Raw genomic sequence first — 69,394 nt, 5'->3', positions numbered from 1 at the left:
GTACACAGGAGAGCTTCTCCAGCCCACACGACGATCGGTCCACACCGCTTCGGACACGCGGCTGGGCCTCGCGGGGGGAGGGGGAAGGGGAGGGGTACACAGGAGAGCTTTTCCAGCCCACCGGACGACGATCGGTCCACACCACTTCGGACACTCGGCTGGGCCTCGCGGTGGGAGGGGGTACACAGGGGCTAGGGCAGCGTCAGAGCGAGCCTCCCGGCACTGATCGCAGGCGCAGTGGGGTCCAGCTGCTAGCGCCGTGGAGACGAGCGACGGGCTCTCCAGTCTACGGGCGGCGCCGTGGTGTCCTCGCCGACGAATTCGTTGTGATGATGATAATCATTGGGGCTTAGGGCGGTGCCGGCGGCCAAGGTCATTGTGCGCCCATAACAAAGTCAACTATCCACCGGGGCGTGCACACAGCGACAAATCCTGCAGCAAATAGGAAAGGGAAAAGCTGGCTACTTTTTGGGAGAACAGGGACCGTGGCTGCAACCGCCTCATAACACTGCTCTCAGCGGTTCAGTGCTCTGCATCCATGAGGTCTATGATATCACAAGGATATCCCTAGATTTCTTCTCCACTTTTGGGGCGCAATGTGGCTTTGGTGGTTGCAGAAGTCGGTAAGCTTTTCTTATCAGTGGGTCGTGGAGAAAAAGACAGGACTTAAACCGGATGGGAGTCGGTTGGTCACATAAAAATATTTTCAGCCTTTGTTTGTCCAGGCCGATGAATTAAAAGACGTGCCTCAAATTTGGACAGCTTCGAGAGATCTTCAGTTCTGGAACCACACCGGGAATAACAATGATTCCCGGTCACGTGGTGTTGGTCAGCATAACCAGACACACCACACATAACAAGGCTAAATGCAGCCCCATCCATGGTGGATATGATCCGCCGCTTCTGACACTGCGAGTGACCGGCTTGCCTCGTTCATTCCTCGTGGTGCGTGATGAACAAGCCCTGTCTCCGGGTCATACGCATCGGCTTCGGTTGGTTGCTGCTCGTTAGAAGGTGGAGCGGCCTTAGTAATGGTTTTGCATTCCAGCGCATACCAGCGCAGCGCGGCGTCTGAGCTGATGAAAGAGCTAAGAGCACGCGGATCACACAGTGATTAAAATAGTAATCTTACGTTCATAAGGCCCAAGACTCATCATAATCAGCTGCTAATCAGGCATACGATCGACCAGCTACCCATTTGCCGGTATGCTCTAAATAGATTCGACCGTAGATGAAATAAAGAGCCGTTGCCCATTTCCGCCGTTCAATGTTACATACCGCGGCAGAAGTGCCTCTAGCAGCCCCCTTCCAAGACAGAGCCGTGTGAACATCTGGCCGCGAAGGCAAGGTAGCCACGGATCATCACGGGCACTAGCCACGGTCAGGTTTCTGATCGGCCCCATCGCCAAGCGGGGTCAGCTCGACCACAAATACGCCAGAGTCCATTACATCTGCTACTGCCAGCCAGCTCTGCCCTGTCTTCCGTGCAAGGCTCAACCGGCGATCAGAAGTTAAAGAGGGTGGGAAGTCCGTTGTTTTTCAGCGCGCCTCTTCTCGAGCGCGTCCAGTCTGTCCCTTCGATGAAGTCCCTGCTGACGTACGCCGTTGGGCAACCTCTGGCAAGCGGACTCAGACCTGACTCACTTCAAAGGCCCTCAGCAGGCCCAGGGCGGATGTGAGCGGCGTCTCGAAATAATTACAGGGAAACGACCGGCCGTCAATGGGTACATACTGCGGCGTCCTTGGGCGGGGCGCGGAGAGAGGGGGGGGGGGGGCTATAACCGTCCATCTCTGGACCCACCGCGCAGCGTGATGCATGAGTCGCAGAGTTCCAAGCGCATGACAAGCGACCGGTGCCGCAGCTGACTCATCGACTCAGCGAGCCGCCGACTCCGCGAGCCGCCGTCCTCACCTGCAGCGCCTGAAGGCAGCAGCAGACCGCAGACGATCGCAACCAGCAGTCCTCCTAGTCCTCCAGTGCTCGCCGCGTCCTAGTGCGAGGAACATGCCGCGACCGGCCGCGCGTCACAAGGCCGCTGAGCCGGCTCGCGCACAACCGTCTCCCCCCCCAACGCGGCGCATCATCGCGCCTGCCTGGCCGTCCACGACCCTCCCCTTTCCTCTCGTCACCGGCCTCTCCTCTCTCCGCTCTCTCCCACTGCAACACCTCGCGTTCCGCCCTTTTCTGTCTTCCGCCTCTCCGCTTCTCCCGCTTGTCTTCTTGCCCTGCTCTTCTCTTCTCTCTCTGCTTCACCCCCCTCTCTTCTTTCTTGCTCGCCTATCTGCCCCCTTCTTCTCCCTTCCGCCCGGCACAGGAAGCCCGCCGGCGGTACAACCTTTGTTGGCGGCGAGCACACACCTGGCGGCCGGCAGCGCCGCCGTGGACAGGTCGGAAAACGAAAGTGCGGTCTGTTGTCGATAGGTGCCGCCGTACCGTGCATCGTCACGCGTGTGTGTTGTAGTTTGGTTGCTGGTTCCTTGGTGTCTCAAGAGTCGGCTGGGCATAGATGAGCTTGCACAGGATCACGTTCACCATCATTTCTGCTCCAAGGACGATTTCTCTTGTCTTTCACGGCAAACCAACTTGCTTTTCCTTGGTTCACCGATCGTCAACGGATACCGAGCACGATCGACCTGGAGATGATGGAAAAACCCAGACATCCACTCTCTTATTCACCTTCGCCGCTGCATCGTGTATGCTCGGATGCCCTGCTAAGCCTTCAGTGATGTGACGGCCTGACGGTCCCACAAGCTGGTGACTGGTTAGGCCAGGGACGCACCCAAAGCTTTGGTAAAGTGTGTGTGTGTGGAGGGGGGGGGGGGGGGCACGAGGCCCCCTGACAGCAAAAAGGCCACCCCAAAAAAAATCGCCGGGTGCAGTTTGTTATTGAGGACATTTTTTCTTGCGTATGTATACACCCCCCACATATATTATATATATATATATATATATTATATATATATATATATATATATGCATATCCATAAACAAAATCTGTTGTCTGATCAGGCCAGGGAAAGGACAAGTACATCCTCTCCCTGGCGTCGCTCGTTCATCAACTAGTCCGGTACGGCGATGGCAGGACCCCGGCACGGCGTCCACTATTCTGGGCACCAGCACCAGTCGGAAGGGACCGGGAAGGACAGGCCAACAGAGCTTAACTAGATACCGACATAAATTTAAAGAGACACATGAGGGGGGACCGAGTGAGGAGACTCGTAGGAGGGACAGCATCACCAACGTTTTACAGAAAAAAGGAAAGCCGGGTAAGTCCAATTTGCCCGGAACAAGAATGTTTTTATAACGCCGTTCGGTTTTGCAGTTTTTTCTCTTAGGTATATGCATATATATATATATATATATATATATATATATATATGCATATATACATATATGAAACATTTTTACCTTCTTTAATTGGAATTAAGGCCAGGCCATACTACGGGATTAATTCTGCCTTAAGTTTATGGTAGATAAACTGGCAATATCTTGCGCTAAATAACTGCATGAACTAAACCGCAGGCACTCTTCATCTTACAATATTCTAGTGGAAGACTATGTTTGTCTGGATACCTTCAACATTCAGTCAGAATGAATAACTGGTACAAATTATGTAACATAGTTTTAAGCATGCGCGCTGGCATATCTTTGAAATAAAAAACTCGACGCTAAGCGTTGCAGTCTCCTTAGGCTGCGCAGTGTTGGCCCCATGGCTCCACATTAGACTGTGGCCAACGATGAACGAAAAAAGTGACGCATCAGAAAAAGCACCGTTGAATGTACAAAAACACCAAATCGTACATTTAGAGGCATTCGGGCGTAGATATCACCTGTACGTTTTTTAGATCGATGACAATAACGTATTGGTCCGCAGCACCGCAAAGTGGTGCTGGAAAATTTATATTTGTCATGTTGCTGTGACTGTTCATTTGTCCAAATGATACCCTCAAAGTTGTGAAAAAATATTCGCTTAGTGTAATCCTTAAACTGCACGAATTAATTTCGAAAGACATTTAGAAACACTATTTTACTACGGTCATTGTTGCGCGCTTGGCGACCAACCCCCGGCGTTACTTACAGTGGCCAAAACCGTTCGGTTTACGAAAACTGCGACCCCAGTCATCGCTATCCTTGCTCCCCGAGATAACGACCTTGTCACTGGGGCTTCATGACGCACTCAGCTGCTAAGTACGGCTAAATGCCGTCGCCTGCCTCTCACCCTGGCGGGAAGGGCGGGCACCACGGGGAATCGAACCCTATACCTGCTGTTTCCCGGACGCGCAGTGGTTCACGCAGGCGCGTGAACCACTACACTGTCAGCACCCAACACGCAGGATCCAACATCTTGATGGCATTGGTTTCATTAGTCGATTCCGCAAAATTATAAACGTTCGCAGAGAAACATGGGTTGACCCTGCGCATTTTGAACTTATTTCGACCCACTTCATTCAGCGCTAATGAGACCCCTTATTTCTTTGTGGTACAAGGGCCCTCTTGAGTACAACACCGCGGGACACATTATTGTTTTCGGTCAAGAGCTGAAGGGTCATTCTGTTCCACCGCGGTGTGTTCTCCGGTCTTCATTCTGGCGACACGGAGCGGTATTTCCTAGCCGATCCGGAGGCCCTTAGAGGGATACATCATGTTACATTAGTCCGCTTGACCCTGACGCGGGAGGCCTTCTGACCCGCTCAGTTGACCCCGGATCGACACATGAACCGTCATGAACGCAACAACATCCCTGCTCACCGCAGGTGGTCAAATAATTGGCGCGTGAACTCCAGTTGAGCGTAACGGGTCCAGGCTGGAAAAGGGCTGGGGGGGGGGGGGGGGGCCCACCGTTCGGTACTGGGGGCCTTGACTGACACAGGGACTCTCCTATTACCCTCAATGTGAGCACTCATCATCATAAATTTCATGTCTCCTTCAATTGCCAGAGGGCCCGACCGACGCAAGAGACCCTCTGCCATTTCGAGCTTCCGTCCCTAACCCTAACCGTGGCCCCTAACCGATACAGAAGCCCCTCATTGTGTCAGGGAACCCCGAACATTGCAAATCGCGGACGCCGGCCTCGTATTTGCTTCTGAAATGAGTCTTAAGGGTTCGGACGGACATGGAGCCGACTGATCGGTGTCCGTGGTTTCTAACCAACGTAGACGCGCGCATTGTCTCAGGTGTTCCTAAAACGGTTGCAGAGGACCTCTGACTGGTATCTCAGGCCGCGACCCTACGGGCCGCGATTCTTTATGTGACTTACAGCGAGTCATTCGAGCCCGTATGAGCCGGATCTTTGATTTTCAGGTCCGGTGGGCAGCCCGGGCCCCTCTTCGGGCCTCATCAAAAACTTCCTTTGGTCGGCTCGGGTCCCCTTTGACATCACAGGGCACTGTTAGAAACTGTAGGGCCCTGTTAGAAACTGTAGGGCCCCGAGTAATGTAAATCGCTGGCTCCGGCTTTGTCCCTGCTTGGGAAATGGCCCCTTAGGCCTATGCCGCCACGGAGCCGACTGTGCATTACTGGTGGCGGCTGACTAAAATATGGGCCCTTATCGACTCAGTGAGCCCCTGATCAGCGCGCAGGGCCCTCTGTTTAGCATTTGAGTGCCCGGCCTTGCGGGTCAGGGCCGCTGAATGAGATCTCTGACTGGCTTTTCTGGTGCTTAATCGCCGGTTCCGAGGGCCCGAAAGGCCCCTCGGAACCTAAGGGGGGGGGAGGCGGTTGCGTGCCACCTGTGCCCTCCCTGGCTGCGCTACTGGGTTAGGCTCATACCGGCACCGGCGCAGCTACTGGTAGAACTCCTGCAGCCGGCCAACTAAGATCGGCACTCTATATGCTTCGACCGGGGGGGGGGGGGGGGGGGGGGAGGGAGACTGCATGCTAACGTTGAGCCGCTCCTTCCCTAACCCCCCCCCCCCCCCCGCCCTGCCCATTGCTCCTCTGAGATCCCTCAGCGTATATGTACAAAAAGAAAACACCGGGTAAAAAAGTCAAGGAAAATCGCCTGACTATTGGCATGCTAGGTACCTAAGCAAATCACTAGTCGCACCACGTTGATGTTGCGCCAAATAGTAATTTGTAGGTGCCTCATGGTTTTGTCATTCAAACTCAAATTAAGATATTAGACCATCTGCATATTTTTTACGAGTTTTCACATGTCACCTGGATTGGCATAAAGCATTAGCGACTGCAATATTGGGCAACTTTTTAAAGTATATACAGGATGTTCCTGATAATAGCTCACCTAAGTTTTGATTAATGGTGACATTTGTATTAAACTCGCAATTGCGATTGGTGACATTTGACTGCCAATTAAATGGCAAAACACGAGCAGCGACAGCGGTGGTCATTAGTGATTCCGCACCCGTCAAATCGTGACATCAAAAGGTGATCCAGATCCATGGGCGTTCAGGATCGCAACAGCTGAGCCTGTTACAAGTAATCCAATGTGCTGTCGGTTGTCCGCGGCGGCTGCCTTTCTGAAGATGGCCTTGAACTCTTATGGGCTCGCTGGTTTGTACACGTGGATGTGGTGCTTGAGCCAATCTAGTGAAGCCCGTGCTGTGTGTGTTGTCGCCCCGTCCCGCTGGAGCCAATCCTCGTCCCGGTCGATCCCGTAAAGTCGCCCCAGGGCCGCCCAGAAAGGCATCAGAGCAGTGACGACGCAGCGCTCTAAGGTGGGCTTTACAGGGCCTCGTTCTTGTCTTCAGAGAGACATTTCCTGAGTCATGTCTGATAGCTGCCTTTTTATTATGTGTTGTCATTGAATGCCATTCTAGTTTCATCGCAGTCTTGATTGTGCAGGAAATGCGCTTGCTATAGAGTGAAACGGGGATTAACTTTTGTCTACGCTACCTTGTATGAAATGCATTCTTATATAGACAGTCGGTTTATTTCACTTTTCCGCGACTTCATTACGAGCCTGGTATATGTTAAACTTGCAAACCTGATAGCTTTAAACAAAATTTGAGAGCTTACGGCGCAATCGGGAGACCTTACTCACCTCACTCAGTACTCCATCCCTGTTCTCACGAAAAAAGGATACTTTAGCACATCTACGTTCAGACTGCTGGGGATCAGAAGATAAACACACGACTCTCGCCATTTGTAATATAACAGCTGCTTTCTCAGCCATGGCGCGGTTAGCGCTGTCCGTTTGCATGGCCGCTGCCATCAGCCAGAGCATATTCCAGTAGAGAACAAACGGCGAACACCTAAAGCACTGGAATCCCCTGCGTTGCAGGTCTGGGAATCAGAAGGCGGGCGTTCTAAGCAGCGAAGCAATCGGGACGAGCTCAAGTACATTACGGGACGGAACGAATTCATGTATAGTTCGTCGGTGTATCTTCCATCTGGTTGTACCACAAAAAGGGGGCTTAGGAATGGAGTCAACACATTCTTTGCGGTTTTTTCCAGAGTGAAGAAAATATTATGGTAGTGTTGATCGACATTTACTAAGAAATACCATTGCGAGCACGGTTTCCAAATGTCGAATTTCCTCAATAGTCAATGGTTTTTTGATCAATTCGTCTATCCATTACTCCTGGTATCCAGCAGGAAGATTATTTTCAACATGCGAACTCTTAGCTCATCACCGCGGAGCTCCAGGATCCGAGGCCTTTCTTGCGAATATCGAGCTTCAGCGCATGCCGAAGTGTTGGTCATGTTCTTGTTAGGACGGCCACTCCGGAGAGCTATTCATCACCAGCCTTTACCTATTTTGTCCTTCCAGTTATAGAGATGTCTGTTGGGAAGATTGTGCGAGCGAAGCTTTACTTTTAAATATAGGTACATTATAGCAGTGTACTTGGACAATTTTTGATAGGTCCTCACCCGTAGGTGTGAGGCCACTCCATTCTACACAAAACCGTTGTTTGCACCTCTGGTCATCTCTCATGAACGATAATTTTTTCGTTGATCATGAAGGCTCAAATTAATGAGATGTGTTTTTTTAAGTACACTCCATTCCAAGCATTTTTCAAAAATGCAGCTTCACTCGCCTTGAAAAGAAAAGTCATTCCTCCGCAGCAAAGCAATTTCAAATGAACAAAATATCTTTCAAGCTTGTTTTAAGTTCAACATCGATGGCGCGAAATAAGGTTAACGAAATTCGTGGAGAAGTCAGGTCTCAGGGCAGGTTAGATCAACCCTATCAGCTCAATCGCCCTCCCCAGCCCTCCCAACAATTTTTAGAAAGTGACGTCACTGCGGCTAACACTTGGCGTCTGCGGTAGACCAGAACGGCTGCAGCATCACATTGAAACATGATATATATATATAGATATATATATATATATATATATATATATATATATATATATATATATATATATATATATATCAATACAGTGGTGAAATGCATTTTTCTATTTTGACACCTCTTAACTCCATTCACCTAAGATGAATTAAGTACATAAACGCCGAGGGAACTCTACCCTAACCAAACAATAATAGTCTGGAGACTGTAGGGACTATGGGAACCGATTGACCCCGATATAAGCCACAAAGCTACTGCATATGTGAGAGAATCAAGAGTCAATAGAACCATTCGATTGATTCCGACACCATCGGCAGTTTATTTCTGTGGGATGGCGGTAGGTAGGGCGTGGCGGGGGCGGTGATTTGTGGCTCAAGATGATACTGGTACCTTCCATGGAGAACAAAGCAATTATTGTGTGAGGTAAGTCGTTGAAAATGGTGTCATCGCTTTTACCAGGGTAGCCACGTGTGATGCTATGCCCCCCGGAATGACGGTGCATCTGGTTGCACCGGCAATAATCATAACCATTGCTAAACGTTTGTTTGTTTGTAATGATTCCTGCTGGGCCCTAACACAGTCTAATCCAACAACACATCTGGACTGGCAAGCATCAACCACCCCTGAAGACCGAGAACGACCTGAAATCATGAATGCTCTCAGCGATCTATTCGTAAGGTTACATGTTGCAAACTTATCAGACAAACGTGCTTTGCATCTTTGTCATCTTGCGAAGCCATGTCCGTTTGTCCCATTTTTCTTTGCCTTTCAGGTGAGCCTGAGTTTTTTTTGGCAACATTTTTTCAATCAATGTACTTAGTTTCAGGCGTGTGGTGCATCGCGCTATGCTCTCCTTATGCTAGCTATAATGTGGGACATCAATTCGCTCCCTGAAATCTAGTTTTCAACGCCTAGTAACCCTGTTTTCCGGACGCTTTCGCACGCAGTTGCAATGCCAGGACCAGGCGTGGGAGACCTCGCTTTCCCAGAACGCACCAAGTCAGAGCCTGATATTCGAGTCCGCTTTCTCCCAGGATTTGTCTGATTTGCGCATCCGCACGCAACTATCTCACAAACTGACCAGTACAAGAGCCTGTTACATAATGTTTATCACCGAAAGCAAGGCCACCGCCCTGCTCATTCTACTTCCATGACCACACGATCTCGTCACGGCTGAAGCACCATGTGTTGGCCAACGCGTTGACGAGCCACCTTGCTCCTTTATCCTTATTGTTTGCGCCCAGTTCTGATTCCACACAACCGCACCAACCGAGTCACACGTTCATAGCAGCGATATGGGTTAACAGGCGGCGTCGCGGTCTTGGTGGCTTCATGCATTTGAGTGCTGCTTCACGCCCATTCCTAAGCAGCATTCAGCGTCGAGTTCACACCGTTCGAGTACATCTTGTGCCACTCGTTTGCTAGGTAGAAGAACGCGTCGTCGATGTTCTGGTTTTCCTTCTGCGAAAAGACATGCCAACATGGTACACAAACTGGGTGACATCAATTGTCCGTAAAACTGTGCGCACAGCCCTCTTGGTCTACAATACGTCCATCTAGGCAAACATACACACAGGAGTGGGGGGTACATTGCATCACAGGGGACATTGGCAACTTGCCTTCGTCAATAAGCATAAACTTCAACCGCTGCGTTTATCATAAAGAAAAGCCAGCGAGGAACCAACTTAGACTTGGTTCATTACCCCCCCCCCCCCCGCCCGTTTCCTCACGTGAGAACTGAGAACTTTGGCGACATTTGCGTCCGTGTAAAAACTATGGAGTCTGCGGTGATGTCCGGAAAGCTCATAAGAGATCAGGTCGTTTTTTATCGTTCGTGCACCAGCATGGTCAATGCCATTAACACGAGTAACATATTTGCATTAGCGTGTGTTGTCATGGCTCATACCGTAGTGTGACACGCTTTGACATGAACCATGCGTCAACATAAGCCGAGCCGAAGCCTGAATCAGGCATCGCTATAGTCGTAATTTAACATGGCTTATATATCAACCTCACAGACATAGCCACATGGCCCAGTCATTGGCATGACCCACATGACCCATGTGTTACCATTACTCATGCATCAGCAAGAATCATGCGTTAGCACGACAGCTGCGTCCTCACAACTTATGCGCTATTGCTTAGGATTGACTTGATTCACGATTCAATGCATGTGACTCATGACTCACCGCGGAGCATTCCATGTAAACGAAGCCCAGCTTGTTGGCGAGGTCATTGCCCTCCTTGGGACTGATGATGCGTCGTTCAGTCAGGTCGATTTTGCACGCCATCAGCACCCCTGGCGGCAAACGCGCAAAACATTTCAAACAAGCAGAGGAGGCAACCCACCGTGGCTTTCGGCACCAATTTTTGAAATGATAAGTGTGATGACTTAACAATAATAACGACGCATGCAGCTTCTGGCGTTCTTGGCAGAGGCGCAGAAACAGAGGCCGGTTTTGCGATGACTCCCACATTTTTTGCGTACATAACGCTTACATGTGAAAACTGCACCGCGAAAATGCATCGACATCATCGAATATTGAGCTTTGAGTTACCTTGCGTAATCACTTTTTCAAGCCTTCCTGTGTCCCCGGCGCTTACAATCGCCATCGCCACACCTCTCCGAGTTCAGGACACCCGGATCACAAACCAGAGACGAATGTCCTCAGCGCTCTATGGTTTGGAAAGCTTTGCAGCGTGCACATCTCCACAGACGCATGGGTCACAGAGAACATTACAGAACAAGTGCGACGACGAGGTCCCTCATGTACTTTTAGTGCATTCCTACGCGCTCGACAAACGAAGGGGGAATACCCATCGCAACTTTAATAACATCCAAGGCTGCTTCCAATGCAGGTACATATGCGGACATAACATAGTTTAATAAGGCAGTTTGGGTCAGCTTTTGATACAAAGTGGGTGAGGTGTGACTTATCCGGCCTTCAACTCTCTCACACCCATGGCCATAAAGAACAACAACATTGTACGTTACGTTGTTTGCAGTTCATGGTGGAGGGCGTAGCAGATGTAACGATGAACGGTATTCAGATATCACCGAGTGATGACCGCAACAGCAGAAGCGGACTAAAATTTTCGTCAAGGCAAGGCCGGGTATTTTTTCGGGGACTCTATGATTGAAAAGGCACTCTTGCAAAGCGCGCCGTGTTACAGCCCAACACTGAGGCGTCTCATTGAATTTAGGTTACAGAGCTATGCGCATTAGGAACGCATTTGCTTGGGTCATTTGTACGCGACTGGGTACGATTAAGCTCATATAGACCCGGGATGTTCTTGGGACTCATTCAGAGTCCGACATAGCGGGAGCATGACAACTCTCTGTGACGTAGAGTCCACACTTAGATGCTCAGAGAGGTCAAGACTCCCGCGGCCGCTTTGGATGCGCTGCTGCTTGAGATCAGCATCCGCATAGTTATGCCGAGAGACCTTCATAAAAGTTTTCCAACAATATTCTTACGAGCACTCATATATCATTGTTTGGTCCTTAACGGAATGGCATGGCCATCACGTGATCACCAGATATACGTTTCACCGTTGAAAATGCTGGTTGTTGATAAAAACTTGTACACAATTGAGTCTTGATTGGATCACGCCAGGGCCCACTTCTTCAACCGATCCTACGAGCGTGACCTTAGCCGGGCATCCGCCTCCCCTACCGGGCATGGTGTTTTTGTCCTTCTTGGCCTCCTTGATGAACTTGTGCCACTCGGCAACTGCCTGGAACGACTTCTCGTTGGTGACGTCGTACACGATGATGACCAGGTTGGGGTTCAGCTGGAACATCGAGGTCACACGCCACGGTCACAATCGGCTTGTTCGCCAAGACGACGAGCGGTGTTCCGGCGATGTTGCCACGCGCACGAGCGTCAGTATGCTAACCCGCCTGTTTCAATGACTGATTCTGTCGAGGAATGTCCTGTGTAGACGCGGAAGCGTCACACAGAGTGACAGTAGAAAGATGGGCTGGACTCAAAAACCAGGTTTTCGGCGGGGATGTCCAATTTTCCCAAATATCTATTCCGCCCAAATGTCTAATCCGCCCAAATGATGGGCCGCATCGACTGGTATAGTCGAAGACAGGTGCAACTCCTGACGTTCGGGGTTCAGGCGTCGTGCCACAAGGTGCGCTTTTACCCCACTGGTTTTGCACGGGTGGCCTGAAAGTGTGACCCATGACAAAGTCAACGAGCACTCGTTCAAACCGTGGCCACATCTCATAGAGAATTGAGCAGGGAATCACGTGAGGCCAGATTTGCGTTTTGCATATGCAATGTCACGTGCACAGAAGCGGCGAAAGTGGATTAGTAGTTTCCAGGTTTTTCACGCTGTCACTGTTTCTCGGCAGCAGGAGCTCGTTGAAGCGTGAGTCCAGTTTCGAAGCGCCATAAGGCGTGCCGTTGCAGCAGCTTTGACAAATGACAGTGCCGAAGTCAGGAAGATCTGGCATTTTCAGTGGCAGTGAGTGCGGTTTTCATGAACCTTTGAAATCGTAAGACGTCCCAATTGTAGTGGAAGTTCAAAGAGCACGAATTGAAAGCTGAACATTTCCTAATTTCGTCTATTGAACACGCCGTAGGCTCATTACTAAACAATGCCCTAAATGGTGTTTCCGAAGATTCATATTTGCTGCCTTGTTGTACCTCATCACCTTCGACACATGCTACGTGACACCAAATCGGCAACCGCTATGGTAACATTCATCTGAAGTTGAAATGAACGCTTTCCCAATGTGTTAGCCCTTTGTACTTGAAACTGATAACATGTTTTCAGGCATTAGAAGCAGCCATCTCCCACCACGTAGCGTATATAGAGAGGGCGAGGGAGAGACGGGCTCTCACCCACCGATTTACGGCAAGGTTGCAAGCCATTCAGCCCATTATACCGCGTGAAAACCTCGCTTACAGATGGAGATTGTTTCCCATGACCCACCTACGTCCCTGGTGGTCAGCACATCCCACCCGGCTCCCGTCAGGCATGCCGGCAGCCAGAAGTCGGTTTGGCCAGAGAGCCCCATGCATCACGTTGAATGCATCGCGTGATACATAAGACAGCAACAATAGCCCATCTTTCACTCTCCTGTTCTTTTTCCGAGGAATAAGCCTATTGCTACCGCCTTATCTATGTGAATAATGCTCCTCGCAAATGCACTGAACAACTTACATCCATTAATAATGCAAAACACAAATTGTCCACAGAAGCTTCGCCCCTTAGCAAAGGGAACCCGCAAGCACTTGTGCAATCTTGTTGTATGCAGCTGTCGGCGGTGCGTCGCTGAGGTCAGGATGACTCACCACATTGCTGAGGACGTCCCGGTAGATGCTCTTGCCGGAAGCGTCGTAAATGAAGAGCTCCACAGACTCTGACGTGTCAGGGATCCGCACCTGCTTCTGGTGCAGGTCCACCGTGAAAGTCTGCAACACGGGGGTCGGGGTCTAGGGTCTGCCTCTCGCTGTCTCACCAGGACTTCCTGCGCTTAAACGATGCCTGCAGTCAGCTAAAGCGAACACTGTTCGCTGAGCTCATGTGATGCCGAATTTCAGAGGGTACCGCTGCGACTGAAGTAACCTCAGTTGGTTACATGACTTAGAAACCCGATCAACATTTTCGCGACCAAAATTTCCCGATCAAAAATTCCCGATACCCGATCAAAATCCTATGAAATGAGCCTGCAACTTCTGAGAATGGGTGAATCACTCAAACGATTTGAACAGCTGATGTACACCATTGGTAGCGCATTCCTTGAGAACCCTGGTCAAGTGCGGCAAAAGTTCTGGGAAGTGGGTTGAAGTGGTTGGGGAGGTGGGTGGAAGCGGGAATTGGGAATATCAGGTATCTGAGCAGATCTTCACAAATTTGCAAGTGTAGGTCGGACTGATACCCCACCCACACTCAGTAAACCACAAGTAATAAAACAATCGATGTAAACAAATGCATCGTTTGCACCACCGCAAAAGACTGTGGTGTTCGGAATCCGCTGCCAGCTCTGATGAGCTCCTTAATCGGTATACCATTTACCGATGCCAACGATACTTCCGCGATATGAGCGGTGCATTAGTGGAAATCAGCATTTGGGGACACCCGATAAGTTTGAACTTCCAGAATTTTTTTGGGCATTTGGAATATCAGGTCAACGGGAGCGAATCATCAACAATCACTGAGACAAAATAGTAATATCCTACAATGCAGCGCACACACTTAAAATTCCAAATTTGACCCAACAAACTCTCCTCAAAAAACAGAGCGGCGAAATAGCTCGAGCTTCCGACCCCAGTAGGCAACTCATTCATAGAGCATGCCCTTTGGTGGTGCGTGGGGCGTAGTCATTGTTTTTATGATACAGCAGCTGCCCAAACGACCGGCTAGGAGGCGGCAGTGATAGACTGCACCATCTGGCGTTCCGCAACAGGCTTACCATGCTGTAGTTCTTTGGGTAGTCGGCTCCATCCGATAGAAAGACCTGCACCAAGGCTGTTTTCCCTGCCGTGCTCTCTCCTGAAAGTTCACCATCCAGTTCACCAGAGAGCAGGGGCATAGCTTCTTATTCAGCAAGGGCTCAAGTATTTATCTTACCGCCCCCACCCCCAACACCGAAAAAAATGCGACAAAGTAGGCGAAATTAGAGATAAAACTAGCTTTTAGTATATCTACGGGCAAAACAGTGTACAGGTAAAGTATTGCTTCCTGCTCATCCTTCCCTCCCCCTGCAACTTTTATAAAAAATTACACCACTGCTGGACAGTTCATCAGACACATAATGGCGTAAGGAACTGTAAAGCTCAATAAATTTTGAGATTCAAGAAAAGCACATTTCATTATTTTTTCTCTGCAGCGAAAAAATAGATAATTTGCTAATCTCTTCACAAATTTTCAAAGTTTTTGTTGTCTCCTTTTACCGGCCAAATGGCGCACACTTGTCTTGGACGCTGAAAACTTCTGCCCACTGGAAAGGGTGCTAGCCGGACCAGGGGCGCAGCCAGAGTCTTGGCAGGGGCACGGGATGTGGTCACTTCATTTTAACGGAACATGACCCTCGTTTTTTATATGTACATTCTTTAGCTAAAAAAACCCAAGACACCGGCAGCTGCAGATACGTTTTGTATTCTAACATGCGCTCGGGTGAGGGGTGAACTTGACCCCCCGAAGGCTATTCCGGAATGGTTTCCAAACGGCGCGGTTTCCAAAACGGTATAGCCGCACCAAATTTGGCAAAACTGCAGACAATTAAATAGCTGATCGTCTGGAATCAAGAATTTAGATGTACCTTGTACGGTCGCTGACCTAGGACAGGTCAAAGTCAAGCCATGGTTTCAGCGAAGGCAATTTCTAGTGAATAGTTCAATCTGATCCAACAGTGGAGTGTTAGAGGAAGCCATACATCTCTGAGGTACTTTTTTGGGCAACATGACAGTTGAATAAACAAATTAAATTGGCCTAGGGTCAGGTATGAAGGTCAGACCAAGGTTAAAACCAGCATGTTTTATTACCCTAGGGCTTGCTGGGTAAAGGCTAAGGGATAGTTTCTGGCACTTATTTCGAATGTGTTGATAGCAGAAACCGCATTAAATACCTTCCATGGACCTCTTAGACGTCGGAATGGGTCATTGACCTAAAATGATCCAGGTCAACAAGTTGTTTTTATGAGCACACTGCCTAGCGTAAACATTGCCGCTTATTCAAATGCAACACTTCCAGCAGCCTTGTATGATTTTGATCGCCATGACCTTCAAAAGATCAAACAAGGTCACTGACCTTAAATGAGCATGTAACGTGTTGCTTAGAACAGTTATCTAGGTTCTAGGGGCCCTTTGGAGACCAGACAGAAATTTGGCCTTGAAATTTGGCCTTGGCCTTTGACCTTATTTGACCCGAAGATCATGACCTAGGAACCTCAAACTCTGACCCAAATGAGCTCACGTACAGGTTATCATACCCGATGAATTTGGGGTCTCCAGCTACTTTAGTTCCTGAAATCACAGGGGGTGTCAAATTGACTCCCTACTAGAGCGAAGGGCATCCAGCCGGCCACCCGGGCGCGTGTTGACTTTCAAGCATTGGGTGCCGATGGGATAGTAATTAGCGCATCACCGTTAACCTCTGTGCGTTTGGGGGAACAGAGGCATGGTGCTCAATTCCCCGCGGTGTCCGTCGTTAGTTCTAGGGCCTTGGCTCGCCATTCCTGCCAGGGTGAGAGGCAAGCGACGCCATATAACCTCAGCAACCGAGTGCGTCGCAGAGCTCGAGTGACAACTTTAAAGCACTGGAGTAGGAACACCAATGCTTGCAACGGGGGAGTCAGTGGCCGTCATGACACACCCCTTTTCGAGAATGCTGAGCATTAGTCCTATGGCAACGTACGGAAAGAATTGAGCCCAAAATTCTTATCGGCGCCCCACGTCTTGAGACATTCGTCCACATCTGTCATGAAGGCAGTTAATGCTACAGACGAAGGGAAAGCACCGAGATGTGGCATACGACATAAGCTTCCCTTCTGTATGCATGTGATATCAATTTTGTGGACACAGTCACAACGAAAATAAAAAACGGACTTACCAACCACAGCGCATCGCCCTCGTATGACGTTCGGAAGGGACATGTTGATCTGGAAAACCCCACACTACAGTATTCTTGTTTCGGCCATGCGTCACAGCACAAACACTTCAAAGCGCTCTAATCGTTGATGACATTGGCAAAACTGAGCTTAAAATGTCGCTGCCGCCTGGACGGCACGATTCTGGAGCCAGCATTGGCATTTCGTTTGTTTTGGAACCTTGCTGTTGCTATGGTAACCGGCGCGACGGCCAGCGCGCAAACCAGAGACCAATCGATGGCTGGACAGGTGCTTACATGTGTCGCTTTTCATTTGCTTCGCGCGCAAATATTGATAAGAGGAAAAACAACGCGAGCTTTAAGTCTGCAGTAAGGTATCTGCGCGCTAGCTCCAATCGAAGTACGTTGGTAGCACAACCGCTGTACGGCGTACGTTTCCTATTAGCCCATAGAGTTCACGTTTGAAAGTTCGGTTTCACAGAGCTGTGAACCGAATTCTATTACTTCAGTTTCAATGAAACCAGCACCAAAATATAGGCTGCTTGATTATCTTGCGCCAAACCGTAAAATATTTTTTTTTTAGAAAAGCCAAACCTCCGTGGCGTACCAGGTCAGAGTTTTCATGCGCGGTACGCCGTGAATTTTCCAACTTTCGAAACATACACCAAAGGCTTCAGTACCTTAATCCGTAACGTGCAAGGTCCATAACCGACAGGTCGTGCATTCAAAACCGGAGTGATCTAGCATTTTGCTACCAGTTTCCTATAGAATATACCGAACTTTTTGCTACGAGCCAATCAGTCATTTTTTGCAGTTCCTGGACAGTTTGTGGACAAAACATTCATTTCAGTTGTAAATACATTGACTATTGTAGCATCTTCGCCACACTACATTCAGATCCCGGCTGCCAAATATTTGGCATGAACTTGGAATTTAGATTATATTGCACACATGGTGTATTTGAAGATTTATACTGCAAGCCATGCACGGTCAGGGACAGCCACAACGCATTCAGAGACAACATGGTCGCACCCAATTAAGGCATGGCGCTGATATGGTCACAAGTCCGATATTCTTCAGTTTTTTTTTCGGCATCTGGAAGGCTCAGGACACATTTATGAGATTTTTCTCATATACCTTTGGCTACGTAGCTCTTATCAAACTTTCAAGATTGTTTGCGTGCCAGACCTTACCATTGTGAAGCCACAACAACTCTTATTCTTTGAGATGTTGTGACACTAGTTGTAAATATAATAACCAAATTGCCAGATCAAGAAGTACAACCGGTACGACCACAGGTGTCGATTTCTATTCTTTTGGTCGGCCGCTACCCCCCCCCCCCCCCCCCCATCCCCGATGTTCAAGTCCCCAAAACGGTGAGGCTGGTCACCCAACCTTCCGGAGCCCAAGGACAAGCATGATATTAAAAATGCAAGAGCAAATTATTATAAATTTCAAAGGTTTATAGCCATTGTTTCACGAACAAAGGGAACGAACCAAGACAACACTGCCACGCCATGTTCGGTCGAGTGCAGCTATCTCGGCTTATCAGACTTTTAATATCCAGTGTTTGTACGATCTTTATTTAAGTACTTTTTGTTTTGCTGCAATGCTGCCGTTTTTTGTAAGCAAGATTTGCATATGTCTCGTCGACTTCGGTGTAGTTTTCTGGCCCTGTTTGAATGTCTTGTCATTATTCAGCGATTTATCAATTGCTACAAACCGCAGCAATTTGTGTTGTTCTGCAACGACCTATCGGATAATGTAAAAAGTCAGATCATATCATCCAAAAATGGAACGATGTTACTAGACGTCCATATTGGAAAGTTCAATGGAACAGTAACGAAAACTAGACAATCGACACCAACCGACAAAACCGATAGCGGTAATCAACCGACAACAATCGTCACCACAGCATTACTAGTTATATCAAACATGCTGAACGCTAGTGCTGCGTTGCAGCCTGCAGCCCGCCCTACAGCTACCGGCCGGGAGTTCCCGTGACAGCCATTGAAAGTCGCGCATACCAACTTACCCTTTTAATTCTCAAAGCCACACACGTCCAACAACGTCTGACGCCACATGAAATCGACCTCACGTCGATTACCCAAACCTGGTTTCAACCATCGGCGCGCAGCAGGGCTATAATGATGCCCGACGACGATATCCCCCGTCGAGACAGAGCGAGGAATCGTGTTGGAGCAAGGACGCAGGATTCTCTTCAGTTGGAGGACTCAAACTCACAAACATTTAGAGAGTGAAGTGGGCGAAATCCGAGAAGTGTTCAGTTTTTAGTGTATTTAGGGTCAGACTTGCCCATTTGTTGAGGCGGTGGGCCAGACCAACGATTTCGTCCCTTACATCAGCAGGAAGAACTCCGACAAGGCATTGACACCGAATGTACAGGGTACATCCGGGCCCGGCCGAAGCAACACTGGTGTGCTTCGCATCACATAACATCCCTTGACAGAGGTGCCAGATCCACCCCAGTACGCTTATGAGCCGCACCACCCAACCGAGGATGCCATGCTGGCCACAGTCGAACGCCTGGTCACCATTACTGATGACGGTCTTGTATCGTCTGTAACGACGATCGATATGTCAAAGGCTTTCGATGGCATCGGCCACGACGTCCTCCTCACCAAGCTGTCTCGGTATGGCGTCACCGATGTGGGATGGCTCAGGAGTTTTTTGAGTGGTGGGGGCAGGTGGCGCGTGGAAGCTGGCTTATTCTCCCCATCATCGGTCCTATTTTGTGAACTGCGCGCCTCCAGAAGAACCGGGTCTCGCTGACCTCGAAACCAGACTGGAACTTGCCATGCATGAGCTTCAGTATTTGTTCAGTGTCAATTCTCTCAAAATTAAATAAACGAAAACTGCTTTTTGTGTTCGTTGGGTAGAAGCAAACTTTAAAAAGTCAGCCGACTTCCACTTTGAAGTAAGGATGGACTGTGCATGCCTAAAGCAGCACCAAATTTGTCAGCGTTACAATTGACTCTGGCTCTGTCATGGGGTGTCCATCTCTCAAGAGTCATGAAAAAAATGCCAGGGAATCCTCGCTTCTTTGCACACATTCCGTCAATGCTCTACTTCAGATCTTCTCAAAGTCACCATCCAAGCGTGCGTGTTCCCTTATAGCACGCACTGCCTGTGTGTGTTTAGTGGGGCGACCAAGAGTCAACTACCCAAAATAAAGAAAAACGAACAAAAGGAAACAAAACAATCAACTTTGCTACATGGGTCCTCATCGCCTCCAAGAGCACCACCATAAAACCCCGGCTTTCTATTCTCTTGAATGGCCGAGCATTGAGATCATAGGGGCGCATTGTAACGTGATTAATGGATAAGGGGTGCTGAAGGCGGTAGGCGCGCCTCGCGAGATCCGCGCGCTTTTTGTCCCACGCGCCGCTGTTTCGACTCGTAAAATACACGCCTCGGACACAGGTAGTCTACACCTGAGCAAATACCAATTGACCGCCACACAGAGAGCGTTTTCGCATCGAACCGCAGCAGCCTGGCATGAACCGCCATCGTACGCCCGTCATGCCACAACACTGAGGGTGTTTAAGATCGCCATACGCGATGTGATTTTGATCACTGGCCACTTATCTAATCCAGCTCAAAGCTCACAAGTTGTTTGAACACTTTGACCCGATTGCCTACATCATTTTTTTTACTATCTATGTATACTTTTTGTGCGTGCATTTTTAAAGTTTACTTTTTAGAGTGCAACAAACATGACCACAACCTGAAGCCGTAAGTCACCTTGCAGATGACTTTCATTAGAGACTGGCGTTTAGAAACCAAGCCTAGGGGAAGACGGGGGGGGGGGGGGGGGCAGCGGGCGCATGGAGGTCACCCGTCCTTGAATCGAGAGTCAAAAGGTTGATAGCGTTGGACGACTTCGCAGGAATTCGGCCCAACTTCTCAGGATTTTGGAGAAAAATTGTCATTTAGCCCCCCCCCCCTCGAGGAAATTCTGACAACTTGCCTGTTAGTGCACATAAGGGGAAGGGGATCACTATGCAGTGGAGGGTGCTGCTGTTAACGCTTATTATGTACCAGCTGAGCTAGGTGATCACAAAAGCACCTGCTGGGCTCGATCGGGCTCAGCGTCGGCCTGGGTCGGCCTGCAGGGCTGGAGAGGGCTGTGTCGGCCTGGGTCGGCTGCTGAGCTGGAACGGGATCAGAGTCGGTCTGGGTCGATCTGCTGGGCTGGAGCGGGTTCAGAGTCGGCCTGGGTCGGCCTGCTGGGCTGGAGCGGGTTCAGAGTCGGCCTAGGTCGGCCTGCTGGGCTGGAGAGGGCTCAGCGTCGGCCTAGGTCGGCCTGCTGGGCTGGAGCGGGTTCAGAGTCGGCCTAGGTCGGCCTGCTGGGCTGGAGAGGGCTCAGCGTCGGCCTGGGTCGGCTGTTGGGCTGGAGCGGGTTTAGCATCGGCCTGCTAGGCTGGAGCGGGTTCAGCGTTAGCGTGGGCCGGCCGTAGATGTGTACCGCCCGGCGTTCACCCCTGGCTACCAGCCTCCCTCGCCGATTGTGTGGCTGTATCTCCATTGGGCCCACAGCACCAGTCCAGTGAGCGCTGTGCAGTGACGGCCGACTGCTCCAAATTATAGGTGGCGATAAGAATAGCAGCCGACTTCGTCCCAATTATAGGTGGCGCTAACAGTGACATCCGAATGCCTCAATTACAGGTGGCGGCATCTGTTTTGATTGCTAATCAAATCAGATGGTGCCTGAGCCCTGATGGCAAGCGAGGCGGCCCGTATCTATCCATATCTTCCCACGGATAAGTGTCCTCGAAAGCATAAGCATAGCTATGCTTTACGATATTCTTTGTACTTTTATATAACCACAGAAAAATACATCAGGGGGCTTCATTTAACCCAGCACATCCGGCTCCATTTTACTGTCACATGCTGCTGGTCCTTTATGTCACTGCGAAACAGACCTTGCCATAAAAACCACAGCCAAACGTCACCTGTCTAACCAGCTCTCCGCTACTCGCACCTCAACAGTGTGGTCCAGCACGTCAGCTGAAACTCATCAGTTCAGCGCGCTCAAGCTGCCTTTTGCGTTCAACCGCATTCGTTTAAACCCACAGCGCAAACACATGGCGTTAAGTATCTAGGCAAAACAGCCGAGGCAGCTTTGTACTCCCCAAATTTGGAACATCCTACGCGGACGATCCGTCCTCAGTTGGATCTGTTTGGAGTCCGGTCTGCGATTGAGCATGCCAGTGTGCCTCGGGCTGAGGCTGGATAGAGAGGCTATAGGCACGACGCTTCTCTTCATAATGTATGTCACCCCAACTCTGCACTATATGTTTCGCACCACTGTCACCTGGTAGCGACATCTCAATGATGCCGCCAGTACTGCCGTCATTATTCCAATTGCAACGCAGCGACGGCTGGCGGCGATAAGACTAGAGTCCGCCTTCACGCCACCGAAGCGTAGGCAGCACACCACGCCTGCTCCGGGAACTTATCCAGCTACATCCTACAACAGGCGAACAAGGGAACATCACGAGGGTCATCACCGGCCGCCAACGCTATGCGCCTGACCCGGCAGCAGGGGTTCAGGTCTGCACCTGGCCGCCCTTCTTGTCCCGCTGGCCCGGCAGCAGGAGCCAGGTCTGTCCCTGGCCGCCCTTCTTGTCTCGCTGACCCGGCCGCAGGGGCTCAGGTCTGTCCCTGGCCGCCCTTCTTGTCCCGCTGGCCCGGCCGCAGGGGCTCAGGTCTGTCCCTGGCCGCCCTTCTTGTCCCGCTGGCCCGGCCGCAGGGGCTCAGGTCTGCACCTGGCCGCCCTTCTTGTCTCGCTGACCGTGCAGCGGGGGCTCAGGTCTGCACCTGGCCGCCCTTCTTGTCCTGCTGACCCGGCCGCAGGGGCTAAGGTCTGTCCCTGGCCGCCCTCCTTGTCCCGCTGACCCGGCCGCAGGGGCTCAGGTCTGTCCCTGGCCGCCCTTCTTGTTCCACTGACACGACAACACGGGATCAGGTTTGCACCTGGCCCCCCTTCTTGTCCCGCTGGCCCCGTTTGGCGCGTATGCGCGGCACAAACCGCACCTCGGCCCGGTTCGTCAGCCCGAAGTCGGCTAGCCGCGCGTTGTCGTCAGTCAGCTGGCGGCCCTCGAAGCACAGCCAGTTGGTGCGCCACACGTAGCGCCAGCTGATCAGCCGGCGGCGACACTGGCGCTCCTGGTGGACCAGACGGGAAGCGTAAGCGACGGCTGGGCGTGTGCACATGGCCAGGACCGATGCATTTCCAAGCAGTGAATATGGTTGTGGTAGCCATGGAGACAATTAAAAGCTACAGCACAGCGTCCCAATCGCCGCCGTGTATCTGGCGCGGCTGCGGGCAAACCCAGCGCCTATGGTCAATGCCAGCCCTAATTACATGCGCCGTGGGCTATGTTAACAGTGGCAGTACACACCCGCAAAGCGCCGCTGGAGGTGGACGCCCCGCGCAACAACTGGCGATGGGCAGTACGCCGTTTCCCTTGCCAAGGCCGAAGGTTAAGGCTCGATGAATGACAAGTTGAGATCGCAGAGCAGTGTCTGAAATTTGGGTGTTTCTTGATATCAGTTCAGGATTCCGCCTGACATTGCAAATAATGCGTGGAAAATGGGATAAGCTGTAGTACACAACCGGCTCAAGTGTGAGGAGCAGAACAGCGGGCATTTGGATTGATCCATACCGTGCAGCACACCGGCGTGTCGTCATGCATCGGAATGATCTGGGGACCGCGTCCCCCGATGACACCGCCCCCGGGTGGGGTCGAAGGGAGGCGGGGGCGGGGCCAAGGCTATCTAACGAGGTAGAACCGTCCGGTCCGAAAAAGTGGCAACATAGAGCTTGCTTGAGAAAAGAGGTAGTTTGGAAGTAAAGCCTGCTTGACGTCAAGTATACCATATTTGATGACGTCAGTAGCACGGAAGCCTCCCAATTAGCCAGCTGTTACACAACCCATTAGTTTGAATAGAGGGGCATGTCTTGGTAGCGTGCGGCTGGCGGTTCCCCGTTGGACTGAGAAGAAATTATCCGTCATTTCGCTATTCGCACACATTTCTGGAATGAGCAGTGAGTCATGGAACAGTTAAGCCTCATCAGAATGTACGATTTTTGCATGTATGACGCTATAACATGGGTTTATATGTCATGCGGCGTTTGTGGCGTATTGCATTCCATGACCAGGCTTGTCGTTAGATAGCCGTAGACTTGTCTGTGCCGTTTGTGTCTGGTGGCAGAGTTGAACAGCTCAGCTTGCATAATTTACTTTGCCTACAGGTATGGTTATATGACCATTTGCAATATTGATTTGCAATAGCTCTCGCTCTTATCACAGTGATGTGAGTGCAGTAAGGTAAGTACAGTAAAACCCTATGATATTGGCTTTATGATGCTACTGTCAAGTGTTTCTTTACATCGGGGTTTGTACACATATGCATAATAAAATGTTCACAGACTGAGCATTTTAAATGCTACCAATTGTTTAAGACAAACTGCTCAGGAGATCTCTCGTACGATGAGTAGTCATGGCAACTGGCCACAACCCACTGATATAAAGAGCCAAGCAACTACGACACGCGATGCGCTACAAACGCCGCATGACGTTTAACCCCTAGTTATGTACACCCCACGGAAGAATACAAAATTCTGATGATGTCAAACTATTCCGAGATTCAATCTCCCTTCCAGAATTGCGTTTGCATGACAAAACCGTGGACCACTCATTCAGAGTCCAACCGGGAAGCGCCAGCCGCACGCCCCCAAAACATACTCACCATTCAAACTAGTGGGTTGTGTAGCAGTCAGCTGGCTAATTGAGAGGCTTCCGTGCCACTGACGTCATCAAATATGGTATACTTGACGTCATGCAGGCTTTGCTGCCAAACTACCTGTATTCTCACGCAAGCTTGATGTTGCCACTTTTTGATAGTGTTAACCGATACGGATGACACCCCCCTGGGCGGGGCTCAGCCCTCACCAGTTCCAGCTCGACGGCGCCGCGCAGGGCCCGCTTCAGGTCACGCACCGTAGCTGTCCGCTCCACAATGACCCGGGTCAGCTGCCGGCAGGTCGGGGGTCACCAGGGTGGGGGTCGCGGGTCATATGTCACCAGTCAAAGGTCAGAGATTGCGAGTCAGACCATCGTGTCCTAAACCAGACATCATCGGTTAACAGTCCCGGACAACACGGCAGACCATGCAGACTGGAGTCACTGGTCAGAGCTATCCAGCTCGAGGTCACGAGACAATCGACGTCTACACCATTCAGCATGTAAGGCCCACACAGGTCCTGCACTTTACATATACCCGCACGATAAATGAATGATGGCAAAACACTTAGCCAGCGCTACAGACTTCGCCGGTCAGAACTGGTCAGACAGCTTTGTCTGGCCATTTAGCCGTCCGCCACGCGCCTCACCTTGTCTCCTCTGTTGAAGAGCACGGCCATGGCCGTGCCATGCTCGAGGGCCAGCAGGGACCTGACCTCGGCCGGGGTCGGCGCCGGCGGCAGGTCGCTCAGTAGCGGGTCAGCGGCCAGCAGGTCGGCCAGCGTGCTGCGGTACACCGCCTCCAGCTCGTGGTGCGTCAGCCCGTCCTCCTCCTCCAGGGCGTCCTCCCGCGGCGAAGACGGCAGCGGCGGCGTCGGCGGCGGTGGAGGGGGCTCTGCCGCGGCTGGGCTCGCCAGAGGGCCGTCCACCGCCGCGATGGGGGCTGCGCTACTACCGGCCGGTACCCGGTCCGACGCGTCGGCGCTGTCCGACACTGGACCCGGAGCCGCCGCGGTGCGATCGGCCATCACACCGTTCAGCACACTCTCCGACATGGCGGTGCCGCGCCGGGCGCGCTCCAACACCCCGCCCGTCCAAACACTCCTGTCCTCGGTCCCTCGCCGCCGAGACCAGAGCAACCGTCGCTGGCCGCTGGAGGCACGAGGCTTCCCGGTCGATTACAAGGCGGGCGCTACGATGGGTGAGGTGGGCACTGCGCTGGGCGAGGCGGGCGCTGCGCTGGACGAGACGGGCGCGGCGCTGGGCGAGGTCTGCGGTGACGGCTGCTCGGCGGCGCGCACCAGCAGCCTGCGGCTCGGGTCGCTGGACAGCTCCAGCTCCAGCCGGTCGACCTGCCACGTGTCCGCCCGGGCGCGACCCCCACAGCAGCAGGTGGCCCTTGTCCTTCGGGCCTGCCGACGCACGAGCGCGCGCAGCGTCAGCCAGCGCCGACAGCCTCGACAGCGGAGCGCCTGAACACTGCACAGCCCCGTCATACTGGCGGCTGACTGGCGGGCAGCGTCAGAGAGCGGCGGCACTGGCAGTGACAGCCATCTCGTCGCACGGAGCGGAAGGCCCACGCACCAGTCAACGCATTTCGTGACCACGCACGGATGATGCCGCGCTCACACGGAGCCAGTGCGCGTGTGACTGGCACCAATGTGGTGGATAGTGTTGACGCATCATATCCTCAGGCCCAGCGTTGGACCGCCACAAGCACTCCGAACGGCGGCAGCCAAGGACGAGGGGCGGGAGAGGGGGGGGGGGGGGGCGAGCAGCCAGCACCAACGGCGGACTATTTCGCCACCTCGCACATGGCACGGCACACTGGGAGCACTGTGACGCGCCTGGACCTCACCTCTGACAGGCACGCGGAACTGGACGCGTCTCTCGTCGCAGAAGTTGGCCTCGGGCCTCGCCAGGTCCAGACGGCCGTCGGTGATGGGCTCGCCCAGCACGGAAACTGCGCCAGGGTGCGCGCGCAGCAGTCGCATCGACTCCCGAAACCAGGCGCCCTGCTTGAGACCCGCCTGGCGGACGGCCGCGGGTCAGGTCAGGGGGAGGGGACAGCCAACAGGCCAGCATTACAGCAGCTTTAGTGCCTGATACAACAATCTTCATGCCATTTACAGTTACTTTGGTGCCTTTTGTAGCTGCTTTGGTGCCTGTTCGTTGCTCTGGTGCCTGTTATGGCTGTTGTGGTGCCTGCTACAGCTGCCTTGGTTAGTTACAGCTGCTTTGGTGCATGTTATAGTGGCTATGTGCCTGTTACAGCTGCTTTGGTACCTGTTGCAGATGGTTTGGCATCTGTTACAGCTGCTTTGATGCCTGTTACAGCTGCTTGGATGACTGTTACAGCTGCTTTGGTGCCTGTTGTGTCACAGCTGTTTTGGTGCCTGTTAAACCACTTTGGCATCTGTTACAACTGCCTTGGTGCTTGTTACAGGTGCTTCAGTGCTTGTTACAGCTGCTCTGGTGTCCATTACAGCTGCTTTGGTGTCTGTTATAGCAGTTTTGATGCCTGTGCACACAGCAAGATGGATGCATCCTCCTTTATAAGTGCGGCCACTTCTGGTAAATTCATGATTAAACATACTATCAGCAAGACAGCACCCACTTTCCATGCTACCAAATGCTGTAATGTTCAGTTTGGGCTGCAATGCAACATAATGGGCTATATTGCTGCTGTCAGGAGTGGGTAAACTCTCAAAATTTAGCCTCACCATAGGACAGTGTACAAGGTCTACCCAGGTCAGTAACTGATAGCCCCATGCATCACCAGTGGCCTCAACTTGGTGGATCATGGCTGCCCGACCAAGGTTGTTGGAGATCACAAGTAATCAATAAGAGAAATGGTACCCAACAAATGTAATACTGTAAGGTTCATTTCTGAGAGCTACATAACACAACAACAAATGCATGAGTTCATGTGAGCAATGCAGTCATGTCCTTGCACAGGCTCCCCCTGCAAGAGGTGGAAGACTTTTTAATGACTGGGAACACACTTGGGTATCAAGTCAATCCTTAATACAAATAATCACAGGCCCCAGTTTACACAGGCTTACCCTGCATGAGTTCAAACAATTTTTAATGACTGGGAAACTTAGATAATAAATATTTTTTTACAAAAAATCATGGACCCTAGTTTGAACAAAATAAAAGTGAGACTGCCTGGCATTTAAGCAGACTGCAAATCTGCAAGACCCAGATAACACTACCACTTATCAGGACATGCCAGGATCACTGAAAACTTCAGCATGATAACTGATGCCCTTAGTCTGATTCCATTATTGAGTGCCTTAACCACTGGCACAATGTCTGGCTGTTTTTCATTGCTTTCACACATGATATATGAGCACTGCAAATGTAAAACACCAAAGGTGATGAAAATAAATGTAAATGTAACAGCCACCTTGAGTTTAGTGGAATGTATGTATTCATGCAGCACTGTTATCACCAGTTTTAAGCCAATACCAATGGCAGCATGTCCATGACAGCATGAAGCTTACATGTGCCAATGATGAAATAAGCACTATCAACCACGCATGCTTCTCAAATATGGGCCATACTCAGACCAGAACCTTACGATCATTAGTGCACCGAAGGCAAAACTGAAAGAAATATACCAAGCAAATGAAAAGAATGCAAGAGTATGTACATGCTTAACACGCAGGCTTTTTGTCAGCTCAGTCCCTTGAAGTGTCATTTCTTTATGTGACGCACATATTTAGACCCTCATAACCATCAACATCACACGTGAGCCTTAACGAATGATAATCGCGGCATTCCGGCACACTTCATTACCTGTATTTTGGAGTTTACAAATGTGGCAGCTCCAGCGATCAATAAACCCCCTACCCCAGCAACTTTGAGTAGACTCTGAGTGGCCACCATAATTTACTTCTGTCTAAAATATGCGAAGTACTCCCATATGCGCAACCCGGGCGAGGCTTTAGCTGGCTTGGGAGTGAACAGGTCTGGTAGGTACCCTGGGTAGTATAACAAACGATATAGTAGAGCTGCAAAGAAATAGGCTCACTAAAATATGACACGTAAGCTCACTCCTAATGTTCGAGCGCATACTTAACTGTTTTATCAGTCACGAAACGTTTAGTAAAAACAATGATTGTGGAGGAGAGGGAAATGGATGCCGTTTTAACCGATTTATGACAAATGGGGAAAATGCAATGAAATTTGGGGAGGGAGATGGCCTACAGCTAATGTTGGGGAGAGCTAAAGCCCTACATAGCCTCCCTACATACATTTGGACCACAGGATTTTAGGTACAAAGTAGTCTGATTTCACCCGCAAGTGACCATTACGCGGTGTTAACCAGCTTGCCGCCATTTGGCCCAAAATATGGCTTAAGTTACGAAAAATGGCATCGGCAGTGTGCATAGAAAATCTAAACATGCCTGCTTCAAAGTTTTCAAATCGTGTAATTACCCTACAGGCAGGGACGGTGCCATCGATTTTGGATAGGGGGGACGAGGTTAAGCACCTTCGCCAGATATTTGAGTAAATGCGGGTGAGAGGTTATGCGTTTCGTAACCGGCGTTCTCGTAAGCTATCATTGCTTTGTAAATTCTTCGTGTTCTTTGCGCTGTGCCACCGATTTGTATGTCCTATTCCAATTTCAAAGCTTCTTATCAGCAGACTTCACCTAGACCATTCAAACACACAATATATCATCTTGCCATCTCCGGTCTCCGGCGGCCATGATAGTGCCTTCCTAAATTTCAAGGGGAACTAAAAGATGTATGCACGCTGGCGAACGAAAAGGAGGTAGCTGTCCCAGCGGCCCTGGTGGTGCCGTCCCTGGATATCATCCTAGCATCGGTACTCGCACCTTTTGTTCGATCAGCGATGATACTCATGATAGCTTGAAGTCAGGAAAGAAATGGATGAAGGCAACCTCTTGAAGATGTAGAAAGGAAGTCCTGTGGGGTTTCCTACAGTTCTCTCAACACAGTTGAGAGAACTGTTACAACACAAAGAAACTGAAACGAAAGGCACGCTTGTTTGTTGCCGCCATGTAAGTAGGTACGTATTCCTTACCATATCCCGCGCGGGAGTCAGAAATTTGGCATCTCTGAGGTTTTTCTAGTATAGCGAGAAAATGAAGAGACGCAGTGCGGTTGAATTTTTAGTAGATTGTCCCCGGACATTTTCGCACATTTGCATTACTTCAAAACCTTATCCAGAGTCAAGCAATTACCTTATGTCAGGGCAAAAGATGTAATGCTTGAAAACATTAGCCTTTTGTAGTTTTGGGAAAGAGAGGTATCAAAACAAGAGTTTGCGCTTTTTGGCATAGTAATTCGTCCAATCTTTACGGGATGACATATTCTTGGAAATCCCAGGACTTTGCCAATTCATCTTCATCTTTTGTGCATCTCGTGTGCAAGTTTTAAGTTTTAGCGGGTTAGATCACTTGCTGAGTTCATGTCCGAGGCGAAACTCAGAACGAATTGCAACCATTAAAACTTGTTAAAAACCGGACAGATTTTGAAGTCACGTTTAACAAGTGTCCTGTTGTGTGTTACATGTATGCGACGTGTCTACAATATAATTATCTTCGCGTTTTCTAAAAATACTCGTTTTCCTTGTCCCACTTCGACCATGGCCCGGTCTGATTTATTATAACCTCCGATACCCTTAAACCGACCCGAGTTGAGACGGAATGCGTTCAATTCGATTCACAACGACCCATTCTCTTCTCCGGCATTTCATTTTTGCCCGATGCTTAGAAAATGGAAAACCATCCAGCCGTCCAGGTGGAGAAATTTGAGGATTTTTGGGTTTTGTTAATAATTCAACGGAAATTCCCACTTGGGTACAGTGTCAAATTTCTTTCAATATCTGTTGACCTAAAATTTGACGTCGGGTCGCAAATAACCTCTTAATTAAAGCCGTCTCCCAAACAGCCTTCATGCATCACTTTTGAGTCTAGTGTTCGAAGCATTTGGTCTGCGGAGGTACCGTTCCCCGGGCGTTAAGCTGGACACCGGCTCCGGTTGAGGCATCTGCATTTCATACAGATGAACTGGGCGACTGGTTACAGAATTGAAGGGAGTGGTCCATTTGTGTGGGGTTTTGAACTAGCCATATGGAAGACCTTTTGATGCAGCTCATGGTCATGTCCTTTTAAATACCTAAGGCTCTCTGATTCTTAAGCTTAAAAGCTGCAAAGATGTGGGAGAGTTATTTAGGAGAGGATTTGAAGGTCATCTTGGCATTCATGACGTCAGAATAACGTCATTCAACTCTTGCCATTTCATAAGCCATGCGGTGATCAAGGCCAAGGCAAATATAATGGTGGAGTCATTCGTATTCCTAGTTCGTAAGCACGATTTTCAGATATAATGGCCGTCAATCGGCTCTCAATCGATGTTGTGCAAGGTACAATGACGTGGTCGAGCATTGACGTATCTTAGAGCATATTTACTATTTCAAGGAAATCGTGTGAGGTCTAGAGCAGTCTTTTTTAAATGAAAGCACACCGACAGTTTTAGGTGAGCTTGTTTCATCATATCTGATGCTTACTTCGATATCTTCAAACGTGAAACATTCCCTTTAACCGCGCGAACAGGTCTGGATTTTTATATCAGGTCATAATAGAGAATGATACATTTATCTCACCAGCCAGATAAACTGGCATTCTGGAAAAATTCCTGCAATGCTTTTTGTCTTACTATTTATGTCTTGTTTCACTATTTTGCCAAAGTTCCAACGTATTTTCAACATAAATGTTTTATCGTTTAGCTGCCGCTTGCGCCTCCACAAAATTCTCAGTTAGTTTAACTGTCTCTTTCATGGGTGTCTGCTGGCTAATGACCAAGACAGTTCAATGCAACAAACTACTCACAAAACGCGCGTGGACAAATCTCGTGCCAAACATGACGCATTCTTATATATGCTTAAGAACACACTTCAGGCCAGCTTGTGTCGTTTACGGTCGCACCATCGACTCAAACGCGACACTTCAGCATGGACCGGCGGAAGTTGAAGCGTTCCGGCGGATGGAAAAAGGTCATCACAACCGGCTAGCTGTTAAGCCACTAGATTACCGTGAAGAACATTTTCTATTTTTGAATAGCATACGGTAATCAACATGACGACAGAAAACAAAAACAAAAACAAAAACATTACAGAAAATTTTCCACAATGCCAGTTTATCTGGCCGGTGAGATAAATGTATCATTCTCTATTACGACCTGATATAAAAAGTCCAGACCTGTTCGCGCGTTTAAAGGGAACGTTTCACGTTTGAAGATATTGAAATAAGCATCAGATATAATGAAACAAGCTCACATAAAACTGTCAGTATGCTTTCAATTAAAACAGACTGCTCTAGATCTCACACGATTTCTCTTTGTAGTAAACATGCTCCAGGATACGTCAATGCTCGACCACGTCTTTGTACCTTGCACAACATCGATTGAGAGCTGATTGACGGCCATTATATCTGAAAATCGTGCTTACGAACTAGGGATACGAATGACTCCACCATTATATTTGCCTTGGCCTTGATCACCGCAAGGCTTATAAAATGGCAGGAGTTGAATGACGTTATTCTGACGTCATGAATGCTAAGATGACCGTCAAATCCTCTCCCAAATAACTCTCCCACATCTTTGCGACCTTTAAGCTTAATAATCAGAGAGCCCTAGGTCTTTAAAAGGACATGACCATGAGCTGCATCAAAAGGTCTTCAATATGGCTAGTTCAAAACCCCACACAAATGTGGAGCACTCCCTTTAAGTCCGTAACCAGTCACCCAGTTCTTCTGTGTGAAATGCCGATACCTCAACCGGAGCCGGTGTCCAGCTTAACGCCCAGGGAACGGTGCCCCCGCAGACCGAATGCTGCGAACACGAGACTCAGAAGTGATGTATGAAAGCTGTTTGGGAGACAGCTTTTATTAAAATGCTATTTGCGACCTTACTTCAAATTTAAGGTCAACAAATATCGAGAGAAATTTGATACTGCACCCAAGTGGGAATTTTCGTTGAATTCTCAACAAAACCTAAAAATCCTCAAATTTCTCCACCTGGACGGCTGGACGGCTTTCCATTTTCTGAGCATCGCGCAAAAATGAAATGTCAGAGAAGAGAATGGGTCATTGTGAGTCGAACTGAACACATTCCGTTTTAACTTGGGTCAATATAAAGGTATCGAGGGTTATAATAAATCAGACTGGACCATGGCCGAAGTGAGACAAGGAAAATATTTTTTGTTTTGAGTACGCGAAGATGATTTTATTGTAAACACGTCACATACATGTAACACCCAACACGACACTTGTTACACGTGACTTCGATGTCTCTCCGGCTTTAACAAGCTTTAATGGTTGCAATTTGTTCTGAGTTTCGCCTCGGACATGACCTCAGCAAGTGATCTAACCCGCTAAAACTTAAAACTTGCACACGAGATGTACAAAAGATGAATATGAATTTGTCAAAAATTCCGTGCGACGCGGGCAGTCAATTTTTTTTCGCAAAGCTCGAAAACCTTTGTGTGTGAGACCTTCTCGGCCCCCCTGGCCCAGTCAGGCTCCCCTCCGTCGTTATTAAAAAAAAATAAATGGAAATGATACTTGGAATATAAAATGATATGATACTACCACTATGCTGTGCTATGAAAATAGATATGATATGATAATGCTATAAGCTGAATAAATAGAATGACCATTTTAACCAGAAAAATGTGATATAGAGGCCACATGGCGTCTTGGGCCATCATACTATGCCGAAATCTTCCCCGGTTGTCCTCCAGAGCGCAGGGGTGGAGGCAAAAGTGGTGGAGGCCGGCCAGACAATCAACATCTAAGGACAGCCGAGAAGAACACAGCTGGTATTTGTTACACCGGCGACCATTTGAGACAAAACAGCTATTGTCTATCCAAAACATACTGAAACATGGTGACCTATTTACGTTAGATAGGTACTTGATCTTGGTTACAGTTAACCCCATTTAGAACGTCCTCATATTTTTTTCGGGTAAAGTATTCCTCCCCAGAAATAGTACTTTTCCAACCCTCACCTCCCAAGCAGACATCATTACAGAGCTCCAAATCCGACGTTGTAATAATGTTAGGAACTATATTGTAGCCCTACCTTCATACCTGTGTGGTGTTTTCGTGGCTTTAGCTAAGTTTGGGGCCAGGTGGACGCGGGCTACTTACCATTATCGCTCGCATGTGAACGGAACGGCACAGATTGAAATCAGACTGCTTTGTAACTAAAGCCCTTGAAGGAAGCACGGGGCACGGCCTCCAGCCCTCCCCAACTTGGGCTTCAGATCTTTCCCCCGCAGCTTTGAGAGGTAAGTGGTTTTGGAGGTCAGTTCATTGAGCAACCACAATTTTGCTGAGGTATGTTTGGTGTACGCTTTATCCTAAACCAGTGATCAGCCCCCTCATTCTGTGCAATTACGCCCCTGGTCACAGATAGGAAAGAAATCAGGCTAAGTATGCGCGCTTCGACATCATAAAGTTAACCTAGTTTCATAATTACATGGTCGTCTTCCTTTTCAACTACTTGGTAGTTTGTTACATCGCCCAGCATATCCATCCAACGAGTTTGTTGCCAAATCAGCTGAGACCTTATCCGACTTTTTGGCAGTTTCTGACAGAAGCATGGGTGTGAGAACAGTGTGGGGGAAGGGGCATGCGCCATACCCCCCCCCCCCCTCCCCCACTTTCCAAGGCGGGGGGACGGATGGGCCAGTTGGTATACGATTGGGTTACCATCTGCCTGGAAATACATGCATATCATACATTTCCTGAAAGACGGTGAACACTGATAACACTAGGTTGTGCCTGCTTTACAGTATATCTTAAAGTGGAAAAGTTGTTTCGTACAGTTTTGTTCAATAATTATCACGTGTTTTCTACCTCCATGCTAGACGTTGCACGATAGCTTTGAAACACAAATAAATATGTCCCTGCTATTGCATGCTTCATTTTTTCTGTTTACTGCACACCTGGAGGCGCTGTTTGACATAAAGGCACTCTACATGCATGATATTGTCATCATAAAATATGGTCTTGACCATGTACGCCAAATTCGAGGAATCTGTGCAGCAGTTAGTTCTAATAAAATTTACACTTACAGTAAAATGTTTTAATGCCCAGTAGCATAAAACATCGTTTTGTATTGTCATTAAAGCTATAAACAATTCGTAACATGAACAATATGAACAGCTCTGTGTGGTAAGGCTTCCATTCAAAATAAAGACGGCCTAAGCCTAGCTCGGCCCGGAGGAGCGGAGGGATCTGCGCCTCAGAAGGCTTCCAAACTTAATGAAAAATGACGAAACACAGCACGCAAGATTTTGTGTGCCTTCGTTTTTCATTTGGCGTGCTTACCATAAAAACGTCTTAGAAATTCCGCAAAACGAAATTCGTCAAATTCGTTGTCCGGACTCCGCCAAGATCGAGTATGATCTGTTATGACCCATGATGACTTAAACACCATTCCAGGTTATAACGGATTGTACCCATTATGCCAATGGCGTGTTTCCTTTGCTGAAATTTCTTTTTTTTCTGTGTGATGCTCAGAAAATGCGATTCTGTCCAGCCGGCCTGGATGAGACGTTTCGAGGGCCCTCTGGGCTCGGGTCGGCTGAAAATTCCCTCTCAGCTTTGAGATTTGGCTTGTTTTGAAATCTGGCAAACTTAACTTTGACCTGGCGTGAAAATTTTCGTTTGCCTTTAAACTGTCTCCAAAACAGCTTTCCTGCGTCACTTTCGAGCCTCGCGCTTGTAGCATTTGCGCCTGCGGAGATACCGTACCTCCGGCGCCACGCTGGAACCCCGGGTGCGGTTGGGTTGAGGCATCTGTACTTCATAACAATAAACATGGAAACCGGTTTCGGACTTACACGCCTACGCGCAAACAGGTCGGCATTTTTACATTAGGTAATCACGGACAACTACAGATTTATCTCACCATCCAGGTCACGTAGTAGTGAATGATTCCTGGGATTTCTTTTGCAATCGTGATGTGGATTTTCGTCTGCCATTCAAAATAGGAGACAGTTTTTAGGACAATCTGCTGCTGCTGCTGGTGGCATAACGGCGGAAACTGGGAATGAAAAGAAAGAAGGCCTGTTTGAATGTGAGTGTAAAGTTTGTTTGCATGTAAGTGTGGAATTTGTTCGAGTGTAAATGTGAAACATGTTTGAATGTGAATGTGAAGTATGTTGTAATGTGAATGCAAAGATGACAGGAAAGGATGTGAAGTTTCCACGCTCATCTCACCAAAATACTGAGGCACGCAGCACATCCGCTTAACAACATTATAAGTACATCACAGCGAATTGCCACTTGGTGGGAACGCCAGCTCCAAGCTGGAGTACTGTTTTGCCTTATACCAAAAAGAAATGTTTATGCTTGTGCCATTTGCACCATCATAATTTATTACTTCCAACGGGACGAAAGCTTCGTCTAGACCGCTGTTCACTTTCCATACACTCTGGCGTGAAACTGCAACGTACTAAAAGCCTGCCTGTAGCGCTGTTAGAATACCCCAATTCAGATACCTTTTGCCAAAGTATATAGTGAACAACGAAGTGATTCACAATTATTTTAAGCATATGCACAGCCCGATGCCACCGGCATTTGGTTAAAAGCGCCGCCATGTCATATGGATCCGGGCCAAATGTCGGTCGCCGCCGCTTCACCGCGTAAAGGCCATCAAACTCATGAAAAGGTCAAGGGGGGCACGGACCCGATAAAGGTTTGGGTGAGCGACTGGATGGCGGGAGGGGCGGAGTAGGACAATACCGTACGTGACTGAAGGGCAAAGCGTGGGTAAGGGCAGGTGCCATTGCTCATCACCCCCGGTCTTACAGGCATGAAATGCCATGACATCGCACCGAAACTGGCAGCGCTGTAGAGCTTTCCATTATTTTCAGCCCAATTCTTTACCATCTCACGGTTTTCACACTGCTCCGATGTAAATATTTCCAAGACGACTTTTGAAAATGACATGTGTAATGTGATGGGTATCGCCTAACTCGTGCCACTGCAATTATACACACCATAGCGAGCTGAGCAGGCCTGAGCGTAGCTATTTCTTCTCCGATTAATAATACAGCATCCAATACATCGCACTCCACTCGCACTGGTCTTATCAAGTCCAACCAAACCTCAACTGGCGCCTTTTGAGAATCTCCCGATTGAGCCAACCCTAGAGCTCTTTACAAATGCTACGTGAAGTGTTTGGGTGTGTACAATCTGCATGGACCCATTAAATACGACCAGAGCACCTTAAATCCCACACGCTGAAAACTGCTTTGAGAACTGACACGGAGAGCTCTTTTGAAAGGATGCGGCACGCGCTCAACGATGAGACCTCTTGCTACATGGTTTCATCCGAGACCAATTTGTCACTCCAGAAGACCATGAGAAGGGAGTGCCATCTTGTGGAGACCGTGATACTCTCCGCTAATTTCATAAGCTTCTCAACATGCCGCATTGAAAACTTTGAGACTATTCACGATTTTTACAAAATTCTCAGGGTACCGCCATCAACGGCATGTACATGTACGGCATGTACACAAAAATGTACGCACTTAACGATACGGTGATGATTGGAAGGTGACGCTGTAATCGAGTCGCAGTGAGTTCGTTATGCCTGAACGCAGGCTAAATTACATCCATTTAATAGTCAAATTTAATTGAAGCTCATGTGACGGTTTGAGAATTTCAGAAAAGTCATTCTCGACATGAAAGCATCATTGCGAAGTTTTCAAAAAGCGATACCAAACATTACACGGTATTCCTGAAGCAATGTGCAAAGTGATCAGATCTCCTTCCATAAACTGATTTTAAGGACAAAACTGTTTTCATGGACTCTGCAGGTGTCAGACAGCAGCGTCATTTAAGTTAAATGCCACGCCTTGAAGCAAGTTTTCTTCATAAAGACAGTGCGCATTGAGCTTCAGTGTGTGCTACAGCTTTTCAAAGTGGCTACAGCTTTTTTTGTCGCACTTGAATATTCTCGAGCACCCTGCAATTTCGCTGGGGTGTACTGCTTGCGGCCGCCGGCTTCGGGAGGTGGAGGCATCGCAGGCATGTAATGGTAAGTCAACAATTCTTGTGCTTAATCCAAAATGTGTTTTTTTACCAATCATTTACAGTTGTGACGCATTGGACCGGTTTGGGTGATGGGCCGGGTGTCGCTCTAAAATCGGATGGAGGTCAGATGACATGGTCTGTAAGACGTGTCAGACCGGACGAGAGGATGCCCAGAGATGCACCGACGATGACCCAAGTGGGGGGAGACAGCTTCCTTGCCCGGGGCAGGGGTGGATCTCATGGGTGGGCGGTCGGTCTCAACAGTTTAACGTGTGAATCAATTTATACCCAGTTAGCCATATCACTATATTTGAGAGCAGAGTCGCAGCCATGATTTTCTCAGGAGGCCGGGGTTCGGTGAGAACATACGCCGCGGATTTTTCATTTCATGTATATTTTTCAGCATAAGTCTACCATACTTAACATTATATCAAACAGGTTCAGGCCGAATAGAAATGGGCCGAATCTCTGAAGATCGCAGAAAAATATGGAACTGGAGTCCATATGACAATTAATGGTGCATCTGCAGCAATCAGGGATGCTGTGGCGTCATTGAGGGTTCTTGTGCTGATCCGAGGCCAACTGCGCGGGTCAGAAGGCCTCCCGTGTCGGGGAGGAGAACAATGAGATGTGATGTATCCTTCTAAGGGCCTCCGGATCGACCGGGAGGTCCTGCCCCGTGTCACCAGAATGACAGACACAAGACTCTTTGCGATGAACGGAATGATCCTTCAGTCCTTGACCGGAAACGGTAATGTGCCTGTTGTGTTCCACCTAAGGGAAGGAAATAAAGGAATTGCCCGGAAGGAAATAAAGGGTCTCAATGTAATTGAATAGGTTGGGGGTCTCATTATGGTTGATTAGAAGGTCGAAATGAGTAAAAAAGCCAATAAAGACTAATAAGGTCATCTTCATGTTTACCTGAGAGCGTTCATTTTTTCAGAGTAGATTAGTGAAACAAATTATATCAAGAGGTTTGCACATGCCCGCCCCTATCCTCGAGAGCCAGGACAGCGATGGCCTGGGTTACAGCCCTCGTAACACCGAACGGCGTCGGGCACTGCAAGTGCCATCACACGGTGGGCGCCATGTTAATCTGTCTTCTGGACAGACAAATAGTCACAGAAGCACGAAAAATAGAGGTTCTTCCTCTGCTCATCCAGTTCCATCACCAGATTCCAGAACCACTTCGAGGTGCTTTAAGGGCCAATCCGCTCTTTTCATCAGTATAAAAACCGCTTGCGTGAACTATGCGCCTAGACTGTCTTTTAAACGCAAGATAGATGTCCTGAAGCGCTCAAAGGTATTTCTCTCAGAGGCGTCATCATTTTCGTTCACTTTTTATTTTTTTCGTTTTTATTATTTTTATTTATATTTATATTATTCTGATTATTTCGTTCACTTTTCATTTTCATTAGCCACAGCTCAATATGAACTGCTGGACCGACGATGCGAGGCCTACGGAGACTGCAACGCCTGGCGTCGAGGCTTTTGTTACTGAGATTTGCGAGTGCGCATGATGAAGACTACGTCACGTAACTTGCACCACTAATCAATTGAATTGATTAAAGGCGATTATTTCAGAAGCGCCATCATTTGTATCCACATGTTGGCCGCGGCCAGGAGCTAGCCACTGGGACAACGTCTTGCGGATAATAGAAAATGCAACGCCTGGCGTCGAGGTTTTTGTTGCTAAAATTTGCGAGCGCGCATGTTAAAGGACTGTGTTGCATAAATTGTAACACTGATCGATTCTGACTGAATGTTAAGCATTTCCAGACAAACGTGGCTTGGCGATGTTGATACAAATTGTTAACCACCCGATGCACAATAAATGTTCATCTTCATCTTGCGATCTAGCATGTCAATTTGCAATCTACCTTCGCGATATCCTTAATGTCTGTAGAGCCCAGACAAAAGTCTGACAAAGCTTCTGAATTTCATCGGTTTAGAAACTGTCCACTAAACCAATGCAATTTGAGGGCGCCAGAGATTTATTCCATGCGGTCGTTAACGCCTGATTTCTGCAGTTTATTGATTTTAGAATGCAAACAAAATTAATCTCACCGTAGCGTCAAGTTCCTGCTCTGATCACAAGGTAGAAATCAAAATAAAGCGAAGAAAAACGTGTCCCTTGTAACAAGCACGCTATGTCAGTTTATTTTTTTGGGGGGGAGGGGTGTCACCACAAGAAGGGCTTTTGTGAACACTGCGTTTCCCCATGGCAGGGTTCTGATTACGCCTCTGCCTAAACACAAAAACAGATCACTTCGGCTGCGTTGAATGATCGGCAATTGAATGTCCGTTGGAACAATTCATGCCTAAGGCAGGCAGCTTCCCGCAGGTTTTTTCTGCGGTGGTGTGGTGCAAGGGAATACAATTAGGAAAAACAACATTTCTGTAGGTGTTCAACACATATTTTATGCGCCAAATAGTTGTAACACTGATCCAGAAATATGCAACAAATCCGCCATACGATCAGTTCGCAGTCAGTCATGCGGGAGACAGCCGGGCCTGGGCAGTAGCCGCCGACGGCGGACGGGAGCAGGGCCCGGATAAGGAATATATCACAGAGGGGCCTTCGTTCTGTGGCTTGGTTTTAAAAGAGAATCTCAAGTTTTATGCCTTTTGTCACATTGTTTTTGGCAGTTTCAAGCTTCAGAATTCGTTTCCGCCTAAAATACTGCGACAAGTCTTATCTCCTGGAAAAAGGCCAGCAAAATAAAGGCGCATGAAAAATCTGTCGCATTGAGCCATCGATTCACTTCCAAAAGTTTTACCAGCCTATGTCCTGGCCGTATTTTGGCATCTACCTTGTGGAGACAGATACCTCCTCAATGATCCAAAATGCCCACCCGCTTGTGGAAATTTGCCTACCCATTAAAGAGAACGTTGAAATGGACGATTAATCTTGGGAAGCTGGATAGCATTATGTGCCGAATGACATTAATGAGTCGAAAAGGCAAGGTCGTGCGCCAGCGAGAAGCAATTCTAGAAGCATGTTTAGTATAGCAGCCATGACATTTGAATGAATAGCTATAACAACGTCCATCTCTTGAAGCCTTCCCCCCCCCCCCCCCCGCTGGTCATTGTGCTTGTTTTCCGGAAAAGGTTCCCGAAGTGCACCCTGAGCTTGCCCCCGCGTTTTGAAACGCTCCTACGCCTATGTTCTGGACCCTGGTTTTGAAAGCTCACGCTTTTTATTTCCGCTCAAAATTTCTGCTGATTTGCGGCCTGACCATCAGCGAGAGCGGACACTAAGCAGCCCTAGGGTTCTCACCAAACGCCAAGTGCCACGACAGGGATCATCAGCCGGGCGGTGAATATTTCATTGTTTTCTCAGTCAGTTCCATTTTGTCACCTCCCCATATTAATATTCCTTTTGCTTCATTAGATACACTGCAAAAGGGCAGTAATGTAATTATGAGAATAGGAGGGGCATGGGTCCATACCCTGCCCCTTGGGGCAAAACGAGGTTTTGGTGCTTCGAAGGTGCACCGAAATCACAGGCTGACCGGGCACCAAAATGCTCACTTCGGGGCGCTATAAAATGTATTTTTGGAAGGCACTCATTTCCAGATGGCACCATGATATGGCCCTGCGTCATCGAGCATTCACCGCACATTTCCTTTTATCGCAGCAAATAATATTCACCGTGCATTCCCTGCTTGGTCTTCCAGTTGGCCCTCGCTGGCTCACTGGGTTGTGAATCGTAGCTCATCTGGTCACTGTGGGCTAATGCATAGAGCTGGTGTGTCTGCCAGAGGGGGGGGGGGGGGCAGGACAGGGGTCCTCTTGGCGCCCATTGTGTATCGCCCCCTCCTCCGCCCCCGGGTGGCGGCGGTGATGTACATACCACATATTTTGATATATGCCTTGCCTCCTGGCAACCACCTTGTCCTTCTAGCACCACCGTCCCCCGACCCCCATGGCAAGCATTCAGTCGTGGATATGACCCTTGTAACAGCTCATATCCATGCTGGGGCTGATGTCAAAGATTACTCACATCCTCCCTCTAATGGGTCGCTGTTGGGGTTTTCCTTGGATGCGGTCGTTGTGGACAATTCTGCCTGTGGCCTGACCTGTCCCAACCTGTCGGGGACAGCAACCGGCAGCCGAGGCTACTGGCCTGGCCGGAAGCCGCTTAACCGTGGAGGCGGAGGAGATGGCGGGGACGAAGGTACAGAGGACAGTATCGGCCGTTATGCTGCAGGCGGTGTCATATTAATTCTTTGCTCAACCACTGGGCCTAGTCGAGCACCACGCGCCACCAATCTTCCTGTAGCACTTTGTGCTGTAGGTGCGCGACTGCAATGTTGTGCCCAGGTCGTGCTGGGCTCTGACCGGAAGGCGGGGCATAAAGGAGAGCGCGAAGGAGCTTTCCGATTGATAGGGATGAAAGGTGAGTCCAATGAGTGCGTACGGCGCTGAAGCGTCGCTGATAATGAGTGCGTACGGCGCTGAAGCGTCGCTGATAATTGACGCGAGTTTATGTTGTGGCCGATTTGCAAACCTGATCTCATGCGTATATCGATCGAGGTGTGTCGTACCGCTGTTGGATGTGTCGCTCTGCGGTGGAATATGCTCTGTCGCTCAGATTGATATGCGTTGTTCTGCTGAGCTGTGTTATTACTACACAGGTTTATTTACAACGCTGATTTGGAGGTTTTGGTTTTTATCGTCAGCGTACGTCAATGGAGATGCGTCGTTCTGCCATCCAATGCGTTGCTCTGTTGTAGGATGCGTTGCTCTGCTATGGGATGCGTCACTCGTCTGTGGGGTGCGTTGTTCTGCCGTGCTGTGTTTCGACGACACGACATTGGTTTGTGACGCGTCGCCGGCGGATGTCGATGGAGACGCGTCGTTTTGCTGTGGGATGGGTAAAAATCTGCTGAGATACCTCGTTCTCTTCTTAAGCTAGGGATGCATCACGACTTCTTGATTTTGTGCTGTTACGGTGATCTTAATGTTTCTGTTTTTGTCTCTGGTGGGGGTCGATGGAGATGCTTCCATAGATCACAATGAAAGATACACTGCATAGTTGCAAAATGCAAGAGTATCAACACGACGACTGAAAAAGGGGTGAGACCATCGAGAATGCTAAGAGACCATCGAGACGTCCGTTTGGTCTGGGAACACTTTTTTTGCAAAGTTATCGGCGTCAGTGCAGGTTATATCGTTCAAGAATGCTTGATTGTATCCATGTTCCAACTGGCCGGTCACGAAGATAATGAAGCATTCTCGCGCGAGGTAATCAGCGTGGACGGTCAGAACCTAGCAAAAAGAAGAGCGACTGAAAACAGAAAGACCCCCTCCGAACCTCTCGTAAAGTGTGACTCTCGCAGAGGCAAGCTCGACCCTTCGACAGGCTTTAAGAGCCCCCGATGGCTGGCCTATTTTTCAGTGCGCAGTAGCGTGTCGGCCTCCTGGTGCCTCGCGCCAGCTTATGACAGGCGTGACATTCGCACGAGGGCCAGCGGCCAGCGGACGGACGGATGATGGCAGTCGGCACAGCTGACACCTGTAAAGTGACGGGAGTTACTGACGTTTCACCTCACCCTTCCTGGTTCTCCGTGTGTATATAAGGTGGGCGGGGGGCCTGGTTGGGCATCAGGTCTCTTCGGTCGCCAACCATGCGCCTGCTACCTCTGATCCTGCTGTTCTGCGTGGCGGTCCTCGCCGTCGAAGGTAGGCTGCAGGGCGTGCTGAGAGCACGTTATGACTTCCACAGCGTTGATGAGTTAAGTGCGGACGCGGGTAAGGTGCTGGTATTGTATAGCGACTAAGCAGACGTAAAACTGACGGTTCCTCACACGTCCGTTGACAGGCCACCCAGCCCAATCTTAAGACTGTAACAGCCTACGCTATTATTCCGAACGAAGGTGTGCTTGGGGCGAGCTTATATAGGGTGCGTATGAGGGTGAGCTTACATAATGCATCACGATGTGCCTATGTGTTAGCACCAGTACTGCCAGTAATAGCGACGAGGTGCAGCAGTCGGTAAAGGCGGTCCAGTCGCCAACCATGCGTCCGCTTCCTCTGATCCTGCTGCCTGTCTGGAGATCTTCGCCGTCGAAAGTAGGATGCATTGCGCGCTACCGAGAGGTTAACGCTTCCAGCGCATGGTGGAGTTGAGAGCAGACATGCGCAATCTATTGATGGTGTGCAGTGTTTGCAACACATGTTATACTGACGGCCCTCCAGGTGTTCAATTTGATACCATTTGGCCACCCTAAGAAGGCATAACAGCATTCTCCTGACCTCCTGAACGAAAGCATTTGCGTACGGGAGTGAGAGTCCGGGGTGTACATGTGTGTTACGATAAGTCCAGGAGCTATCCCTAGTTTCGCCAGCAACAGCACAACACAACAGCAGAACACAGCGGTCGCTATAGAAGGCAAGGGTGACATACGACACGCTCTCCATTCCAGGCGGCCATAAGAAGGGCCACTGCGGCAAGGGGGTTGGTGTTTGGTGCCCCAGAGGCCGGGCCTGCCGCCCCTGTGGCTACAGCAGGTGCTGCAGGCCCATAATCCGTGAGTTCGACACGTGGGACAGATGGTATAACTGCTGATGTGGTGTGGCGGGGCGATGAATGCAAAGGGACAGCGTTGTCTTCAGGTTGTTGTCAGGTTGTCTTCAGCACTGCCCTGTCTTTTGCTGCGGTGATCTAGCGCTGTCTTTTTAAAAGCACAGCCGCGTTAATTTTTCCCGACCTCAGCTAATATCAGAACGTACATCCACACTTCCCTGACCCTGATGCGGGCGCGCTTTGCGACCACCTTGCGCCGGTCAAAGCCAGCGAGCCGTTGACAGCCATGGAGTCATGGACCTCTAAATGGCAACGAAAAATGACTATACGGGGAACAGCATGTCATCCATGTTTCCTTTGAGGAGTTGGTGTTTTATCGTGCACACATCCATACAAAAGTCGTGTTGAACTTGACGCAAATGCGCGATAAGCGAAATGATGACTATTGCCTGAACCCAGAGACAATTGAAATGGAGCATTTTTTGTTGTTGAGCCACGTCACGGTCAGTGCGTGAACCCGCGACACCCCGCAACTGTCGTGAGCTTTGGCGCCTGACGCTGGCGCCGCGCTTCAGTGGTGTGCGGCAAGGGCGGCTCGTGGTGCCGTTCCGGTTACTCCTGCCAGAGATGCGGACGTCACCGCTGCTGCAGGCCCAGTGAGTCCCAGAGGGAGCGGGTCTGTCCACGGAGCAGCAGTCACCGACGTGCTCGTGTGTCAATCGACAGCGACGCGCAACGGCATATGCAGGGCATATCAAATGCGTTCGCTCGTGGCGAACGGAAAATTCGTGATGCTAGTGTTTCAACGTGGGGCAGATGATGTGCGCGGCGACTACCACAACGTCTCTTTAGCAGGTATTTGTTCCGAAGTAAGTGCATAGATCCACAGTGCATGTTGCATCCCCCGTGCGGCCTTCAACTGGATTAGTTATGTGGTGAATATGCCAAATTAGTGCGTTATGTGCCATATCTTCCAAAACTCAATATCAGCACGCAAACATAACGTCCAATCCAAGCCTATGAGAAATGGAGCCGGTGCCTGAGGTGACCTGATGGAATCATTGCCCTCTCTTTCAGTCAATCGCTGCAGACGTATCAATCAGAAATGCGGTAAACGCCGCCGTTGTCGGCCATGCGGATCGCGCGGTCTCTGCTGCCGGCGCTGGGTCTCGCTGAGTAAGACTGAACATCAGCTGGTTGCGGGGAGAAGCAAATCAGTACATGCACATCATTTGTGGTGCTCCGTTCCCACCATTTCAGGAGGCTTCATTCAACTAGTTCGCCAATTCACCTGTTTGTATCACAAGTCCACGGCGGCGCAGTCTGGCATAGGAAACCTATTACGGTATACTCCCGTGCCACCAACCACCAATATATATATATATATATATATATATATATATATATTCATATATATTCATATGTATTACGTGCCTTCAAAGATATTGGTTTTAGCAGGGTTTGAACAACCGCATTGGCTTTGACTAATTATAAAGCTTTTAATCCGTTCAGATATTTCAGAAATGGTCAGTGTTCATGTGTCGCCCAGCGGCACACCGAGAGTTCCTTGTTGAAGATATTCTATCCACTTTGAGTTGAACATGCTGTACATACATACCACCTTGATATGAACTACAAAATTCTATCCACAACAGCTGAACATAAGCCTCACGATCCTGACATGCCCTGAGCGTGAATTGGCAAGAGTAAATATAAAATTAGTTGAATTAAACTGGATTCGTGCCATGAAATTGCTTCGTCTATGTGTACTGTTATTGTTACCCCGGAGTTCAGTCACACTTTTTCCCAGGCATAGCGTACTCTTATTTTCAAGTTGCATTGCACTTTCGTTACGCCAGTCTCCTTAATCAGTGATCATATTGGTTTGCTTCTATTTCCGAAGTACTATCACATCACGAACAACCACGGAATACGTTCTGCTCACGAATGGCGTGTCTCGTTTCAGCTCAATGCAGATGGAGTTGCAAGAGGAGGGGGTACTACTGCACCAAGTACAGGTGCAGCAGTGGTTACTGCTGCCGCAAGCGCTGCTACAAGAAACACTGCAGGGGACGCTAACTGCTGCTTACACCAAATGCACCCGACAAAAGCAACAGATCGGCAGACATGGAGCTTGCAGCAACGACACATTCGGGCATATGCGTTTCGGTCTGGATTTTTCCGAAAAGCTCGTTGTAGCTGCTGCTGAATAAACTTGTTATCACCAATGCGCTTGTTGAATTCCGTTCAGTCCGTTCGGATCGGGGACAAGGCCAGTTGCAAACATTAACAAGATTTGGCGACATCTGGTGACAACGACAGATAACACTGTGATATAGCATGGCAAGGCGACGCTTGTTGCAAAAAACGCCTGTCAGGCTATCTGGTGAGAAGAACAAATCGAAAAGCCCTTGTGAAAAAGAAGACCATGCCAAAGTCGACGAAAATTCTTAGTCAACGTTAATGTAGGGAGATTTTATTAACGTCCATTTGAAGCATGGAAGCATCTAAGCAAGTAAACTAGTAGTGTAGGGGCAGCTGAGTGCGTACATGTGTGCATGTGTCTGTGTGTCCGGATTGATCGAATAGGCACACAGCACGGATGACTGTACCGATGGCGATAGCTACTCCAACGTCGGTGACAGCCGTAACGCCTGTACAAAGAGGACACACTTCCGTCAACAGATACAGTCTCGCTAATATAGACAGACAGCTCCGTCAGCAGCTCCACAAACGCTTTCACTGCCACGATGTACAAGCATATGGTGTGAACATGTACAAGCATAAGTAGTGAACACTGACGTTAAACTGCAGTGAGCTAGAATCACTTTTGAACTAGGGTGGGAGTTAAAAATTTCATCGCAAAAAAACCGTACAGGAGTGAAAAATTCATTCAAAAAAAGTTGGAAGGTATGAGTCAGAAAGAGACGCTCCAGCAAACAATGATGTATATTTCAAGCTGGCACAGGTACATGATCATAAACAAGACAGAGCTGTTTTTGTTTCCTAACACCTTAAGTCATTGCACTGAACATAATACATATATGAATGCATGAGCATATGAATGCAAGAGAACTTCTTAAACTCACGGGAAAATATGCATGAACACCACGAGCAACGGCCAGAAACACGATCGCATAACGATATTTGGCTCAGCGGAACGCTTTCAGCACCGCCAACGCTATCTTTAAGCGAATTTAAGTGCTACATTGAGCGTTAGGGTGGCAATCTCGCACCCGCTAGTTTGGCAGCACATCAACGTCACACAAATGTTTCATGACGCAATCAAGCAATGACGTACTGAGAATAATGGTTACTAACTTGAGAGGTTTTGTCATTAAGGTCAGTCTTTTCCACTTGAAAATGTACCAACACTTATAAGTTCGCTGATTTCACCACATGTAATGCTTCATTCAACATCTTCAAATGAACATTCCCTTAATAGCAGCCACTTTCCAGCACGCAAACGCGTATAGGTGGACGCGAGGGGCGGACCATCACCCGATTTCCGCCCCAGTACGCCCCTGGTAGTCACCACATCACACCCCGACAGGCAGAGCTTTGGGAGGCAGGGAATCCCATCAGTGGTGATGAATGACTCAAGAAATAATCCAAGCGCAATTCGTTCATAGAAGCTCGGTCGCTTAGCAAAGCAAGCCAGCAAGCCCTTCTTGCTACAAATTTTTCTTGAGCTGTGCACTGTTTAGATAAAATGTGTTGAAACAGTTGCCTGCTGACGTTTGCCACATGATATTTCTTAAGCTCTATTTCAGCTTCTTTGTAAGGCACTAGAAGATCGTCTAACGTCTCCAAAATGGGAGACAAAACCCTCTAAAGCACACAGCAACGCACTAAGTGTGCGAGGAACTAAATGATCCTAGAGCTCGCGTATATGATGTTTATCGGGATATCCGAGCTTTGGCTTCTTTGTCGCCGCAACTTTTGCTAGATACCGCTCTCACCGGTGAAAAATCGGTCAATCCAGAGGCCGTACCAACAGTGGCAATGGTTGATACATAACGCAGGATTCTCAAGAATTAAGCGTCTATGTTACGTACACCGACATGCCGCTTGTATGAAGATCATTCCTTTCGAGAATGATATCCCAGCATGCTACTTTGCATTGGAACAGGCGATAGTATGATTGCATTACAAACGTTAAAGACATTGCTCTAACTTCTGTGAGCTTATATCACCATGTCATTTCTATACTTGCTAAGGTGGTTGACCAACCATGTAACCGCTTAAAGAGTATCGTTTGCATGTAAAACCACACGCTCAACGCTAATCATCGAGAGTATTAATATCAACGTTTGGGAACAACGCGTGGGGAAACAAACCACATCATGATGCACTCGATGTGCAAGGCTGAAGCATTTGAATGCGCAATGTTCTTACCTGCAGTGGGCAGGGCGTCGTTGAGGTTCTTCCCCCTCACGCTTTGCATTGTTCTGATCTCAGAAGTCATCAACAGTTTTGCAACATTGCATAGATCGAAGGTTGAATCTTGCAGTCTGCAGCACATCCCACCCATTCTGACATCTTGTCCAAGGTGGCTCGCCACCCAGTCAAGCCGGTTTTCCAGTGGGTTCATTATCTGCTTACGGTGGCCAGGAACTTGCGCAGCCGTCCACTGCTCTTCAGGCCCGGTCGTTGGAGACTTGCCAAGCCCGCTAGCTTCCGGATCGTTGCTCAGCCATCTGGCAGCTTACCGCGAGATTTCGCGGACAGGTACCGGGATTTCTGGATAAGTTCTGATGAGCTGCGCATTGCAAGTGCGAGATCCGTGGCTTCTTTCGTCTCCGGTGTCAGTATTACTGACAGGACAGAATCCCGCTTGCCGCCAGTTCTAAACAACGCCAATTCTGAGGCCAGCTTTCGCTCGAGCGGGGTCATGCCTTCAGATACATCCACCGACGTGATCTGTGTGCTCCTTTGCAGATACGCGGCGCTGGGCGACAATGCCATTTCCCCGGTGAGTCGTTTATTAAACATTCCTATTGCTGTCATAATGTGCTCTACCAGGCTGTCAAATGCCGCCGGACTCGAACGCGCTCGCGCCAACCTCACCAGCCGTGTGCCATTTTTTTCTTCAAATATCTCGATTTATTGCGTATGTCCTCCACCAGAGGCACTTTAGCGGGGGCATGCTCACTTCGCCTTCCCAGTTCTGTAAGGGCTGTAGCTGGCATCCTGTCTCGCCTCTTACTATCATACTGTAAGTTGTACATGCTGATTAAGCCCGTATTCGAGGGCAGCGTCACCGACGAGCAAATGCGAAAGTTTCCTCAGACAGTGGCCCACGCGAAGAGCTGTGGATGGTGTTTTAAATATTGGGGCCCCATCATCACCTCTCGTGCCAAACCCGCACACTTTCTTGACAGCTTGAAGCATAACATCAAAATTGTCAGGCTGACCTAGGTCAAAGGCACTGATTGCGACGCTCTGTTTAAACTCCTGGACATGCTGTATGATTCGAGCGACACTCCGAAGCTCTACTTTGGCCCGATCGCAGCTTGTTGGCAATGTGACCCTTGCGCTCAAAGACATATCTTGCATACGCAAGAAGAGCGTCATCGTGGACGATGATGTATCAAGATCATAGTCTCGCATTTAACAAATGTCGGAGGGCAATCCTCATCAAGGTGATGTGCGAAAAAGACAATGGACTCGGCTCGTTCCATCACGTTTTTCTACTCCTATGTGGCGTCCACATCTTGACACTTCCTTGCATCGCAAAAAAGTTCATACCTCAAAAAAGCCGAGACAGCCTGGGCAGGGGAGGATATCGAATGTTTTCACCGCCCTTTTTGGAACCCGTCTGCTTAGGATAATTTCGCCGTTATCAGCATTGAGAACTTGGATGTTGTGTTCGCAGTTTCCGCTTTTCGTTAGAGCCTGAAATAGCTCCCTGCGATCTTGGCTTCCACGTCGGTCCGCCAATGCCTGCTTCCACGCGAGACTCTTCACTGTGCATTTTTTCCAGATGACGGGTCATTTTCAGTTTCACGAATTTCCCACAGAATAGGCAAACATTAACTCTATCGTAAACGCGTCTCTTGTTGAATGTTGTCGTAGTGTGCCCATTTGTTACTGTCCTCTCATGTGATAGCTCGGGGCACTCGTGGTCGTCCACACGCTCCATGCTTTCAGAAACAATGGAAGAGCTTGGTGAATCCGCCCGTGTCCCCAGGACAATTCCATCGGAATGCTCAGTTTCTCTGGCCTCTGTCCCCCTTCTCTCATATCTCCTCCCGTCCCTTCTTCTTCTCTTTCTTCTCCCTTCCTTCCTCGTATCCTTCTCTTTCTGGCACCTCATCAGGAGTGGTGCCAGCATTGCTGTGAGCGCCAAGCTTTACCAGCGCAAATCCATTTTGGTGCGGATCTGATGCGATGGTGTCCAATGCTGACATCGGGCCCGCATAATCGTTGTTGAAGGCACGAAGGCACTGGGGAGAAGGATGCAGAGATAGATTATGGGATAAGTTCTAGATGAACTGATTTACGGATCTGGTCTTACGGATGACTACGGATCCGATAACGAGGATCCATGGATCTTGTCTCGTCTTGAAAGGAATGCTCCACATTTGCATAGGCCAAGTGAACACAACAAAATCAGCCTGAAAGTGCTGGAAACTGTTTATATCTGGGACAAGGATTAAGCAATCGGCCGGTAGATGGGTACGCAGAATACACTATAGTTGTGTGGTGGGCAGGCGCTGACACCTAGAAATAGGCCGCAAAATGGGGCCGGGGGAGGGGGAGGGGCGACAATGCCGACAATGTGATGGGAAACGATTTTTTTTCTCGGCGAAATTCATCACTATCTAAAAAAGCCAGTACCTAATATGCTGGCTGACATCTTCAACGAAGCACAGACATACATGCTTACACACACACGCACACACACACACACACACACACACACACACACACACACACACACACACACACACACACACACACACACACATATATATATATATATATATATATATATATATATATATATATATATATATATATATATATATATATATAATCAACCTCGCTGTACCACCCACAAAGTTAGATAACAATCAGAATCAAGCCAAGACGTCAGTGATCGCGACGGTTTAATGACAGGTGGCCGCGGTGCAAAAAGCCAGAACGATGATTGGCGCAATATCGCGGAAAGTGAATCGCATCCTGTTACGGCATGGATAGCACACATTAACACCCCAGTTTCAAGGTAACGTTCGGTGCTCCTAATGCTGCTAGCGCATCGGTAGCTGTATCAAGCTAACATCCGGTGCTGGTAGCGCATCATTTGTCGCCGGGGAGCTGCCAGTCAGTGAAGTGTAAAAACCCCTGTCTGGGCGCTGAAAGGTCGATGGTTCGGAAAGCGTGGCGTCAGCTGTCGGTCATGAGGTCGACATGCATCAGCTGACGAAACTCAGCGCTGGACCAGTGGACAGAACGCGAAGGGGAGTGGGGGACATCAAAATTTGACCTGTCATGGCGGGGCGCCTGACCACAGGGAGAGATAAGAGACGGTTCCAGCAGCAGATCCAACAGTAGAGGAACATAACCGGCGGAACCGTCATGCGATGAAAAGAGGAGAGGAGAGGAGAAGAATATCAAAAACAGAGAATCGAACAAAATCGGACATAGGAGGGAGCTATCTCGGTGGACTGGAGGCGCTTAGTGGACGGCGGCGGCGACCGGTCACTTGACATCTACCACCTCAATACATTCTATGTAAATGGAAGAATTTCTGAGCGCTACGCGATAACATTTATTCTTCAGAAATATATACATGCCATTACTCTATTGGAAAAGCTTAAGCAGTCCTTACTTATACGCAATGTTTTTCTACCACAAAAACTCATACGCGACATGAGTACTACATCACAAAACTTCTGCTGCATTTATTCCCGTCATTGCGAATACAACAAAGACTTGTAGAGTGTTTACTGATACGCGAGACTCTTCAGCTCAAGGAGTAGTAGGTGACATTGGTGCTACACAACCTAACTTGAAAGCTAATGAAACACTTATAGTTATAAAACGTATGTCCGTCATTGTGTCTACGATAAAAACATATAGTCTGGACTCGTTTGTGATTTGCATAGATAGGACAGTAGTAATAGCCTCATTCCTCAGAGAAAATCCAGGAGAATGGGTATACAGATAGGTTGATATTTCGGCAACATGCCTTGATTGAGACAATCCATGTGGTGTATATGATATAAGATGCATAATATCCCCATTCTACCGGTTTTCTCCAAGACATAAGGCTATTATTATTGTCTTATCTAAGTGAATAAGGTTTCTCGCAAGTGCACTGAACAACTTACGGAATTTTGAACTGAATGTTAGCAACTTGATTTCTTCAGCCAATACATTCATGGGACATTTGTGCAAGAACACGCAGGCCACAACCCACAAATTACAACCGTCAGTAATCCAACTCGTAGATTTTCTCACTAAAATCATGGAAGGAACAAACAGATAATGAACACTTGGCTGCACGAAACCAGGCTGCAGGCGCCCACTCCATGGTGACAATATATCATTTGCTGCTTTAATATTGTGATAGACAGACCTACGGTGACACATAGTTTAACGCAATATTTCTCCTCTGAAAAACGCATGTTGTACATCGTGGTGTCGCAAAACAAGTTTGGGGGCTAAGCAGGCAAAAACGACCGAGCATGTTCCAAAATACATGAAACACGGTATGTGGCCTGAATGCGACATACCCTCCCATCGCAGATGAGAGGCGAATGGGGTCCGCAACTGAGTATGAAGCTTCACTCCTGGCTTGGGGTTCACTGAAACGCGGGATTACTTCTGCTCAAGTTATACCTGTCACTAGGATTTTGCCACCTTGATTGCAGCCTTTGCTCATAAGCCTAGCACCGCAAAGCGACAAAATCACGTAATGTAATCCATGACCTTTTTTGTATCGGCAACAAGGAACTCTAGTTGGTGCATTGCCTAGCTAGGGTTCCATCCTAATCTGTGCCATATTCCTGCAGCCCGGCTAGGTCTGCATGCATTTCACGCTCCACGGCAAGCATTAGCAGTAAAAGTAATGCTGCGTGTACATGAAGACGGCGCAAGCTTTCACAGTACAAATGACGACAATAATGCGTTTTCGAAGTAATTTTTTTGTGGAGAAGGACGTTGGAGCTTATTTACTGCCGTCACAGCTAAAAACCAACAGAACTTTCACCACGTCGTAGGCTGGACGAGTTCCTGGCTGATCTATAACAGAGGGCAGCTAACAAATTTTTTTTAAACGTCCCACTTCCGCGAATATGAGCGCTAGGTCTTCTAAAAAAGTCATGCTCGGTGGAAACCTTTTTATGTCGATTTTGGAAGCGAATTTTGCAGACACTTGACTAGTTTGCGTCATGTCATCATTGAAGTCGGCAATCTTTCGGTGAGGGTGCTAAGCGCTGCAGTGCTGAGCACCAGGCTGGTGCACGGTGTGGGGTCAAGCCTGAAATACCATCGGACTATCCTGGGCTTTTACCATGCCGGACTTGCAACTGGCCACAACGGGGAATGTCAGCCTGTCATCGAGCAGCCGTGACACATGTCATTATATAGCCCTCACATAGGCACGTTACTGGCCTTACCGTACCGCAAAAATCCGCCGGCCCAAAGTATCCGCTAAACTGGATCTGCTCTTTTGCAAGTGGTGGCGTCATGGTTGCAGTACTAATGCTTTGCCTCATCACGAAGCTTCTAATCCCAAAGACGCCTCTCGAAAGCACTGGATGATATCTTCTAAAATATCAGCAAACATAGCAATGTTACGCCGATGCGATCCTCCTGAAACCTTTTGGCCTTCGCTATGCGCCTTGCTGAATGTCTGTAATGACCGCGAAGCAACATACGATCCCCATTACCGCTCATAAGGAGCGTGCCCAACTTCGAGCATGGACTTTGCCAAAACGGCTGCACTGCCGCGGCCTCAGGGACACTGGGGCCAAACCAGCAACCAATCATCAAAAGAAAACAGGCGTGCACAAAGGCCAAGCAGAAAGTAGTCCTGCAGCCAGCGTGAAATAACTCAACGCTGAACACCATCATGAAAACCGCGCAGGCCACGGCGGCGCACAACGGAACGCCCTGAATGCTACGCTTGATTACAGCACCGTCCTTTGAGCTTCACCGAGCATTACCAGTGTCATTGGCAATTTATCGGCTGACCAGCGGCATTGCTCGTGTGCGCCGATCGATACCCCGATGCCGTCCTGTCACAACGAACGGCGTCCCGACACTTCCGGTCGCTCGCGAGGCGGGGGTGGTGCACTGGAACACTTGATGGACTCAGTTTTCAGGATTCCGTCCAGTCCAGTCCGGCTAGTCCAGATCCAATTCGCTCGCCAATCCGCTCCTAGATTTGTTAACCTAATTCGGTTCGGTCCCGCCTTACCAGAAAAATTCTAACTGATCCGTTGCCAAGCCGTTTCTACTTAGGTCCTTTGAAAGCAAAACAACAGCAAGTTCGGTTCATCTGATAGTCTTAAATTTCAGAAATTTGTTAACTTTCACTGAAAAAATGCACTATAATTTGCCATAAGCCAATGGGTGCTAAGATACTTAACACAGCTTGTTGCCTTTTAGGAATGCAATTTTGCATAAAGATGAGAGCGAACGGAGCTCATCGCATTACTTATCATACCACAATTATTTTCCCCAATATTTCACAACTACCACCACATCACAGGGGCCAGCGTCACTTCTGGTTTCAATGACCTAAATGTATGAGGGCATTATCCAACACTCTTAGACTCCAGGTCAGGTGCAACATACCTACACACGGCACTAGTCAGGCTCTGCAGTACCCAGTTCACAAACGCAGCACGAGAGTTATCTACCACGCCTTCTGAATAACTGAAACACCCATCTCACTTCATATATGACACTTCAGATATGTTTCCGTGAGGGAATACAGAAACTATTGAAACAACCTGAATTTCGACCATTATTTCCTGCTAGATTATCGGCTGCATTAACATTATAAACCATGGTGTGAATGTCCCACTGTCTGCGGTACCTGCTCTTTCATTCAGGAGAATAAGATCAATTCGTCCTTTTCGGATTCTATTGTTAAAATGTTATATGCTATCAAATCTCCCTTTTTTGCTCGCACTGGAAAATACGGCAGCCATTCTATCCTCCAATCATGCATCACACAGCTATATGAAGTCACATTTGCGAAGTAAAAGCAATTTCGTCCATTCATTCTGGCAACAGAACATAACTTTGTGTCCCTTATCTTGATTTTAACGCGCTAATACAGCTACGATGAATATCTTATAAGATGACGTAGCGTTTCAAGCAGTGTGCAACGCCACCCGTGCGGCGTGAGTGCCGTAGACAAAACATGTACAATCCTAATAGTCTAATACTAGAAATATAACAGTCTACATGCTCATCCCTTGACGATGGGGAAGTTCGGCCGATAGAAGGTCTGATGTTGGAAGCTACTGATCGGCCGATGGAATCTAAGGTTTGTGATTGTTGTCTATGCTGTTGTAAATTATGCCATTCGTTCACATGCAAATACATAGATCGGATTGCTGCGAGTAACCTTGTGGTGCCATAATCTCTCATCGTCATTTACCATACAGGCCTGTTGTAGGGCACACGTCAGTCGGTGAGCGTTAAGAAGATAGGATGGCGAATTACCGCAGTGTGATAAAAGTAGGCCACCGTGGTGATGCCCAAGAACCGGGAGAGATGAACCGGTAACGGCGGCACATCGAAATCACACCTGGGAGCGGCGGACAGACATGACATTGCGAAAGAGCATGGACCTCAGCCACATGGTCATGAATCACCTGACCTGGAAACAGCTTACCCCAAATCACCTGATCTTCCATCGGCCCAACCTGGATCCCGCGATCCGAATAACACTGAAATGGAATAGTCTGGATCTGAGCACCCTGCGCCTAAATGATTCATGTGTCCATGATTTTCTCCTGGAAAGGGATCAAATGTTCAATTTTATTCGGACTTGTGGACAATCGCTCAGCATCCAATGTACCCTTGGCTAAGGCGGGTGCCCCTCCCCCTCATGGCTACACCCCTGCGCCCGAGTCACCTGAGCCTGGCCGCCCGAATCATCAGGCGAGCTCTGGCGAGCTCTGGGGCAGCAGAGCAAGGACACGGATCAGGCAGCAGAAGCCAGAAGACTGTTGTTCGGAGCCTTACATCACGCGAAGCCGTGAGGGTACAACACGTTGGCGTGTGGGGCGAGACTGGCGGCTTACACTGCAGGGTCATGGTCACCACTGTCATGAAGTTCAGAGAATATGGTATGGGTTCTGGAATCATGGGGTGGAAAGGATCCAAAACGCTTCCGAACGGCCGTAGTCAGTGGTAGATATTCCGTACTGAGCCAACTTGCTGTCGGACGAAGGCAGATTGACTGATTTCGATGTTTATGCGAGGTGAATTTCGTGTTTCACGGGAACACGACGCACGACGTCACGAGCCGTTGCATATATATATTGTTGTGTACGTGATAAGCTGCCTTCTAACCTGTCAACGTGATAATCGTCCTGGTGGCACAGTGGCTTAGAGCGCCTGCGTTGTGAGCGTGTACGCAATTCGTGTTGGGTTCAAATCTCAACGGCGGCTGCCTTTCTTTTGTAAGGAGACCTTTTATTTTCGCGCCTGTTCCCGAAGCTACGTGGTCACGTGACCCGGCCAATCACAGGCCGGGGAGTAGGTCACGCCTGGGGTCGGGGTCGGCGGTGGGTCAGTGGTGGTCCGGGCGGCGCCGGGGAAGGTAAGCCGGCTCTCGTTGATGTCCACGACATAGCTGGCTCCTTTCCCTCCGCTCCCTTTGACTGCCACTCCGGTACTTCTACCCTCAGCTTTCGTTGATATTCACGACGTAGCTGGCTCCTCTCCCTCCGTTCCCTTTGACTCCGACTCTGGCTCTTTCTACCCTCCGCTGTCGTTGATATGCACGACGTCAGCGTGTCCTTGTCAACATTGTGAATAACAATGTTGACACATCTTTAGTGGCCGTTGCTGTCACCGACAACTGCTACCTCCCCCGGGGGTTATAGCCGCCGTGCACTCGTATCAAACATGGTCTAAGCGATGTAGGAAGTCAGGATGACTTCATGCCTATATGCTCCTGTGATTAATATACCCCATTTTGGTTAAACGCTTTTGGTCTACTAGAGATTAAATCGAGCATGGTCATGATCATATATATATATATATATATATATATATATATATATATATATATATATACATGGTATTCCTCTCTGGCCGCTGGGGTTATGGATGGAGATGCGGTGGCGTCAGGGGCGACGGGAGCGTCCATGCTTCCACGGTCCTGGAACACGCAAAACCTGGGGTTTGGAGGAGAGGTCCAGAGAAAACCACGAGCACGCCGTTGAGATAACGTTCGGCCGGGGGTCAAGAGGCTTCGGCATGAACAGGTCTGGAACCGGTGCACGGACCACAGGGGAGAGCATCGGAATTTTATTGGCGGACGCCAGTCAACAACCACCAGTCCGGCAGCTGCTGAGGTTGCTGAACTGAGTACTTTTAAGGTTGTTCAGTGCAGTGGAAATGTAAGGAACAATCAGCTTAGTCATGAAACTAGTGTGCTTGCTTTGGTTGTTTTGACCATTGTGTAAGTCAGTTTTGTGCTCCATTCCTCCAATTGTGCCTGTCAAATGTCATTTGACAGGCACAATTGGAGGAATGTGGCTGCTTCAAAACCTTCTGCTGTTCTTCAGCGCCTATCCACCCGTCCCTACATATGATGACGTACGTCACCGTTGCATGAAGCGATTTTAACGAACCGATGAATGTAGCTTACATAAGATGGTATTACGGTTCCAATGTAGGGACGTGATAACCGTGCCTCCCCAGCTTCATGGCTACAGCCCTGCGCCCAAATCATCTGGACCTGGTCGCCCGAATCATCTGGACCTGGCCTCCCGAATCTGAGTCACTGAGCCCGGACGGAGGCCGAGGAAGCGGTTGCGTGACAACAGCAGGAAACACAGCGTTTGAGCCCGCCTGTTCTGTTCGGGCCGTCCCGTCCACGCTTCCGTCGGGCAATCGTCGCGTCCTAGGCCGGGTAGCCCCAGACAGAGAGGATGCCTCTGACGTTGCCTGGCGGTGACACGGCAGCTTTGGGAGGCAGGCGGCGATGGGTACAAGCGGGCTTCCCACTCTTCGCCGCCACGCTCGCGCAGCCAGCGGCGGAAGGGCCAGCTTTGGGCCAATACAGGAAGACCTCAAACCACAGGCGAACGCACGTCGACAGCAGCTCAATTCGTACTTGCATCGCAATCTAAAGGACGTCTTCTCCATCCCTTAAATCCATCCCAAAGGGAGTGCTCCACATTCGTGTGGGGTTTTGAACTGAAACATATATCTTGAAGATCATTGGTGCAGGTCACAGCCCTGCCCTTCTTATGACCTATATCCGTCTAGTTTATGAGCCACACACCCACGAAGAAGTGCGGTCTACTTTGGGGTGACAATTTCAAGTTGTCCCAGCCATCCATGACGCCATTATAATGTTGTTCGAATCTTGTCACTCCGTTAGCCATGCTACGATTAAGGTAAATGAAAATTTAAGTGTCGATTCATTCATATTTGCAGGCATCATTTCCAGAACTAACGGCCATCAATTAGCTCTCAGTCAACGTTGTTCTTGGTACGATGACGTAATGAAGCAATGGCGTTTTGAGAAGCATATCTACTAAACAGAGACGTTGCGCTGTCTAAAACAGTCTTTTCCACGCCATAATATACCAACAGATGAGTGTACATCATTGTACCAAATGCTTACTCCCATATCATCCAATGTTGGACGATTCCTTTAACGCATCACATTGCGAATCTCAGCGAACTGCGCCGCCTATTAAAGGTAATGTTCAACATTTGAAGATATTGAGATAAACATCAGATATGACGGGAAAAGACTACTTGTAAGCAATGGTGAGCTTTCAAGCTTCCAAAACCACCCTCAGTAGCAAAATTTCAAAGTTTATGAAAATGCACCCCACTACGTCATTGTTTGATGGCGTCATGGAATGGTTTTGTGACGACAGCAATACCTGGCAGCATCTGGCAGCCAGACCTAAAGAATATCTCGAAACGCAAGAAAGCTGACGCCAATAACCTATTCCCGTCGCAGGCGCTGTGTCGGGCGGCGGATTAGTGAATAGCTTGTTTGTGGATTCTTTGCTTTGGTACTGGTCGTAAGAGAAGGTTTGGTGGGCTGGTTGACATACACAAGGTGGCGATTGCCAGCTTTTAGGGCAGATTATTAATATCAAAGCACGATTTGCTGTGAACAATTTCATGAATCTCGCACCGAAACCTGCCAAGGACTGTTGAGGATGTGAATACTGTGTTGTCGACTTATCCTTGCCTGCAGTGCTGCAATCATGACATTGATAATCATGTGATGCGCTCAGTAGTGGCTTTCTTTATTAGTTGTAACTTGAAATGCAGCTGCATGCAAAAATTAATAAACTGTACCATTGCTATGAATTGGTTGCCAAAGCATTGCTATTTTTATGGTAAAGATGGTAAGGTTGAATTACCAAAAATGTTTTATGCTTGGGATTATTTCTGCAATTACTAGTGAACCCCGATATAACCGTTGTGGTGCAACAGCATTCTCACTGTTGATAGTCCTTTGGCGTTGCTAAATCAGTTTTTACCAGTCAATCATAAATTATAAGCTGTTATCTCATGGGCTTGAGATAGAGTAGTCAACCAATGTAATACATTGTGTAATGGCACGGGTCAAAAGTGCCATCGTGACACTATCTCGGTGCTATTCTATGGCATGGACATAATGAACAATGATGTGGTTTTTGTACTACAATACCTGCTACTTTCATAATACATTTCATCATAAAAAGATGGGTCAAGCATGCATTCTTGTATTAACTCCGCATCTGACATATGACGAGCTGAGACATATGACGGGGCAGCTGAGGCGATTCGGCGTACGGCAGCAGGGGCAGCCGCCCCACAGAGTACCGCGGACCGGACAACGCAGACGCCGCGGATGCTGCAACATACGCTGTCGTTGCGACCACCGGGGAAAGGTAGAGGAAAAATACGGACGGCAGAGGTGAACCTCATACAGCAGTACGAAATGCGACTTGCTTACACCTCAGCCGAAATCTGGTAGCTGTATGTAATACGGTGGCCACTGCATTTGTACTTGGTCCGTTTTTCTGACAAGTGTGATATCAGCTTAGTTTCGTGGTCCCAGTGGTCAACACTTATTGTTAGGATGCAACTTTTTAGAATGCACGTCGCAACGATGCTGACCCTGTTGCTTTTCTCATTGTTGCTCCATACTGTGTGTCTATTGTGGTTGATGTATGGTACTTATGCTCGCGGCCATCATTTCACATCAGGCATGTTGTTCTGACTATTTGTGTTTGCTTGACTGTATTTGCATTTGTTAACGGTGATTGTATTTCTGTTGGTTTGAGATCCATGGCTCACAATGTGATATGCTCATATCAGGTGTGCTTTGCCCCAGTGACACAGCCGTGTTTGATGAATGATTAGAGCAGCCATTTGCTTATTTATTTTCTTTTCTTCGTCACAGCCTTTTTGTGTAACTGCATTTGCCTTACTGTCCACACTGTCACTCGTGCGACCCTCACATCACTGTCTACTTGTTACTAGTTCCTGGATGCTACTGCGAGCCCGTTGCCAAATGTAGCTTGCTGCTACCAGGAACTTTTTCTGACGGCATTCAATCCACCTCTTCCGCTAGGACATTGGAGGTGGGCTGCTCAGCAGTTGCTGGTATTTTTCTTCTATCCCTTTCAACCCTCATGCATTACCATCATCCAATTCTCACCCACTCTTTTCCCACAAGCACACATCTCACCTTCACTTGCTCAGCTCCGGCACATAAATGCTCAAAACTGCCACTTAGGCTATATCCTGACATTGAAATGTGCTTAATAATCAGTGGGCTGGAAACCAACCCAGGACCCCTAGCAACCAAGAATGTCACAATATCACGTCAACATAAACAGCATCGCATCTCCAGGATGCCTGGTCTTGCTCTCTTCACCACACATAACGACATTGACATCTTGCTTCTGACTGAAACCAAACTTGACTCACAGGTCCATCCTAGCTTGAACAATTTACACAACTACCACAACCCAATGACAAAGCACAGGACTCGACATGGAGGGGAAGTAGCAGCATGCTTTAAATCAACACTCCCAGCAAAGAGACTACCTGATATCGAACTGGAAGGAGTTGAATGGATTTGGTCCCTCACCGAGATCAAATCAGAAGTTATTGTGGTTTGCTGCGTCTATGTCCCACCCTATTTTTCTAGCATTCGGCTGACAGAGTTTTTAGATATCTTGTCAGACAGTGTTGGCATGACACAAACATATAACCCCGCATTGATATTGATATTAGGAGATTTTAATGCCGGTAATAACTGTCCAACTAAAATTCACTCAACTAAACACAGTGATATCTTTCCACTTGAAGTCAATGTGAAACTCGCAATTGAACCACTCAATCTGACGCAACTCATTGATCAGCCAACACGCATTACACAAGATACAGCCAACTTACGAGACTTAACACTGACATCGAACACAAACATCATTGCAGGCAGTGGGGCTCTCCCGCCTTTTCACAATAGATCATATTCCTACCTTTGCCACTATCAAGGTTGTATCGCCACCCCTAAAGGCAACAGCCAAACAAGTATGGGACTACGCAAACATGGATGCAGAACAAGCTTTCACAACTTCTGGTAAACACAGACTGGGACAGAGTACTTGATCATGACGTTGACACAGCAACAAATAACTTCACGCAGACCATGCTCGCGACAGGTGCTGCAGCCATCCCAACAAAGATAATCAGGATGAGAAACTGAAGCAAACCCTGGGTCAATGCTGCACTAAGGAGAGAGATGAGGAGAAGAGACAGACTTTTCAGACCTGCTCAGAGGTATATGACTGATGACCACTGGGACCACTGGCGACAACAAATAAATTTTACCACATGCAGTGAACAGACATCTTAAGAACAACCACTCGCAGCATCAAGCAAACAGCCTCTTGCATGCAAAGCGAAAACCACACAAGTACCATCGCATTCTTAAACAGATGATAGGACGACGGATCCAGGCGTGGTAACATCCTAAATACTAGGCTGAGATTGGGAATGTAAGACCTGAATGCCCACTTGTTCGAAATTCAAAATCCAACTACAACTAGTCCCCTTGCCTGTGTGGCTATCCATATGAAGACCCTAAACACTTTGTACTGAACTGTCCTCGTTATCATGAAATCCGAATTTCAGTGCTACGTAAAACAGATCGCACCATCCCAAACTTTTCTGAGCTCACCCACAACGAGCAACTAAGTATCTATATTAAGTATCTTCTCAGCAAGAGTAGAACAATGAAAGGGCAGATGCCATTCGTTCAAATAGCAATGAATCATTGGAATGAACCACAAAAAACTGTATGAAGTCCCTCTCTAGGAACATTTGAAAATCGTTTAGACAAGTTCAATCCGCTTAAGGATCTCATTTACAGCCAAATTCAGGCAGATTAGGTGGTAAGATTAGTGTCGAGGATATGTGCGGAGCCTGAGGTAGGCCAGCCTCGATGGATCCTTGTGGCTGTTTGATGGCCAAATGTCTTTATGTCTTTATGTCTTTATGTAGTCTGAAAGTTGAAACAAAGCCCCAAAAGCCCAGAGCACCCTCTTGCTGTGCTGATTGTATGCTTTGTTTACCAAAAGACTGAGCAGGTGTGTCAGTCCACCGAAGGAGAATGTGTTTATTTTGTGGCAAGCAGCGACGCATCTTAAAAGTGAAACCATTTTAAACTCCGTCGAGATGGGTGTCAACCGCATTCTTGCAACGAAAGTAGCTCGATGATGCGTACATGCGTGCGAAGTGAACACATTCGACTTTTCACCCAATCTGATCTCACTTTGACCTTTTTGTCATCTGACACGGACCAGGAAAGGAAAAAGTCAAACCATGTGAAATACAATTAGATGTGCCCAAAGGCTTTCTCGGCACATCGTCACTACCTCAAAGAATGCTATGAATACATCCGGGCACTCTTGATATGTAGTGCGACGCCGCACAATGTGTGTTTATCAAATTGGTTTATGGAGCGACGGAGTAACTTGAAGTTCCGTTTGGCACAAATAATTTTTTCACATGGCCTGATGTCCTGTCTCTGTTGTTCGAAGTCAAACAGAACATAAAGGTCAGTGTGATGTGGGATGGTGTTAAAGAGGGATCAGGTGACCTCAAACGTCATTCATGTGCACATTATCGATCCACGTACGTCGTGGAGACCTCTTGATATCCATCTCAACGGCGCTTCTAGTCTTTTATTGTAAACATGGCTGCCTCGCTACCCTCTTATTCATATGCCCCTTCACCCAAGTGATCCATCAAAGATATATCATGACCCAATATGTAGAATCGCTCGACGCCCATGCGTTTTTTTCTGACATCATGCTGGTCCTCTTTACCCCCCCCCCCCGCCCCCAGGCCTCTATGAACGTTGACAAAAATGATACCACAAAGCTCACTTTAAGCCAGCAGTACAGATAAACCAAAAGAACCCACACACTTGTTTAAGTGCTAATCTAGGACGCCCTATTGTTCAAACATCAATATCACGGCGGCCAGCCATCAAGGCTTTAGTTATGTCTGGCACCGCGGTGGCGCTGGCGTTCCGAAAAATGAACTCTGCGCTCTGGAAAACAATGGCGCCCACCAGGAACACTTCTGCTATCGTATCGATAAAGGTATGTTGCCGAAATATCAACCCAGCTATATGTCCATTCTCTTGGTTTTTCTCTGAGGAATAAGGTTATAACTACTGTCTTATCTACACAAGGCATGTTTAAACAGCAAACACCATCCAATGCCTGGATTGAAATGAAAGCATGGCCTCGCATTACAATTCCGAAGCATGGACCTGCATTAAGATCCCAAACATGACCTTGCATGCACCTTTCCAAGCACAGCCCTGCGTGCAAATCCCAAAGCATGGCCTTGCATTGCAATTCAAGCACATAGATGAGAAACCCACAACAGCGTACCATCCGTCTTCTGCAGCTCAGACCTTATCTGCAAGCTATGCAGTAAAAAACCAGTGCCTGCTCCCGTATGCATGCTCCAGTTTTGCATTTATCCAGGAGAAATACCACACGAAAACACCAATTATCAAACCACCACGGCACGGTTCCGAAATAAGTGCATCGAAGGAGAAAATCGGTGCACGGAGGGTGGCAAAAGTTGGTCCATGTCGTCAGCTATTCAGTGTGTTCGGATGCATATATACCTACTAAGGGCCTTCACGTGGCGCGCGGACAGTCACGTTTTGCGTATTGGCTTCACATCGTAGCTGTTCACAGACAGGGCATGAGCGCGTCTATGGCACACTTGTTTTCATCAAATACTATGTTTACTTTCTGCGTTGATCGTTGACTTCCCATGTCGCATGGCCGTGCCGAAGCTGGTCGACGGTCTGTGATACCGATTTCAGGCTTGGTTTTTACTCTTACTTTACAAATTTAGTCTCGGTTTTTGCATGCTGATGCTGGATGGAGTTGGAGTTCTTCAAAATGAGTCATAGCCCTAAATATTCAAACGAATGAAACACAACTCTACATCGTAACTTGTTATGTTCATTTGCCAGGAATATTATCCACATAGATAAGACAGTAGCAATAGCCTTATTCCCTGGAGAAAACCAACAGAATGAAAATATAGTTACGTTGATATTTCGGCAACATGCCGTTATTGAAAAAAAAACAGAGGCAATGTTGTTTCTAATGAATAAGGCTATTATAATCAAGCTAAAGTTATACATAGGAATAAGGCTATTACTACTGTTTTAGCTCCACTTCGTGTTAGTTGTAAAACAGATCAGGGAATAAACGTTTCCAGATTTTTTCATTCATCCTTGAGGTGGCCCTCACCATGATAGGATTAAGTATGTGTCTCTGCGATAAAACTAAGGCTGCTTGACGTCGTATGTCGCTTCAAAATTAATACTGACGGCTTTTTAAGAAAGACCAACTTTGGTGGGAAAATTGTGCGAGGAGGGTGCCAGCTTTCGAAATCTCAAAAAGTGTCAGCTCTAATCGACAGTTTTTTTCAGAAATTCCGTGCTTAGTGTCAATGTGTCACTACCTGTGAGAAAACACGTAGTGCTCTTACAAAATGTTGAGGCGAATTTGGCCTCGAAAATAATTAAAACGAATATCGTATTCTGCCTTCAAAACGTTGCATTGGCACTGTCCAGTCCTATCAGTAGACGAAACTGGTCAGAAAATGTCACCAGATTATTCTTTTGAAATATGCCCCACAGATGGGACACTCCCTTTAAAGGAAGTGTTCCATATTTGTATGGTGTTTTGCACTTAAACATCTACAAGATCCGTCGGTGCACTTCACAGCCGTGCCCCTCTTTAGGCCTAAGTCCTTCTTGTTTCTAATCTACGCGCCCGCAAATATGTGCGAGCTCCTTCGGGGCGACTATTTCAAGATCACCGAGGCTCCCATGACGCCATAATAACGCCATTCAAATTCTGCCATTTCACTGGCCATGCGGGGATTAAGGCCAAAAAAATGTAATTGCTGAACCGTTCATAGCGTTCGTAAGCGCGTTTTCCGGACACAACGGCGGTACGAGGTGCGATGACATAGTCGAGCAATGTCGTTTAGAGGAGCATACTAGCAGACTTTTCCACTAAAAAATATACCAATAGTTATAAGTGAGTTTAGTTTTATCGCTAAACCTCATTCCTCGTATAGTAACCATTACAGGGGAGGGATAGATGCATTGATATTTTGACTACATGCCTTTAGATATACATATATATATATATATATATATATATATATATATATATATATATATATATATATATATATGCATATATAACATATATATATATATATATATATATATATATACACACACATATATATATATATATATATATATATATACATGACAATAAAAAGTAGTAAATCCAGCATACAGTCATCACGCATCACTCATACATGCAAGCGATTTCAAGGAAACAGGCTTTACGCATCACTTGTGCATGCAAACAATTCCATTCAAATGGCATCGCACATACGCATCAGACGTAACTCATACATGCCAGCAGATTTAAGCCAGCGTGCGTCACGCATTAAGGCACTAATCACATTTGCATAATCGGTTAAGATGATCCGTGTATAGTCCGTCCGCGTACGTTTAGGTCTAGTCGGCGACTTCTTATAAGAGTGGCTGCACTTATTTTCCTGCCTGGATGGTATTGTGCTTAGTAAATGACCGAGCTCTTAGAGGCCTTTAGGGTCCGTACCTCCTGGATTTCGACTTGAGAGCGTTTTATTAAAAATGGTCGCTGAAAGCGGTATTCTCTGTTTTGTTCTCAGCGTCTCGCACGTCTTCATTACATCTGAAACAATTAGGACGCATGGACTAGCCGATATAGGCTATGTCCCTCCATGTTTTTCACATCGTTTATACCTAATTTTGTGTACCACGCTTTTCTGCGTGCAAACCTCTTGAAACCCAGACTTGTATAAATAACAACTATTCCCCTGGGTCCTTCGGTTAGAAATGGAAAACTTTACCCAATACCTTCTTAGCTTATTGCCATTCTTCCAAGCTACGCGTGCGCGCATTTTTGATTTTCTAACGATGTGTTTGGCTTTTTAAAGCCACCGCTCATCTGTGTGAGGTGAGTCAAGAATCTGTCGTCCGACATGACGTGTTTCCATTTCCTACCACCTCTCCCTCCACGTGTTCTGTTTTTATACCTTTTTTAGCATTGTAACTAAAAGTTGTGGAGAACAGCCTTTACCCAACAGCAAAGCCCAAATTTTGTTTATGCTCTTTTATTTCACTAACTGATGAGGTGTTTAGAACCCTGCGGAACGTGTTCCGAATTACGTAAGTTGTTGAGTGCATTTGCGAGAAACATTATTCACATGGATAAGACAGAAGTAATAGCGTTATTCCCCGGAGAAAAACCATGTGAATGGTTTTGCGAATGGACTATTCTCCTGTTCTTCTTCAAAGCACATTCTTCTGCCATTGCTTCGATAAAGGCATGCTGCTGAAATATCAACCCATGTATATCTCCATTCTTATGGTTTTCTCTGAGGAATAAGGCTATTACTGCTGCCGTATCTGTGTTACGAATTATATTGCGCTTAGTGGAAGCTGGATGCGCAGATTCGCAGTGCAGAACTATACCAGAGCTGCTGAGCTTAATCAAAAGCCTCTGTTTCTAACTTTGTGCGGTTTGTCCTCCTTTCTACCGTTACTAATATGTTCAAAGATGGGACCCAATTCCGTCCCATGTATGCTCCATCGTAAAGACTAAATTGGTATGCTGATTATTCAGGATGTACCCCTGAGAGGCCAGGAAGGGGGGGGGGGGGGAGCACGGAGCAAACAAGACAACCTTGAGCGATTGTCAAGAGCCCTGGGCGTTCAGGGGGATCTTGAGCAGCCAGAGGGTTCCACAAACAACCAGAAGGCTCTTGGGTGGTAGAATGAGCTTGTCGGCGGTCAAATAATCCAGGGTGCCCGAAGGAGATATAGACATGTGATATGGCGTCCAAACGAGTCACTGAGCGGCACGCGCGGAGAAAGAAGTGTGTGCCAGGATCGTATCTTGACTCTGTTCTCCACTCCCCTCAGCGTTGTACGGTGTCCCATGACGTATTTTGCCAGGAACCTGTACTTATGCCTTTCTACAAGATGGAAAGTCTTTCGGTGGCGGCGCTGCTTTCCAACGAAAACATTTGGCAACAGGGCCTATTTGCAGCATGTTCCTGCACGACGCCATCAGTGACAGCTAGTTCAGGTAGAGTGCTACGTGATGTATTGTACAATGGTGGCGACGTCAACAGCTTTTGCAGAACAAAATACCTGAAAAAGCCTTCGTATCGCCCCTCTTCTATTACATAAATTTAGTTCCGATGCTAAGACAAGTGACTTCAGATACAGGTATTTTCATTCGAAATATGCTTTAAATTCCGATGTTTCAGATTAAGAAGTGTCCTCAGATATCCAAAATTGCACCATCACGATGATGTAGGTCAGAATAGTAGACGTTATGCTGAGCAGGGTGGAACGCCGCAGAATAAATAGCCCCAAGTCGCCCATACTCTCCAGATGGCACCGTATTGTCTTCTGCACCAGCGTCGCCTGCGTGCCGAGCTCGGGCCGCTGCCACTCGACCTCCAACAACAGGTCCAGGCTCTCTCGGACCAAGTTCAGGCCGCGCTGGCTCGCCTCGCAGGGCGCGACCAGCGCGACGGCGGTATAAGCCAGGTTAGAGGCTGCGACGAACATCAGAGCAGTGTCGAAGACGTGCGCAGTGGCGAGCACAGCAAACAACAGAATGGTCACCGAGTTGAGAACTCCAAAAAACATGACAAGGACGAGCTCGGGAGCCATGGAGGCGGCGAGTCGCGACAGCCTGTCGCAGATTCGCATCTGCAGACGCCCAAGCCGCAGAAACTGGACACCATTCATCTCACGCTTGCCGGCGGCAATCGCTTTGAGCTCTGCGTTGACATTCGCCAACCCAGCATCTAACAAGCTCGCTGCGAACATGAACTTGATGGGAATCAGCTGGAAACAGCAGGCGAAAAGAAGTCCGGAGGCGACAAAAAAGAGACCCCGAAGGCACGTGGCAGACAATGTGCGACAATAAGGTGAACTTGCCAGAAGAGTAAGTGCCAGCACCGTGCATTCGGTTGCGGCGAGTACAAGCAGAAGGCACTTGGCGCAACGCCCTGGACGTCTGCCCTGCTCAACTAAGCCCCGCATCTCGGCCATTTCCATAAGCAGCGTGAGGATTTCAGTCAGAAGCGCGGCAAAGCGCCGTCGACCCCCCATCCAGGTGGCGGTGAGCGACAGCCAGCCCGCGACGTGTATCGCGCCGAAAAGACTCGAGAAGCTCGCTGCCTCCACCACCGATTTGCCTGCGCTGATTTGCTCCAGACCGGACGAGAGAGAAAGCGCAGTCCACCTGAAGGCGGCCCAGGTCACGAGGCCGTAGATGAGGGTGGCATACAGCAGCGACTGCCAGCCTTGCTCACCGGACAT

General features: G+C 48.4%; 4 protein-coding genes across 4 annotated transcripts; 1 reads left to right on the top strand and 3 right to left on the bottom strand.

The window, feature by feature from the left end:
• Window positions 1–8,680: 8,680 nt before the first annotated feature.
• LOC119114135 (intraflagellar transport protein 27 homolog) lies at window positions 8,681–17,052 on the bottom strand. Its single transcript, XM_037238347.1, has 6 exons — window positions 16,827–17,052; window positions 14,689–14,768; window positions 13,568–13,687; window positions 11,933–12,050; window positions 10,445–10,554; window positions 8,681–9,716 (listed from the first exon to the last, which is right to left on the bottom strand). Exons 1-6 carry the CDS (start codon window positions 16,867–16,869, stop codon window positions 9,618–9,620), a joined length of 570 nt encoding a protein of 189 aa, XP_037094242.1. The 5' UTR covers window positions 16,870–17,052; the 3' UTR covers window positions 8,681–9,617.
• Window positions 17,053–22,098: 5,046 nt separating this feature from the next.
• On the bottom strand, window positions 22,099–25,367 carry LOC119113904 (U11/U12 small nuclear ribonucleoprotein 25 kDa protein). Its single transcript, XM_037238132.1, has 4 exons — window positions 25,246–25,367; window positions 24,806–24,886; window positions 22,824–23,015; window positions 22,099–22,615 (listed from the first exon to the last, which is right to left on the bottom strand). The coding sequence occupies exons 1-4, from the start codon at window positions 25,273–25,275 to the stop codon at window positions 22,604–22,606; spliced, it is 315 nt and encodes a 104-aa protein (XP_037094027.1). The 5' UTR covers window positions 25,276–25,367; the 3' UTR covers window positions 22,099–22,603.
• A 406-nt stretch (window positions 25,368–25,773) lies between these two features.
• On the bottom strand, window positions 25,774–28,883 carry LOC119113576 (uncharacterized). Its single transcript, XM_037237869.1, has 4 exons — window positions 28,400–28,883; window positions 26,454–26,625; window positions 25,897–26,007; window positions 25,774–25,829 (listed from the first exon to the last, which is right to left on the bottom strand). The coding sequence occupies exons 1-4, from the start codon at window positions 28,487–28,489 to the stop codon at window positions 25,774–25,776; spliced, it is 429 nt and encodes a 142-aa protein (XP_037093764.1). The 5' UTR covers window positions 28,490–28,883.
• A 14,416-nt stretch (window positions 28,884–43,299) lies between these two features.
• On the top strand, window positions 43,300–46,437 carry LOC119113346 (keratin-associated protein 5-4). Its single transcript, XM_037237659.1, has 5 exons — window positions 43,300–43,370; window positions 44,114–44,218; window positions 44,790–44,870; window positions 45,292–45,390; window positions 46,181–46,437. Exons 1-5 carry the CDS (start codon window positions 43,316–43,318, stop codon window positions 46,291–46,293), a joined length of 453 nt encoding a protein of 150 aa, XP_037093554.1. The 5' UTR covers window positions 43,300–43,315; the 3' UTR covers window positions 46,294–46,437.
• Window positions 46,438–69,394: the final 22,957 nt, after the last annotated feature.

This window comes from Pollicipes pollicipes, unplaced genomic scaffold (assembly GCF_011947565.3).
Source record: "Pollicipes pollicipes isolate AB1234 unplaced genomic scaffold, Ppol_2.1 Scaffold_7262;HRSCAF=8765_pilon_pilon_pilon, whole genome shotgun sequence".
In the NCBI taxonomy this organism is placed as follows: Eukaryota; Metazoa; Arthropoda; class Thecostraca; order Pollicipedomorpha; family Pollicipedidae; genus Pollicipes; species Pollicipes pollicipes.
Note: the sequence above shows the minus strand (reverse complement) of the source record. Positions and strands in the feature narration are given on the sequence as shown.

Bases quoted from the DNA above. Each gene is read 5' to 3' on its own strand.
- LOC119114135 (XM_037238347.1), bottom strand. From the start codon at position 16,869: ATGTCCCTTCCGAACGTCATACGAGGGCGATGCGCTGTGGTTG. The intron at 14,769-16,826 runs GTAAGTCCGTTT...GTGAACTTTCAG, and splicing joins AGGGCGATGCGCTGTGGTTG to GAGAGAGCACGGCAGGGAAA. The intron at 13,688-14,688 runs GTAAGCCTGTTG...CCCGTGTTGCAG, and splicing joins ACCCAAAGAACTACAGCATG to ACTTTCACGGTGGACCTGCA.
- LOC119113904 (XM_037238132.1), bottom strand. From the start codon at position 25,275: ATGGCCGTGCTCTTCAACAGAGGAGACAAG. The intron at 24,887-25,245 runs GTGAGGCGCGTG...ACCTGCCGGCAG, and splicing joins TCTTCAACAGAGGAGACAAG to CTGACCCGGGTCATTGTGGA. The intron at 23,016-24,805 runs GTGAGGGCTGAG...CTGGTCCACCAG, and splicing joins GCGCCGTCGAGCTGGAACTG to GAGCGCCAGTGTCGCCGCCG.
- LOC119113576 (XM_037237869.1), bottom strand. From the start codon at position 28,489: ATGGTGGCCACTCAGAGTCTACTCAAAGTTGCTGGGGTAGGGGGTTTA. The intron at 26,626-28,399 runs GTAATGAAGTGT...GCCGTCCGCCAG, and splicing joins TTGTAAACTCCAAAATACAG to GCGGGTCTCAAGCAGGGCGC. The intron at 26,008-26,453 runs GTGAGGTCCAGG...GTGCGTCGGCAG, and splicing joins GTTCCGCGTGCCTGTCAGAG to GCCCGAAGGACAAGGGCCAC.
- LOC119113346 (XM_037237659.1), top strand. From the start codon at position 43,316: ATGCGCCTGCTACCTCTGATCCTGCTGTTCTGCGTGGCGGTCCTCGCC. The intron at 44,871-45,291 runs GTGAGTCCCAGA...CCTCTCTTTCAG, and splicing joins TCACCGCTGCTGCAGGCCCA to TCAATCGCTGCAGACGTATC. The intron at 45,391-46,180 runs GTAAGACTGAAC...GTCTCGTTTCAG, and splicing joins CCGGCGCTGGGTCTCGCTGA to CTCAATGCAGATGGAGTTGC.